This window comes from Coregonus clupeaformis, chromosome 14 (genome assembly GCF_020615455.1).
Source record: "Coregonus clupeaformis isolate EN_2021a chromosome 14, ASM2061545v1, whole genome shotgun sequence".
NCBI classification, from domain to species: Eukaryota; Metazoa; Chordata; class Actinopteri; order Salmoniformes; family Salmonidae; genus Coregonus; species Coregonus clupeaformis.
The window spans coordinates 28928807-29000605 of NC_059205.1; the positions used below are offsets into that span (position 1 = coordinate 28928807).

At 44.9% G+C, this 71799-nt stretch overlaps 3 protein-coding genes and 1 pseudogene across 6 annotated transcripts; 3 read left to right on the forward strand and 1 right to left on the reverse strand.

Moving 5' to 3' along the window:
* The first annotated feature begins 7034 nt into the window (after window positions 1-7034).
* On the forward strand, window positions 7035-9331 carry LOC121581539 (gap junction gamma-1 protein-like). Its single transcript, XM_041897035.2, has one exon. It carries the CDS (start codon window positions 7051-7053, stop codon window positions 8311-8313), a length of 1263 nt encoding a protein of 420 aa, XP_041752969.1. The 5' UTR covers window positions 7035-7050; the 3' UTR covers window positions 8314-9331.
* A 28002-nt stretch (window positions 9332-37333) lies between these two features.
* Window positions 37334-38230, forward strand: LOC123492380 (annotated as a pseudogene).
* Window positions 38231-38450: 220 nt separating this feature from the next.
* On the reverse strand, window positions 38451-45655 carry jmjd4 (jumonji domain containing 4). The gene is made up of 6 exons (XM_041896403.2): window positions 45111-45655; window positions 44749-44914; window positions 42922-43047; window positions 42552-42819; window positions 40662-40808; window positions 38451-38967 (listed from the first exon to the last, which is right to left on the reverse strand). The coding sequence occupies exons 1-6, from the start codon at window positions 45361-45363 to the stop codon at window positions 38632-38634; spliced, it is 1296 nt and encodes a 431-aa protein (XP_041752337.1). The 5' UTR covers window positions 45364-45655; the 3' UTR covers window positions 38451-38631.
* Window positions 45144-53473, forward strand: snap47 (synaptosome associated protein 47). Of its 4 annotated transcripts, none has more exons than XM_041896406.2 (6): window positions 45144-45224; window positions 46597-47126; window positions 47404-47903; window positions 48274-48398; window positions 50839-51038; window positions 53040-53473. In XM_041896406.2, the coding sequence occupies exons 2-5, from the start codon at window positions 46621-46623 to the stop codon at window positions 50983-50985; spliced, it is 1278 nt and encodes a 425-aa protein (XP_041752340.1). In that variant the 5' UTR covers window positions 45144-45224; window positions 46597-46620; the 3' UTR covers window positions 50986-51038; window positions 53040-53473. The 4 variants fall into 4 exon arrangements, with proteins under 4 accessions (XP_041752340.1, XP_041752339.1, XP_041752341.1 ...); XM_041896405.2 differs by lacking the exon at window positions 45144-45224 and adding an exon at window positions 45825-46115; XM_041896407.2 differs by lacking the exon at window positions 45144-45224 and adding an exon at window positions 45825-46102 and having other exon boundaries at window positions 48277-48398.
* Window positions 53474-71799: the final 18326 nt, after the last annotated feature.

Consider the following 71799-nt stretch of genomic DNA (forward strand, 5'->3'; position numbering starts at 1 on the left):
AACAAAGCAAAAGAAAAATATATACATTCAGCAGTCCATTAATCAGTTGGTGTGTGTGTGTGTGCTGCGGGGTTGAATCTACGAACCCATAGGCTTGGCTCTCTCATCCCTTCCAGGCTTTTGAGAGGAAGGGTGGACAATGAGCCTGTCATAGCGGATGTAAGCAATGTCCCCACGTGCTCTGGCAGCTTTCATGGCTGGGCTAAGTTCTTTCCTCTTCTGGCGCACAGCTTCAGGATAGTCCTCATTGAGGAAGATATACTGTATGTTCCTCTCAAGTTCTTGGCTCTTTCCAGAACAGCTACCTTGTCCTTGAACCTCAGGAACTTGACCACTATCGGCCTGGGCCTGTCACCTGGGCCGGTGTTGGGTTTTACAGTTCTGTGGGCGCGCTCCACCTCAATCTTCCTGTGGTCCATCTTCAGTTTCTCCGAGATAATTTCTCTCACTTTGTCCTCACTCTCCGTCCAGGTCTCATGTGGAGATTCTGCAATTCCGCCCACAACCATGTTGTTCCGCCTTAATTGTCCCTCGAGATTATCGGATTTCTCCGTCATTGTTATCATGGATTCAAACACAGAACTGATATCCTTTCTCAATGACTTACAGATTGCTGTCATTGTCAGACTGGGGTGATGTGTATGCGGCAGTGAAGTCAGGCGCAGGACACAGAGGATCAGGAATGACTACTTTACTTCCAGCAATACGCACAAAAACAAAAGTCTCCAACACTAGAGGAGTAACACGCGGAGTGCGTAAAATAACGAGCTAGCAATGCCAAACATACGACAGGACAAAAGGACAATAACACACAAAGGCAAACATAAAACAAGGGAACTTATATGTTACATAATCAATACAAAATAAGAAACAGGTGTACAAACTAGGCAACACAAGACACACACCGAAACATCGATCGGCAGTAGCTAGTACTCCGGGGACGACGAACGCCGAAGCCTGCCCGAGCAAGGAGGAGGAGCAGCCTCGGCGGCATCCGTGACAGTCATCTTGCCGTTCTCCTGTTTAAACTCATCGAGCTGACCCTGGGAGAACTGCAAACAGTTCTTCAGGTCCTGGTCCATTCTTTTATTAGTTGACTCCACCAGTATTTGGACAAAACACTTGAAGCTATTTTCTTGTTGTAGTAACAACTGCTTGTAGAACTTGTTTTGTTATTTTAAAAGATCCTTCACCTGTGACAGAGAGACACCACTGTCTTCAACGGTACTCCCGCCGGCTTTGGTCTTTGTCATGGTAGCTAGCAACATAGGTTACGCTGTAATTCCTTGCAGTTCCAGACAGGGCAGGTCGCAGGGAAGATTGAAAACAACAACAAACAGCAGGGATCTAGAAAGCCACAAGCCCGGGACAATGTCAAGGGCTGATGTGGATGTGGTGTTGGAGTCAGGCGCAGGACACAGAAGCTTAGTCCAACAGACTTTACTTGTTAGCTACACGACAATACAAAGTAACAGGCCTCAACAACAACGGAGGCGAGCGATTACGCATACTGTGCACAAATACACAAAATACAAAAGAATACGCAAATAGTGTGTCCGTACTCTAAATACACCAGAGTAAAATACACAGCACCGACGGACAGGCGGACAATTACACACAACTAACTACCAACAAAACGAGAAACTTATAGGGGACATAATGAACACTAAATGGAAACAGGTGTACAAGGAAGACAAAACCAAACAAACATCGATAACATTCAACGGTGGCAGCTAGTACTCTGGGGACGACGAACGCCGAAGCCTGCCCGAGCAAGGAGGAGGAGCAGCCTCGGCCGAATCCGTGACAGTACCCCCCCCTTGACGCGCGGCCCCAGCCGTGTGCCGACCCTGGCCTTGGGGACGACCAGGAGGACGCGGAGCAGGGCGCGTGGGATGACCACGGTGGAACTCAGTCAGGAGAGATGGATCTAAGATGTCCCTCCTGGGCACCCAGCACCGTTCCTCCGGGCCGTACCCCTCCCACTCCACGAGATATTGGAGACCCCCCATCCGACGTCTCGAATCCAAGATGGACCGAACTGTGTACGCCGGAGCCCCCTCGATGTCCAGTGGGGGCGGAGGAGTCTCTCTTATCTCATCGTCCTGGAGTGGACCAGCTACCACCGGCCTGAGAAGAGACACATGGAACGAGGGGTTAATGTGATAATCAATAGGCAGTTTTAACCTGTAACACACCTCGTTCAATCTCCTCAGGACTTTAAATGGCCCCACAAACCGCCGACCCAGCTGCCGGCAGGGCAGGCGGAGGGGCAGGTTTCGAGTCGAGAGCCAGACTCGATCTCCAGGTGCGTACACCGGACCCTCACTGCGGTGGAGATCGGCGCTCGCCTTTTGTCGACGGATGGCCCGCTGCAGATGGACGTGTGCAGCGTTCCACGTCTCCTCCGAGCGCCGCACCCACTCATCCACCGCAGGAGCCTCGATCTGGCTCTGATGACATGGTGCCAGAACCGGCTGATACCCTAACACACACTAGAAAGGGGTTAGGTTGGCGGAGGAGTGGCGGAGAGAGTTCTGTGCCATCTCTGCCCAGGGGATATACCTCGCCCACTCCTCCGGCCGGCCCTGGCAATAAGATCTCAGAAACCTACCCACATCCTGGTTCACTCTTTCTACCTGCCCATTGCTCTCTGTGTGGTACCCCGAGGTAAGGCTCACCGAGACCCCCAAGCGCTCCATGAACGCCCTCCAGACTCTGGAGGTGAACTGGGGACCTCAATCAGACACTATATCCTCGGGCACCCCGTAGTGCTGAAAGACGTGGGTGAACAGTGCCTCAGCGGTCTGTAGGGCAGTAGGGAGACCCGGCATTGGGAGGAGACGACAGGCCTTAGAGAACCGATCCACAACGACCAGTATAGTGTTATTCCCCTGAGAGGAGGGAAGGTCTGTAACGAAATCCACAGAGAGGTGAGACCATGGCCGTTGTGGAACGGGCAGGGGTTGTAACTTCCCCCTGGGCAGGTGTCTAGGCGCCTTACACTGGGCGCACACCGAGCAGGAGGAGACATAAACCCTCATATCCCTAGCTAACGTTGGCCACCAGTACTTAGCGCTAAGGCAGTGCACTGTCCGGCCAATACCTGGATGTCCAGAGGAGGGGGACGTATGAGCCCAATAAATCAGACGATCCCGAACCTCGAGCGGAACGTACGTCCGACCCACAGGACACTCTGGGGGACTAGGGTCGGAACGCAACGCCCGCTCGATTTCCGCATTGACCTCCCACACCACCGGTGCCACCAGACAAGACTCCGGCAGTATGGGAGTGGGCTCAATGGACCTCTCCTCTGTGTCATACCGCCGGGACAGGGCGTCTGCCTTACCGTTCTGGGACCCAGGGATGTAAGTTATTTTAAATACGAACCGGGTTAGAAACATGTTCCACCGAGCCTGACGAGGGTTCAATCTCCTAGCTGCCCGGATGTACTCCAGGTTACGGTGGTCAGTCAAAATGAGAAAAGGGTGTTGAGCCCCCTCAAGCCAATGCCTCCACACCTTTAGGGCCTGTACCACGGCTAACAGCTCCCTGTCCCCTACGTCATAATTTCGCTCCGCTGGGCTGAGCTTCTTGGAATAAAACGCACAGGGGCGGAGTTTAGGTGGCGTGCCGGACCGTTGCGACAGTACGGCCCCAATACCGGCCTCTGACGCGTCCACCTCTACCTGGAATGGTAAAGCGGGGTCCGGATGCGCCAGCACCGGAGCCGAAGTGAACAGGTCCTTCAGTCTCCCAAATGCCCTGTCCGCCTCCGCTGACCACTGCAAACGCACCGGGCCCCCCTTCAGCAGGGAAGTTATGGGAGCTGCCACCTGTCCAAAACCCCGGATAAACCTCCGGTAGTAATTGGCAAAACCCAAAAACTGCTGCACCTCTTTAACCGTGGTTGGGGTTTGCCAATTACGCACGGCTGACACACGGTCAACCTCCATCTTCACCCCTGACGCGGACAACCGATAACCCAAAAAGGAGACAGACTCCTGGAAAAACAGACATTTCTCTGCCTTGACATACAAGTCGTACTCCAACAGCCTCCCCAACACTCGGCGCACCAGGGCTACATGCTCGGCTCGGGTAGAAGAGTACACTAGAATGTCGTCAATGTACACTACCACACCTTGCCCATGCATGTCCCGGAAGATCTCGTCCACAAAGGATTGGAAGACTGAAGGAGCATTCATTAACCCGTATGGCATGACGAGATACTCATAATGACCCGAGGTGGTACTAAATGCGGTTTTCCATTCATCTCCCTCCCTAATGCGCACCAGGTTGTAAGCGCTCCTGAGATCCAGTTTTGTGAAGAAACGCGCTCCGTGTAATGATTCCGTCATACTCACAATCAGAGGGAGTGGATAACTGTATTTCACAGTGATCTGATTGAGACTATGGTAATCAATACACGGGCGCAACCCTCCATCCTTCTTCTTCACAAAAAAGAAACTCGAGGACGCAGGGGAAGTGGAGGGCCGTATGTATTCCTGTCTCAGAGACTCGGCTATGTATGTCTCCATAGCCACCTTCTCCTCTTGAGACAGAGGATACACATGGCTCCGCGGAAGCGCTGCTCCTGTCTGGAGGTCTATCGCACAATCCCCCTGTCTATGAGGAGGCAACCGCGTCGCCCTCGTCTTGCTAAACACGAGTGCTAAATCCTCATACTCAGGGGGAATGTGCATTGCGGGCACTTAGTTCGGACTCTCCACCGAGGTCGCCCCCACGGAAACACCTAGACATCGCCCTACACACTGGGCAGACCACTCCTTGAGAGCCCTCTGTTGCCACGAAATGGAGGGATTATGGGTAATTAACCAGGGAAGCCCCAGCACCACAGGATACGCAGGAGATCAGATATAACTGAATAGTTTCCTCATGACCCCCCTGCGTACTCATCTTCAGTGGTGCTGTGACCTCTCTAATCAACCCCGATCCCAACGGGCGGCTATCTAGTGCATGGACAGGGAAGGGAGCATCAACAGGAAGGAGGGGAATCCCTAACCTTACACAAAAATTCCGATCAACAAAATTCCCAGCTGCGCCTGAATCGACTAGCGCCTTATGCTGGGAATGAGGTGCAACCTGAGGAAATCTTACAGGTATACATAAGTGAACAACAGAGAGCTCTGGGTAAGTGGGGCGCCTACTCACCTGAAATGACTCCCCAGTGCGTGGCCTGTTGTCCCGTCCCCCTGGAGACCCTCCCCAGCACCTAGCCGCAGTGTGCCCTCCACGGCCACAGTTGGTGCAGGGGATGGCCCCCCTCGGGCTCCCTCTCCTCCTCTCTCTAGCGCCAGCACCCCCGAACTCCATAGGGCTCGGCTCGGAGGTGCTGGAGGGTGGAATGGAGGGTGTCGAGACGGATGGACATGTCCACCAACTGGTCGAACGATAGGTTGGTGTCCCTGCAGGCCAGCTCTCGACGAACGTCCTCCCGTAGACTGCATCGATAGTGGTCGATGAGGGCCCGCTCATTCCACCCTGCATCCGCCGCTAGAGTCCGGAATTCCAGGGCGAACTCCTGTGCGCTCCTCTTCCCCTGTCGGAGGTGGAATAGACGCTCCCCCGCCGCTTTCCCCTCAGGTGGATGGTCGAACACTGCCCTGAAGCGGCGGGAGAACTCCGCGTAGGTGATGGTGGCGGCGTCTATTCCCCTCCATTTGGCGTTGGCCCACTCCAACGCCTTGCCGGAGAGACAGGAAATGAGGGCGGAAACGCTCTCGTATCCCGAGGGCGCCGGGTGTATGGTGGCCAGGTAGAGTTCCACCTGCAGCAGGAACCCCTGACACCCGGCTGTGGTGCCATCATACGCCCTCGGGAGCGAGAGCCGAATCCCACTGGATTCCGGAGCTGGGATGGGAGGACTGACCGATGGTGGTGGTAAGGTTGGAGGAGGTGTGGGCACTCCTCCGGTCTCCCATCGGCGCAGAGTGTTGATCACCTCACCGTGGGCGGATCCGAGTTGCTGGATCCTGGCGTCTTGACCGCTGACTCGATCCTCCAGCGACTCGGGTGCTGCTGCTGCTCCTGCTGACTCCATAGAGGTGTGTAATTCTGTCAAGGGCTGATGTGGATGTGGTGTTGGAGTCAGGCGCAGGACACAGAAGCTTAGTCCAACAGAATTTACTTGTTAGCTACACGACAATACAAAGTAACGGGCCTCAACAACAACGGAGGCGAGCGATTACGCATACTGTGCACAAATACACAAAATAAAAAAGAATACGCAAATAGTGCGTCCGTACTCTAAATACACCAGAGTAAAATACACAGCACCGACGGACAGGCGGACAATTACACACAACTAACTACCAACAAAACGAGAAACTTATAGGGGACATAATGAACACTAAATGGAAACAGGTGTACAAGGAACACAAAACCAAACAAACATCGATAACATTCAACGGTGGCAGCTAGTACTCCGGGGACGACGAACACCGAAGCCTGCCCGAGCAAGGAGGAGGAGCAGCCTCGACCGAATCCGTGACAGACAATCCATGGTCCTAGCCACAATGGCTAACTGCGTTGCGGGCTGCGTTCAAGCCCTCAAGAAAACCCTGCTAGTTTGATAGGCAGCTAGCTAGCAGCTAGGCTAGCTGCTACGCCAAATAGCTCCTCAGACCCGGCCATGTTTGGCAGGATCACAGGACAGAGAGTAGCAGTCCCAGCAACTGATGCCAACTGCGTCGCGGGATCCAAACTCAAAAGGTAGCTAGCTACTAAGAAACTTTTCAATACACTTTCAAAACAACAAACTTTCCAAAACAACAAACCGAGCTGTTCTGTTAGTGCTGTGTATGAGCTGTGACTAGTTCTGTTAGTGTTGTGTATGAGTTGTGACTAGTTCTGTTGGTGTTGTGAATGAGCTGTGGCTAGTTCTGTTGGTGTTGTGTATGCGCTGTGACTAGTTCTGTTAGTGTTGTGTATGAGTTGTGACTAGTTCTGTTAGTTCTTGTAGCTCCTTTATTCAACCAAACCCCTAATTATACTTTTTATGTGTTCCCAGATTCTAGTTGAAAAGCCTCTATGACCACGATGAGCTGGAGCTTTCTCACGCGTCTTCTGGAAGAGATCCACAACCACTCCACCTTTGTGGGGAAAGTGTGGCTCACGGTGCTCATCATCTTCCGCATCGTGCTGACTGCCGTGGGGGGCGAGTCCATCTACTCGGACGAGCAGACCAAGTTTACCTGTAACACCAAGCAGCCCGGCTGTGACAACGTGTGCTACGATGCCTTCGCCCCACTATCGCATGTCCGCTTCTGGGTCTTCCAGATCATCATGATCTCTACCCCCTCGGTCATGTACTTGGGCTATGCCATCCACAAGATAGCCCGCACCTCCGAGTTGGAGCGCCGGAAGTTCCACCGCCGGAAGAAGCACATTCATGCTCAAAGGTGGAGCGAAAGCCACCCACTTGGGGAGGTGCTGGAGGAGGATGAGGACAACGCTGCAGAGCCCATGACCTACCAGGAGGAGGTGGTGGAAGCCCATGAAGTCAAGCCTGAGCCGGCCAAACCGCAGAAACATGACGGCCGCCGGCGGATCATGCAAGAGGGCCTGATGAGAATCTACGTCCTGCAGCTACTGTCCCGGGCCGTGTTTGAGATCGGCTTCCTGGCAGGCCAGTATCTTCTCTATGGATTCCGTGTTAATTCATCATATGTGTGCAATAAGGTGCCCTGTCCCCACAATGTAGACTGCTTTATATCTCGGCCGACGGAGAAGACCATCTTCCTGCTCATCATGTACATCGTCAGCTGCCTCTGCCTGCTCCTCAACGTGTGTGAGATGTTCCACTTGGGCATTGGAACATTCCAGGACACTCTCCGCAAGAGGAGGAACCAGGGGTGTCGACGGCCTTCGTACAGCTACCCGTACTCCCGTAACATCCCCGCCTCTCCCCCCGAGTACAACTTGGTCATGAAGTCAGACAAGCCCAACCGGATAATCCCCAACAGTCTAATTATGCACCATGAGCAGAACATGGCCAACGATGCCCAGGAACATAACCAAGAGTGCACCAGTCCAGATGACAACATCCCCTCGGACCTGGCCAGCCTGCACCGCCACCTACGGGTGGCCCAGGAGCAGCTCGAAATGGCCTTCCAGACCTACAACACCAACAAGAACCAGCCCACCTCGAGGACAAGTAGTCCTGGAAGCACCATGGCAGAGCACAACAGGGTCAACACAACCCAGGAGAAACAAGGAGCCAGGCCGAAATCAGCCACTACAGAGAAAGCTGGGACCATTGTAAAAAACGGAAAGAGTTCTGTATGGATTTAGGAATTATTAACTTCACGTGGCACAGTAATCTTACTGAAAAGTCATTTTCAATCTCCAGGACCATATTCTGTGGATACTGGAAGACGTGAGATGAGAAAAGATATTTAAAATCTTTGGAGCGTGAATCGATTGCACTGCCTGAATAGATTTAACTTTGTCACCAGCAGAAACCAGCAGTGTGATTTGTCTGATCAGGAGCACACAAAATAGGCACTATCTACATGTGATATCAGAACAATGGTCAACAAAAAAAGGAAAAACAAACATGAAGATATCACTAAATACAGTAGTAATGTATCCTATCATTAGGTTGTCTTTTTGTGCTTTAAATACCATAGCTTGAACATAATTAATATATGCATATGTTGCTTAGTCAAACATTTCTTATTTTAGCTACTTATATAGGGAGATACAAAATGAACCAATATATTGTGAATTGTTTTTGCTGGGATTATTAATTTACCCTTGCTATTGAACTGGATTAATTTGACAGAATATATATATATAATGTCTTTAAAACTATAACAATATGCAAGTGTGTCTTTTTAAAATTGTGGTCTAGTTAAAAGCAATGCTGTGGTAAGCACTGTTTAATGGCACCACGATTGAATCCTGATGATGTTTAAGAAAAGGACAGTGAACCAAATGTGAAAAGTAATCTAGAAATTCCTAACTGTTCAGATTTGCACTTGGAACTTTTTAACTCATTTTGAGTTGTATTAAGACGTTTTAAAATATATGCATGAATCATTTATTTGAGGAAGAAATGCTGGATGTAGTATGTATGGGTTTTGTTGAAAGAAGAGATGTGAAATGTTATAGGACAAATGGTGTTTCATCAGCAGGAGTTTGAGCTACACTGTTCTCTGTAGAGTAAGATTTTGTTTCACTCCACTTTTCAAAGCTTTGTTGTGGAAGATTACATTTTTATTTAGCATTCTGCAGTGTCGGAATAAATTAGTTAAAGAAGAAGGGGGAAAAAAAGGTAAGTAGGTTGTTGTATTAAAAATTTGAATGACCAATTTCTGATAATTTCTGCTGTTTTTGTGGGGCAGAAAATGAATGAATTTACTTTGCTACATTTGTACACATTTTACATATACAGTACAATGCACATAGTAGAAGATGTACACTGAGTGAACAAAACATTAAGGACACCTTCCTAATATTGAGTTGCACCCATTTGCTAAATGACTCAAATGTACAAATGTAAATGTGTCGAAAGCGTTTCACAGGGATGCTGGCCCATGTTGACTCCAATGCTTTCCACAGTTATGTCAAGTTGGCCTTTGGGTGGTGGACCATTCTTGATACAAAGGGAAACTGTTGAGCGTGAGCATTTCTCCCCAATTTCGTGATTACGATCTTGTCTCATCGCTGCAACTCCCCAACGGGATCGGGAGAGGGGAACTTCGAGTCCTGCGTCCTCCGGAACATGACCCGCCAGCGTGTTATAGGACCATTTGTTAATACAATGTATTGTCTAGGGAGCCCACTGGTGTTTATCTTAGAATGATTGATAGATGGAATATCCTGCCTGGGGTATAAGATGGTAACATCAGGGTGGGGAGTGTCCACTGATGGTTATCAGATGTTGTTGAAGACTTGTGTAACACAGACTATAAGAACTGAGACAAATTGTGAATGAGAGACTGATGAAGTGTGTACAGCCTCTGCAAAAAACAAAGCCTTTCATGCAACTTTTTTCAAATCATCATTATTAGAGTTGCATCATGCAGCCTTAGAATGTATTAAAAATCTAAACATACATTAAGACCACAAGATGTCACCAAATTATTTTCCCCAATGTTTTCTCTGTTTGCAACTGCTCTTCCTCAACAAAAAATGTCCTCTGTGTCATCTCAACTTTTGGAGATATTTCAACAAAACGAGTTGATCTTATTTTTTGAAATTTTGAAAAAGTTGTAGATATTTTCCAATGAAGTTAGATCTATAATTGTTTTTTAAATATACAAGTAAGAAAGCCTTAAGATAAATAATCCACTTGTTTACAGAGAAAATTGTTGAGTAAAGTAGTAATATGTTGGATGAGTGTGTAGGGGCAACCAACCCCCCTACTAGGGGGTAACTGGTCCCTGGGGGCTAGTTACCACTTTATGGTTATGAATTTGTTTCTACCTGTCATTTAGACAATGACTAGCCCAGTTAGATTTAGTTTATAATAACTTGCTAGCTAGCAACTTCACTTGCAGTAAAAGCTAGCCATATAGCTAGTTAGCATAAGCTGCTAGGAGTGCTAGCTAGCAACCTTACTACCAGATCGTCTGAGGTAAAATACATTAAAAAGTTAACGTAACTTAATTGCAGTTGTAAATGTTCCACTAGCTTTACAGTTAGTGTTACTTTATAGCATTTTAGCTATTTTTCACAGCATTTCATGTCATATAGCTAGATAGCTAGCTATGTTTTTAAGAGAGAGCTTTTCAATTGGGGGCTTGATTCGGTGTGAGCAGTGCAGGATGTGGTCTCATGATTTGTGCTCTTATTTTACTGGGGATATCTTTATTTGTGACCTACAGTGGGGAGAACAAGTATTTGATACACTGCCGATTTTGCAGGTTTTCCTACTTACAAAGCATGTAGAGGTCTGTCATTTTTATCATAGGTACACTTCAACTGTGAGAGACGGAATCTAAAACAAAAATCCAGAAAATCACATTGCATGATTTTTAAGTAATTAATTTGCATTTTATTGCATGACATAAGTATTTGATCACCTACCAACCAGTAAGAATTCCGGCTCTCACAGACCTGTTAGTTTTTCTTTAAGAAGCCCTCCTATTCTCCACTCATTACCTGTATTAACTGCACCTGTTTGAACTCGTTACCTGTATCAAAGACACCTGTCCACACACTCAATCAAACAGACTCCAACCTCTCCACAATGGCCAAGACCAGAGAGCTGTGTAAGGACATCAGGGATACAATTGTAGACCTGCACAAGGCTGGGATGGGCTACAGGACAATAGGCAAGCAGCTTGGTGAGAAGGCAACAACTGTTGGCACAATTATTAGAAAATGGAAGAAGTTCAAGATGACGGTCAATCACCCTCGGTCTGGGGCTCCATGCAAGATCTCACCTCGTGGGGCATCAATGATCATGAGGAAGGTAAGAGATCAGCCCAGAACTACATGTCAGGACCTGGTCAATGACTTGAAGAGAGCTGGGACCTCAGTCTCAAAGAAAACCATTAGTAACACACCACGCTGTCATGGATTAAAATCCTGCAGCGCACGCAAGGTCCCCCTGCTCAAGCCAGCGCATGTTCAGGCCCATCTGAAGTTTTCCAATGACCATCTGGATGATCCAGAGGAGGAATGGGAGAAGGTCATGTGGTCTGATGAGACAAATATAGAGCTTTCTGGTCTAAACTCCACTCGCCGTGTTTGGAGGAAGAAAAAGGATGAGTTCAACCCCAGGAACACCATCCCAACCGTGAAGCATGGAGGTGGAAACATCATTCTTTGGGGATGCTTTTCTGCAAAGGGGACAGGACGACTGCACCGTATTGAGGGGAGGATGGATGGGGCCAGGTATCATGAGATCTTGGCCAACAACCTCCTTCCCTCAGTAAGAGCATTGAAGATGGGTCGTGGCTGGGTCTTCCAGCATGACAACGACCCGAAACACACAGCCAGGGCAACTAAGGAGTGGCTCCGTAAGAAGCATCTCAAGGTCTGGGAGTGGCCTAGCCAGTCTCCAGCCCTGAACCCAATAGAAAATCTTTGGAGGGAGCTGAAAGTCCGTATTGCCCAGCGACAGCCCCGGAACCTGAAGGATCTGGAGAAGGTCTGTATGGAGGAGTGGGCCAAAATCCCTGCTGCAGTGTGTGCAAACCTGGTCAAGACCTACAGGAAACGTATGATCTCTGTAATTGCAAACAAAGGTTTCTGTACCAAATATTAAGTTCTGCTTTTCTGATGTATCAAATACTTATGTCATGCAATAAAATGCAAATTATTAGTTAAAAATCATACAATGTGATTTTCTGGATTTTTGTTTTCGATTCGATTCAGTCTCTCACAGTGGAAGTGTACCTATGATACAAATTACAGACTTCTACATGCTTTGTAAGTAGGAAAACCTGCAAAATCGGCAGTGTATCAAATACTTGTTCTCCCCACTGTATGTACAAATTAGAATTGTGCAATAGCAGAGCATAGAGTTAATTAGTTAAGTTATTGTTATTAAATGTTATATTCCAATGTTATTTAATGTTATTAGTTATATTTCATTCCAATATTATATTCCAATTCATCTTTTTTTTAAATGAATTAAAAACAACCATTGAAAACCTTTTGCTCCCGAATGTCATTTTAAAGACTGCTGGGATTGAAAATCTTGCATTATTCAAGTAATATTTGGTGCAATTGTACATAATGGATTGTATGGAAAAGGAACAACAAAGAAAGAACAAAGAAAATGAATGTGCAGGTGAGTTAAAAAGAGGGACTCATAGTGCGGATATTAATGGTGACATGTGCAACACCATTCCCCCCCACCCCCCATATTTTATTTAAATAATTAAAATAAGACAACTACTTAGCTTTTAAGTATTACTTACTAAAGAATTTCTAAATAAAACGTATTAAATTGATTTTAACACAATGCTACCGGGGTAACTGGCAGTCACCCAATGGGGGGGTAGTTACCCCAGTACTTTTCTAATAACAACATTTCATGAAATAACTCAAAAAGTGTACACTGTAGCCATTTATTTCCCTTGATAGTTTATTCACCTAAGCATGACCTTCATCCACATACCATTTTTTTCTTAGGGGGGCTAGTTACCCCCTAGTACCCTAGCCCAACCTTTGTATCACAACTAAAGTTACATAAATAACTAAATTAAGCATATAGGAGTACCTGTTTCTTTGTTAACCACTCAACACAGAATAGCCGCATGTGCAGACTCCCTCAAATCGTTTGGAGAAAATATCTTTGATGGAAATGTTTATTGTGTGTGCTTTTCTAATAACCAATTTCTGTGTTCTATTCATGTGCTTTTCTAACAACCAATTTATGTGTTCATGCAAGTGACTGATTGAACGAATCCTCACTATCAGTATCTGCAATTTGGCAGTACCTTGTTTTGAGAAAGGGATATCTAAGTTTCAAGGTCTCAGCTCAGAGAAGAAGCCTTGTGAGGTATTGGTCTGTCACATGCATGACCCAGTATTGGTCAGTCACATAAAGGAAGCAAACGTTAATTATGAATTAATTATGAATGATGAATAAGCTAAATCATGCAAATATAACTTGTCTGTATATAAGATAACTAATGGGCCCCAGGTAGAGCTCCTGAACGACATGTGTACTTGGTACATTGAGTTGTTTGGAACCTCTCCAGCATGCTGATAATAAACAATTAATAATTTAAGATTGACTTTGAGGGTCCCTGTGTAGAATTTCCATGATAATTTGGTGTCACAAACAATTATTGATTCTGCCTGCGGAGCTTTCCAGTGGGGGGTCTGCGATGAAAACCGGTGGCGCATTTCATGAAGCGTGAGGGAAATTCCCGTCTGACCAAAAGACGACGAGATCCGCCCAGACCCTTACTGTGAGCTGCCCAGGAGGAGACACATCATCTGCAAACAATTGAGGGACGGCAACTGAATTTCAGTAAGTCAATTTAAATGAATCCGAATAAAAGAAAAAATACATTATTAAAAGAAAAAATCTGGCGAGTAACGCATAAAAAAGGTACCCATAGTCTTATAGAGAGAAGATTATTCACTAGTCTTATGAGAAGACTAGAGCGAGGGCATAACGGTACCATGGAAAGCCCCACTGACAGCTGTCTGTAGTCATTTATTGAAGAAGTATCTACGTGGTCTGCAGCCACTAACAATAGCACGTGATGTTATTAAATATGTATAGGAGATACATATGGTGCATAGCAAGTAACGACAAGAAAATCGTTGAAGATGCACATGGGGTAATAAGGGAGATTACTGAGTGTGTTTGGGAATAGTACTAAGTGAATGTGGATGTGAAACTTGTGTGATTGTGAGATATGACAGATTAAGCTGATTGAAATTTAGATAATGAAATGGATTGAAATTATTACTATTAAGATAGAAATTTGGATGATAAGATTGATTGAAATTTGGATATTAAGATGATTGAAATTTGGATAACAAGAGATTGAAATATGGATAATAAACTGATTGAAAATTGGATAATAAGAGATTGAAATTGAGCTATAACGTACTGAGTGAATGAGAGCTGTCAGGGGACTAGCTCCAGTGTGCATGTGGAGTGAATGTGAGCTGAGTTTTCCAGTTCTGTGTGAGAGAGTTTTTCAATCTATAACGTTATCTAGGGGTTCTGTCCACCACCACCCAAGCTTCCTGCCATCCAGGACCTCTATACCAGGCGGTGTCAGAGGAAGGCCCTCAAAATTGTCAAAGACTCCAGCCACCCTAGTCATAGACTGTTATCTCTGCTACCGCACGGCAAGCGGTACCGGAGTGCCAAGTCTAGGTCCAAAAGACTTCTCAACAGCTTCTACCCCCAAGCCATAAGACTCCTGAACAGCTAATCATGGCTACCCGGACTATTTGCACCCACCCCATCCTTTTTACGCTGCTGCTACTCTGTTAATGATTTATGCATAGTCACTTTAACTCTACCCACATGTACATATTACCTCAACTACCTCAACTAGCTGGTGCCCCCACACATTGACTCTGCAACGGTACCCCCCTGTATATATAGCCTCCCTACTGTCACTTTATTTTACTTCTGCTCTTTTTTCTCTCAACACTTTTTTTGTTGTTGTTTTATTTTTACTTTTTTTGTAAAAAATAAATGCACTGTTGGTTAAGGGCTGTAAGTAAGCATTTCACTGTGATGTCTGCACCTGTTGTATTCGGCGCATGTGACCAATACAATTTTATTTGATTTGATTTGATTAGTCTGGGACTACTAGCACAAGTGTTATTGAGCACAGGGTTTATTATATGTCTGAACACGGCACCTCAACCCGTCAGAGAGGCTTCAGTGCACACCAGTTCTCTGCGGTGGACTCTGATCAGGCTCACCCCCTTTAACAGGAAGGAGCGAGATAGCCATTTCAATAGGGTCATCAAACACGCACTCATCACCGACAGTTGAAGGTGTCTGTGTTGTTTTGGGTGCTGGCTGTGGGAGTTTAACCATCGCTGGAGTGGCCTAATGTAGAATGCCCAGCGGAACCAACAGTGAAGCCACCGTCAGTCGGTCGAGTAACTGTTGGCCCTATAACACCGACATGGCTCGTCCGAGCCGGATACGGTTGAGGTAGGACAGGATTTTGTTACTCTCACCTGAGGGAGACGTGCCCTCATGAGTCGATTCTATGGACATCCCGAGGTAGATCACCTTCCGTGAGGGGGTCAGGTGACTCTTCTCCTCGTTTAGGGTGAGGCCCACAACTCGATTGTGGTTCAAGAGGGTCCTCGTGTCTGTTGTGGCCTGTTCTCTGGATGGGGCAGACTATCCAAACGTCCAGGTAAGGCAGTTACTCCTCCAGTAGAATGTGCCACCACAGCAAAAGGCAAAGGCCGGCAGGCCAGCCGAAATGCTGTAGTAACAGTGTCCACCATGCAATGTGAGAGTCTGGTTGGATAGGCTCTCGCCCAAAACTCTCTCACCATAATTAACGAAAACTGATAAAGCTTTCGTATTGCCTGCGTCTGTGAAAAGTGTCCATTGCCCGAGTCTGTGAAATGTGTCCATTGGCCTTGCCTGGCACATCACACTGGGGGAAGCCCTTAGTTCACCTGCAACAGCGAGAGGGGTGTGTGTGGACAACTGTAACGGCCGGTTAACGTATCTGTCAGACAGAACCCTTGGACAGAATGAGGGGTTTGGAAGTAGGTTGACACTCCTTCATCTGAACTCATTCGGAAAAATTCAGTCAACCAGGGCTTCAACAATAGAAGATCCTGAGACATTTGAGGCCCCAGAACTATAGCGGTGGCCAGAATCGGAGTTGGAGTTCGTAGCCTTCCATCACTGTATTCAGTGCCCATGATAACTCCACTTGCCTCTCTCAGTTTGGCCTTTGGGCCTGTGAGAAGCTGCCAATGCCAGCGGCAAGCACCTCAGTGTGACTGCAGAGTGCCACCCATCTTAGTCCGCTGCCTGTGTGCAAGAACACCTCGCATTTCTCAAGGCAAAAAGCCATACTGGAAATGGTAGTTTCACTCTGTGGGAAGAAGAGATGGGTAGTATACCCTGTAGTATAACAAATTCATATGGCAACCCCAGCTACACATTGTGTAAGACCAGAAGTGTAATCCAGCTCTTATGTGAGTTTCTAAGGGAACTGTCTTTACTGTAAACTAATGTAACAAAACTATAGTAAACCCAGCTATGTACTGAAACCCTCAGTGTAATAGATCTGAGATGTAAGTTTCCAGGGGAAACTAGGATAGTTACTGTCTTAACTGTAAGTACAACAGAACTAGTAACCCCAGCTACACACTGTGCAAGACCGCAGTGTAATAGCTGAAAAGTGAGTTTCCAAGGGAAACTAGGATAGTCACTGGAAACTAACATAGTTCCTGTATGTAGCCTACTGTAAGTAGTGTAACAGAAAAACTATAGTAAACCCAGCTACACACTGTGTGAAAACAACAGTAGTGTAATAGAGCTGTCAGTTTCCAATTAAGGGATAGTTACTGTCTGTACTGTAAAGTAGTGCTACAGAAAGAAGTATAGTAAACACAGATACACACTGAAACCCTCAGTGTAATAGAGCTGAGATGTAAGTTTCCGAGGGAAACTATGATAGTTACTGTCTGTACTGTAAAACAGTGTAACAAAATCCATCGCAACCCAGCAACTGTGTGAAAAAAACACCAGTGTAATCTCACTATGGTTGGGCTAACATAAACTCAGCCCAATACTGTAAAATGGAAGCCAACAGTGTAATAGTATACACTGTGCAATACTGTAAAATAGTATAGAATGGACCTACAGTATAAGCCTTAGTTTATGAGACTATCTGAAGGAGAGGAGACGTGAATGGCTGTACCTTTTACTTGTGGAAAAGATTAAGCCAATAGTTTAAACTGCCTGACCGTGAAGGGGCAGAGCATTCTACCTCACACAGGTGTATAGCTTATTCTTGGTTTATACGTGTGGGTCGGCTGTAACTCACGGCACATTTATAGCATATCTCTTGCTATATACAGTACCAGTCAAAAGTTTGGACACACCTACTCATTCAAGGGTTTTTCTTTATATATTTTTTGCACACTTTTGGCATTCTCTCAACCAGCTTCATGAGGTAGTCACCTGGAATGCATTTCAATTAACAGGTGTGCCTTCTTAAAAGTTTATTTGTGGAATTTATTTCCTTCTTAATGCGTTTGAGCCAATCAGTTGTGTTGTGACATGGTGGTGGGGGGGTATACAGAAGATAGCCCTATTTGGTAAAAGACCAAGTCCATATTATGGCAAGAACAGCTCAAATAAGCAAAGAGAAACGACAGTCCATCATTACTTTAAGACATGAAGGTAAGTCAATACGGAAAATGACAAGAACTTTGAAAGTTTCTTCAAGTGCAGTCGCAAAAACCATCAAGCGCTATGATGAAACTGGCTCTCATGAGGACCACCACAGGAATGGAAGTCCCAGAGTTATCTCTGCTGCAGAGGATACGGTCATTAGAGTTACCAGCCTCAGAAATTGCATCCCAAATAAATGCTTCAAGTAACAGACACATCTCAACATCAACTGTTCAGAGGGGACTGTGTGAATCAGCAATTCATGGTCGAATTGCTGCAAAGAAACCTCTACTAAAGGACACCAATAAGAAGAAGAGACCTGCTTGGGCCAAGAAACACGAGCAATGAACATTAGACCGGTGGAAATTTGTCCAAATTGGAGATTTTTGTTTCCAAACGCCATGAGACACGTTGTCGGTGACCGGATGATCTCCGCATGTGTATTTCCCACCGTAAAGCATAAAGGACGAGGTGCTATCGTGTGGGGGTGCTTTGCTGGTGACTGATTGAACGAATCCTCACTATCAGTATCTGCAATTTGGCAGTACCTTGTTTTGAGAAAGGGATATCTAAGTTTCAAGGTCTCAGCTCAGAGAAGAAGCCTTGTGAGGTATTGGTCTGTCACATGCATGACCCAGTATTGGTCAGTCACATAAAGGAAGCAAACGTTAATTATGAATTAATTATGAATGATGAATAAGCTAAATCATGCAAATATAACTTGTCTGTATATAAGATAACTAATGGGCCCCAGGTAGAGCTCCTGAACGACATGTGTACTTGGTACATTGAGTTGTTTGGAACCTCTCCAGCATGCTGATAATAAACAATTAATAATTTAAGATTGACTTTGAGGGTCCCTGTGTAGAATTTCCATGATAATTTGGTGTCACAAACAATTATTGATTCTGCCTGCGGAGCTTTCCAGTGGGGGTCTGCGATGAAAACCGGTGGCGCATTTCATGAAGCGTGAGGGAAATTCCCGTCTGACCAAAAGACGACGAGATCCGCCCAGACCCTTACTGTGAGCTGCCCAGGAGGAGACACATCATCTGCAAACAATTGAGGGACGGCAACTGAATTTCAGTAAGTCAATTTAAATGAATCCGAATAAAAGAAAAAATACATTATTAAAAGAAAAAATCTGGCGAGTAACGCATAAAAAAGGTACCCATAGTCTTATAGAGAGAAGATTATTCACTAGTCTTATGAGAAGACTAGAGCGAGGGCATAACGGTACCATGGAAAGCCCCACTGACAGCTGTCTGTAGTCATTTATTGAAGAAGTATCTACGTGGTCTGCAGCCACTAACAATAGCACGTGATGTTATTAAATATGTATAGGAGATACATATGGTGCATAGCAAGTAACGACAAGAAAATCGTTGAAGATGCACATGGGGTAATAAGGGAGATTACTGAGTGTGTTTGGGAATAGTACTAAGTGAATGTGGATGTGAAACTTGTGTGATTGTGAGATATGACAGATTAAGCTGATTGAAATTTAGATAATAAATGGATTGAAATTATTACTATTAAGATAGAAATTTGGATGATAAGATTGATTGAAATTTGGATATTAAGATGATTGAAATTTGGATAACAAGAGATTGAAATATGGATAATAAACTGATTGAAAATTGGATAATAAGAGATTGAAATTGAGCTATAACGTACTGAGTGAATGAGAGCTGTCAGGGGACTAGCTCCAGTGTGCATGTGGAGTGAATGTGAGCTGAGTTTTCCAGTTCTGTGTGAGAGAGTTTTTCAATCTATAACGTTATCTAGGGGTTCTGTCCACCACCACCCAAGCTTCCTGCCATCCAGGACCTCTATACCAGGCGGTGTCAGAGGAAGGCCCTCAAAATTGTCAAAGACTCCAGCCACCCTAGTCATAGACTGTTATCTCTGCTACCGCACGGCAAGCGGTACCGGAGTGCCAAGTCTAGGTCCAAAAGACTTCTCAACAGCTTCTACCCCCAAGCCATAAGACTCCTGAACAGCTAATCATGGCTACCCGGACTATTTGCACCCACCCCATCCTTTTTACGCTGCTGCTACTCTGTTAATGATTTATGCATAGTCACTTTAACTCTACCCACATGTACATATTACCTCAACTACCTCAACTAGCTGGTGCCCCCACACATTGACTCTGCAACGGTACCCCCTGTATATATAGCCTCCCTACTGTCACTTTATTTTACTTCTGCTCTTTTTTCTCTCAACACTTTTTTTGTTGTTGTTTTATTTTTACTTTTTTTGTAAAAAATAAATGCACTGTTGGTTAAGGGCTGTAAGTAAGCATTTCACTGTGATGTCTGCACCTGTTGTATTCGGCGCATGTGACCAATACAATTTTATTTGATTTGATTTGATTAGTCTGGGACTACTAGCACAAGTGTTATTGAGCACAGGGTTTATTATATGTCTGAACACGGCACCTCAACCCGTCAGAGAGGCTTCAGTGCACACCAGTTCTCTGCGGTGGACTCTGATCAGGCTCACCCCTTTAACAGGAAGGAGCGAGATAGCCATTTCAATAGGGTCATCAAACACGCACTCATCACCGACAGTTGAAGGTGTCTGTGTTGTTTTGGGTGCTGGCTGTGGGAGTTTAACCATCGCTGGAGTGGCCTAATGTAGAATGCCCAGCGGAACCAACAGTGAAGCCACCGTCAGTCGGTCGAGTAACTGTTGGCCCTATAACACCGACATGGCTCGTCCGAGCCGGATACGGTTGAGGTAGGACAGGATTTTGTTACTCTCACCTGAGGGAGACGTGCCCTCATGAGTCGATTCTATGGACATCCCGAGGTAGATCACCTTCCGTGAGGGGGTCAGGTGACTCTTCTCCTCGTTTAGGGTGAGGCCCACAACTCGATTGTGGTTCAAGAGGGTCCTCGTGTCTGTTGTGGCCTGTTCTCTGGATGGGGCAGACTATCCAAACGTCCAGGTAAGGCAGTTACTCCTCCAGTAGAATGTGCCACCACAGCAAAAGGCAAAGGCCGGCAGGCCAGCCGAAATGCTGTAGTAACAGTGTCCACCATGCAATGTGAGAGTCTGGTTGGATAGGCTCTCGCCCAAAACTCTCTCACCATAGTTAACGAAAACTGATAAAGCTTTCGTATTGCCTGCGTCTGTGAAAAGTGTCCATTGCCCGAGTCTGTGAAATGTGTCCATTGGCCTTGCCTGGCACATCACACTGGGGGAAGCCCTTAGTTCACCTGCAACAGCGAGAGTGGTGTGTGTGGACAACTGTAACGGCCGGTTAACGTATCTGTCAGACAGAACCCTTGGACAGAATGAGGGGTTTGGAAGTAGGTTGACACTCCTTCATCTGAACTCATTCGGAAAAATTCAGTCAACCAGGGCTTCAACAATAGAAGATCCTGAGACATTTGAGGCCCCAGAACTATAGCGGTGGCCAGAATCGGAGTTGGAGTTCGTAGCCTTCCATCACTGTATTCAGTGCCCATGATAACTCCACTTGCCTCTCTCAGTTTGGCCTTTGGGCCTGTGAGAAGCTGCCAATGCCAGCGGCAAGCACCTCAGTGTGACTGCAGAGTGCCACCCATCTTAGTCCGCTGCCTGTGTGCAAGAACACCTCGCATTTCTCAAGGCAAAAAGCCATACTGGAAATGGTAGTTTCACTCTGTGGGAAGAAGAGATGGGTAGTATACCCTGTAGTATAACAAATTCATATGGCAACCCCAGCTACACATTGTGTAAGACCAGAAGTGTAATCTAGCTCTTATGTGAGTTTCTAAGGGAACTGTCTTTACTGTAAACTAATGTAACAAAACTATAGTAAACCCAGCTATGTACTGAAACCCTCAGTGTAATAGATCTGAGATGTAAGTTTCCAGGGGAAACTAGGATAGTTACTGTCTTAACTGTAAGTACAACAGAACTAGTAACCCCAGCTACACACTGTGCAAGACCGCAGTGTAATAGCTGAAAAGTGAGTTTCCAAGGGAAACTAGGATAGTCACTGGAAACTAACATAGTTCCTGTATGTAGCCTACTGTAAGTAGTGTAACAGAAAAACTATAGTAAACCCAGCTACACACTGTGTGAAAACAACAGTAGTGTAATAGAGCTGTCAGTTTCCAATTAAGGGATAGTTACTGTCTGTACTGTAAAGTAGTGCTACAGAAAGAAGTATAGTAAACACAGATACACACTGAAACCCTCAGTGTAATAGAGCTGAGATTTAAGTTTCCGAGGGAAACTATGATAGTTACTGTCTGTACTGTAAAACAGTGTAACAAAATCCATCGCAACCCAGCAACTGTGTGAAAAAAACACCAGTGTAATCTCACTATGGTTGGGCTAACATAAACTCAGCCCAATACTGTAAAATGAAGCCAACAGTGTAATAGTATACACTGTGCAATACTGTAAAATAGTATAGAATGGACCTACAGTATAAGCCTTAGTTTATGAGACTATCTGAAGGAGAGGAGACGTGAATGGCTGTACCTTTTACTTGTGGAAAAGATTAAGCCAATAGTTTAAACTGCCTGACCGTGAAGGGGCAGAGCATTCTACCTCACACAGGTGTATAGCTTATTCTTGGTTTATACGTGTGGGTCGGCTGTAACTCACGGCACATTTATAGCATATCTCTTGCTATATACAGTACCAGTCAAAAGTTTGGACACACCTACTCATTCAAGGGTTTTTCTTTATATATTTTTTGCACACTTTTGGCATTCTCTCAACCAGCTTCATGAGGTAGTCACCTGGAATGCATTTCAATTAACAGGTGTGCCTTCTTAAAAGTTTATTTGTGGAATTTATTTCCTTCTTAATGCGTTTGAGCCAATCAGTTGTGTTGTGACATGGTGGGGGGGTATACAGAAGATAGCCCTATTTGGTAAAAGACCAAGTCCATATTATGGCAAGAACAGCTCAAATAAGCAAAGAGAAACGACAGTCCATCATTACTTTAAGACATGAAGGTAAGTCAATACGGAAAATGACAAGAACTTTGAAAGTTTCTTCAAGTGCAGTCGCAAAAACCATCAAGCGCTATGATGAAACTGGCTCTCATGAGGACCACCACAGGAATGGAAGTCCCAGAGTTATCTCTGCTGCAGAGGATACGGTCATTAGAGTTACCAGCCTCAGAAATTGCAGCCCAAATAAATGCTTCAAGTAACAGACACATCTCAACATCAACTGTTCAGAGGGGACTGTGTGAATCAGCAATTCATGGTCGAATTGCTGCAAAGAAACCTCTACTAAAGGACACCAATAAGAAGAAGAGACCTGCTTGGGCCAAGAAACACGAGCAATGAACATTAGACCGGTGGAAATTTGTCCAAATTGGAGATTTTTGTTTCCAAACGCCATGAGACACGTTGTCGGTGACCGGATGATCTCCGCATGTGTATTTCCCACCGTAAAGCATAAAGGAGGAGGTGCTATCGTGTGGGGGTGCTTTGCTGGTGACACTGTCTGTGATTTATTTAGAATTCAAGGCACACTTAACCATCATGGCTACCACAGCATTCTACAGCGATACGGCATACCATCTGGTTTGGGCTTGTGGGACAATCATTTATTTTTCAACAGGACAATGACCAAACACACCTCCAGGCTGTGTAACTATTGTGTAACTCCAGGCTGTGTAGCTATTTTACTAAGAAGGAGAGTGATGGAGTGCTGCATCAGATGACCGGGCCTCCACAATCCCCCGATCTCAACTCAATTGAGATGGTTTGGGATGAGTAGGTGTGTCCAAACTACTTTTGACTGGTAGTGTACGTGGGGGTGCTGGTTGGCAGGATTTAAGGGAAAGTGTATTTATAATCGCATTTAGTCCTGCAATGGTCACCTCTTGTTAAGCTAGTTACTTTGCATAGCTCATTCACCATGGAACACACAAGAGTCTAGGCAAGATGGCTGCACCCTGTGAGAGTTGAAACATGGTGCACCTCGCAACACCTAGCTCACTCTTAGGAGAGAACTTCTGGTGGACCGACAAGTCACACAGACAACTAAGACAAACTCTCAGGGCCGCAATGCTGGTAGACCAACCAAGTATCATCCAGGTTGGTACACTTTCACATGTAATAAAAACAAGGACGAAACCCGAGTTGGGGGACAGCAGAGCACCCTGACGGAAAGGCTAGCTCGCTAGCTGCTCCAAGCTATTTGATAGCTGCGGGTATACTTCTGTGCTTATACACTCTAACATTGAGCCCTTACAAAGCGAATCCTCTCTGGAATTAACAGAGAAAAGGAAGAGGTGGAAGTAGCGTGGCACCAGCTATTTAAGGGGGTTAGCCGCAGCACTACCCGGTACACGGGACTAATCTGAAATTCTTACTCAAAATGTATCCTGCCGCGCGGAAGGATACCATATTGGAGTGATCCAATATAGTGCCACATAACTCAGGTAGGCTTATCATCTTTCTACAAGATGGCGGAAGGAGATGATGGCGGAAACTGAGATTTTGTTTGAAACTGCTAGTGAGTCAGGTGAAGCTAATAGTACAGAAAGTGAGAATGAGTAGGTTACAGTGGCGAATAAAAAGGGAAACAAGATAATTAAAGCTGTGGTGGAAAATACGATACCATTAGACTCGTGAGGGTTTTGGATCAATGCTACTTGGGAAATCCGTTTAATGTCTTGAGGAAAATCTGGAATGTGTTGGAGGAAAGTGTGTAATCGGTGAGAGTCACAAGAAGTGGTCTTATTTTGATTTTTTGTGTGTCTGCGGAGCAGAAGAAGCGTGTTTTAAGACTCAAAAAGATATCGTAGGGGAATGTTTCCTGTATGGATTTTCGTAACAAGACGTCTATCAACGTGGGTTATTTCTGGGGTGGCACAAGAAACAAAGGCAGAGGATATTACTGAAGACATCGATGGAGTGGTTGGTGCACGTCGACTGACCTGTATGGTGGATGGAGAAAATAAATTAACTTCATCCATGCTACTGTTCTTTGATGAAGAGTCTCTCCCTTCTCATAAAGTTAGGATTCATGAGATACCCTGTAAGAGCTTTTGTGCACAAGTCCCTTCAGTGTCATAAATGTCAAATATTTGGTCATGTGTCAAGTGTGTGCAGAAGGGAAGAGAATCGTATGCCAGATGAAGTGAAATGCTGCAACTGTTGAGGTGAACATGCGCCTGAAATCCTGGAGTGCCCTGTTAGGGTGAAGGAGAATAAGGTGGCAAGGGTAAGGAGTGTCCAGCGTGTCTCCTATCTGGAGGCGGTGAGAAGATTGGAAGGAACAAGTGGCGGGGAAGAAGCAATGGTAGTAGAGCCATAAATGCAAAAGATGAGTTTGTTATCAAGCTGTCACATGTTTGTTTGCGGACCGCCATTATATCATAGAAGAAGAAGAAGTTGTCACACGAAGCATCCCGTCTGGGACTTATAGTATTTAGCTAACGCATTTTATATTAAATGTCCAGTTGCGTTTCTTTGCACACGTACCAAGCGATGCACAGTCTGGGAATGGTTTGCTTCAGCAGGGCCGCAGTTGGTCCAAACGCTGTACTTCGACTCTACACATGCCATTTCTGTGCTCGAAAATGTTCAGAACAGTAATAGTGGACAGGTGCTTGGAGCCCAGCTGGATGGACCAACATCAAGAACTACAGCCAGGAAGCAAGTAAGAACAATGAGCTGGGACAGTGTGTTTGTTATTATCTTCCACACAAGGGCAAGATACAATATCATTTCTTCAAGGTATTGTAACCAATGACATGGAGCTCTTTGTTGAAGTGGAACATAACATTTTGTATGTGCAAATGTTGAACGTATTTTATGCTGTTACTGACTTGTTTACACCAGAACCTCCTTTATGGGCGTGGCTTGCTTATCGAGCCATTGAATTACACACTAAAGTCAGTGTGCAGCAGTTAGATAATGTTTCAATTAAAGTTAGCTAATAGAAACCCAGGCATGATATACATCTGAAGCACCTCCATATGATGGCTGACATGTTCTTTCTTCTATTGTTATTTAGATTGAAAGAAGCAGAAGTGGGTTGTGGTATTCTGGTCGAATGTGACACCACTATAAAGACTCAATTTTGAAGAATTTGAAGGTGTATAAAATCCGCCGTCAGGTGAAGATCAGCCCCTGTCCAGAGCTTTCTCTATGGGCTGTGTTGCCTCAGGGAACAGCCCCAAGCCAGGGGAAGCCCAAGCCAGATCTCACTGCCCCAGATAAAGCTCTGATGTGGGAGGAAGATCCGAGAACTGGAAATGATTCCATTGGGTTAGCCAGTGGCGATTTTAGCATGTAAATCTTGGTGGAGCAAATTCTATTTTATTTTTTTATGCATGCCAGCAAAGCCACAACACAACACATCACAACACTAAACAACACATTAATTGCACTATAATGGTGACAAACGGTGCCCACAAACTGTTAGGGCCTACATAAAGCTGTCCCAACAGCAGAGCTTTTATTTCAGCACCATGGAGTGAATCCTTACCACTGCTACACCTGGCTATCAGCGGAGCCTTGTCTGGCAGTGAAATAGTTCATTCAGCCTCATTTACTGCCTTTTAAAAAACATAGCTGATATGGCTGACTTGCTTAAACAAATGTGGTTTCTACTGACAATTGAGATGTACAAACTATGGCATAAGGGGTCGACGAGCAGATAAAAGGCAATCCGTAATTTCAATTAAGACTTTAATGAGCGAGCTAGGATGGACTTGGTCAATATAACTATCTGTTCAGCACTTTTGAAATGTACAGCGACAGAATTCAGAACATGGGCCATTCTTGCAGTATTCTCCCTGTACACGAAGTCAGAACTGTAGGATAAATAAAGGGGACATATAAGCAGACAATGAAAGCTCTAATATTAAATTATGACATTTCTCTCAAAGGGGCTATAGGCTACATGTGCACCACCAACAGCTAACACCTTGCTACACAACATACACTTAGTATTACTATCTTAGCTACAGTATTCACGTCTCCCTGGCATATTACATCATTTATGCAGCGGCATACAATACATTTTTGGAGTCACCTTGTTGTGCTGTGCTCACTTCAACAGGAAGGTGGCACGACGGTCCTTCGTGGGCAAATTTTGTCATCAAACTTTGTCATCAAAGTCTGGAATTCTCTGGATTTTTGGTGCTTTCTCTGGATTTTTGGTGCTTGTTTATTTCAACTGAAATAAACAAGGTCGAATCATGACGTCTGTGATCTTCAGGTCGGAGCTCTAGAAAGAGGCCCGAGATCCCAACTTGGAATTCCGAGTTGGATGACCGTTCAAAACGTATTTTCCCAGTCGGAGCTCGTTTTTTTCAGAGTTCCCAGTTGTCTTGAACTCACTGAAGTCTGAGATTTCCCAGTTACGAGTTTCCAGTTGTTTTGAATGCGGCAGAAGTCATGCTGGATTGACGGCATGGCCAATGTCGAATGTTTATCCTTTTAAGCATGGAAAAGAGACCTTTAAACCCAGACTTGGACCACACACCCACTCCACTGAATAGCAGGCTAGTGATTGCTTTGCAACGCTTGCAGTTAGCCACTAATTCTTTCCAAATCACTCGTTATTGAATTCCAACTTGTTGTGTAATGTTTATGTCCAATGGCCAATGAGCACCGATACGTTTTATCTATAATTTCTCTTCATAATTTCTCTTCATATGACAAGGATTGAAAAGGATTTGCCAGTACATTGTCGACTTGATTCATGAAGATGACTGCTAGATTGCTAGCTAAGATTTTGAAAGTATGATGTTGATATGATCAGTCCAATCAAAACTGTCACATCTGCTCCTGCAACACCCTCTACTGCTCATCCTGTGGCTCCTTGACCTGCCGCCACTCCCCCAGTACTCTCTCCCTCTCTCTCTCTGTGTGTGTGTGTGATTGTGTGGGCGGAGTCAGGTGTACTGGAGTCAGAACAGATCCCCACCAGCTTCAACCTGTTCCATAATCAAGACCTCTACAAATACTCCGTCCTGCCACTTCCACACTACTATTCAGATCCTGTTATTTGTTGTGCCTGTTTTCCTTGCCTGACGCTGTTTTCCTCTCCGCTACAGTTCTGCCCGCTCTGACTCTGGTCCCTGTCTCCAGTCCCACGTCTCATCATCCTGCTACTCTGTCCTGGATTCCCCACTCTACTACTCCCTTGAATTCCCCTACGGACCTGCTCACCCTGTCTCAACCCCCCTCGCTCCAGCCGCAGCCTCCGCACCTGGTTTCCAGCAGTTTCCCCTGATTCAGCTGTTTTTCTAACCTCATTATCATTAACGTTAGGTGGTTGGTAGCTGCTGTACTTAATTACGGCTACTGATTGCAGTCTGCCAGTTTGGCTTTATACATAGCTTGGGCTTTGTCGAGTAAGGCTTAAACTATGTATTTAGATTGTAGTTAGGTATTATAGGTAGGCATCGTGGGCTGTATATTATTAAGTAGTATAGGTAGGCATCGTGGGCTGTTGTGGGTAGTTGTTGTGTAGTTATTGTAGGTTACTTTTGTATTCGGCGGTGCCGGGTGTAGCACGAAGCTAGCTAGCTAACTCACCTCCTGGATTAGCTGGCGAGTAGCTATTAGCAGCGGTAGCAACTAAAAACAATATCCTTTTAGCCAGCTACATTCGTTCGCAGCGACGCCGTTTTTCAAACAAAGTCAACACAGCAGCCATTGCTAGCTAGCCAACACTACCAGCTGGCTGTACTGTAGTAGCTAAATACAATATCTTTGTGCTAGCTACCCAACGTTTAATCATTGCTGCGTTATGAAAGGTAAGCTTGGCTTCTTATATGGTGTTGAGTAAAGCTTAAACCATGTATTTAGATTGTAGGTAGGTATTGTAGTTAGGTATTATAGGTAGCTTACTCAGGTAGTTATTGTAGGTTATTGTAGGTAATTATTGTAGGTAAGTATTGTATTCGGCGGACCCCGGCGAAGCACGAGGCTAGCTTACCCACTACTTGGACCAACAAAGCTAGCTAGCTAGCTAGCTAGCGGGTAGCTACTGGTAACTTTTAGCAACTGTGGTTAGTTGTTTCCAATGTTATTTCATGCTTAAGAGTACCTGTGATTGAGCCAGCTAGCTGCCACCATTCAGCTGTTTTTCTAACCTCATTATCCGAGGCATTAACGTTAGGTGGTTGGTAGCTGCTGTACTTAATTACAGCTACTGATAACAGTCTGCTGTAGTTTACAACAATTCTAATTTCTAAAGTGGAAGTTGGGAGAGTTTTATTCGGGTGGTTCAGTGAAACAATTATAGTTTCTGAGGTGGAAGTTGGGAGAGTTATATTTTTTTTGGTGAGGGAGGCCTGCTCTCTCCTTTCCCAGATGTTTAGTTCATTTTATTCCGATCTCCTCTGCATTATTGTAGCCATCTGTTACAGCCTGTCAACTATGCCTCTGCCTATCCCTGTTCTCTCCTCTCCGCACAGGCTACACAAACGCCTCACACCGCGTGGCTGCTGCCTCTCTAACCTGGTGGTCCCTGCACGCACCACACACCTGGAGTTCCAGGTCTCAGGCAGCCTCTGGAACTGCCGTTCTGCCGCCAACAAGGCTGACTTCATCCCAGCCTATGCTACCCTCCAGTCCCTCGACTTCCTGGCGCTGACGGAAACATGGATTACCACTGAAAACACTGCTACTCCTACTGCTCTCTCCTCGTCTGACCATGTGTTCTCGCATACCCCGAGAGCATCTGGTCAGAGGGGTGGTGGCACAGGAATCCTCATCTCTCCCAAGTGGTCATTCTTAATTTTTCCCCTAACCCATCTGTCTATCTCCTCATTTGAATTCCACGCTGTCACAGTCACTAGCCCATTTAAGCTTAATATCCTTGTCATCTATCGCCCTCCAGGTTCCCTTGGAGAGTTCATCAATGAGCTTGACGCCTTGATAAGTTCCTTTCCTGAGGATGGCTCACCCTTCACAGTTTTGGGGGATTTCAACCTCCCTACGTCTACATTTGACTCATTTCTCTCTGCCTCCTTCTTTCCACTCCTCTCCTCTTTTGACCTCACCCCTCTCACCGTCCCCCCTACTCACAAGGCAGGCAATACGCTTGACTTCATCTTTACTAGATGTTGCTCTTCTACTAATCTCACTGCAACTCCCCTCCATGTCTCCGACCACTACTTTGTATCCTTTTCTCTCTCGCTCTCCTCCAACACTACTCACTCTGCCCCTACACAGATGGTAACGCGCCGCAAACCTTCGCTCTCTCTCCCACTACTCTCTCCTCTTCCATCCTATCATCTCTTCCCTCTGCTCAATCCTTCTCCCTCCAATCTCCTGATTCTGCCTCCTCAACCCTCCTCTCCTCCCCTTTCTGCATCCTTTGACTCCCTGTGTCCCCTATCCTCCCGGCCGGCTCGGTCCTCCCCTCCAGCTCCGTGGCTTGATGACTCATTGCGAGCTCACAGAACAGAGCTCCGGGCAGCTGAGCGGAAATGGAAGAAAACTAAACTCCCTGCTGACCTGGCATCTTTTCACTCCCTCCTCTCTACATTTTCTTCATCTGTTTCTGCTGCTAAGGCCACTTTCTACCACTCTAAATTCCAAGCATCTGCCTCTAACCCTAGGAAGCTCTTTGCCACATTCTCCTCACTGCTGAATCCTCCCCCCTCCCTCTCTGTGGATGACTTCGTCAACCACTTTGAAAAGAAGGTTGACGACATCCGATCCTCGTTTGTTAAGTCTAATGACACTGCTGGTCCTGCTCACACTGCCCTACCCTATGCTTTGACTTCTTTCTCCCCTCTCTCTCCAGATAAAATATTGCGACTAGTGACTGCAGGCCGCCCAACAACCTGCCCGCTTGACCCCATCCCCTCCTCTCTTCTCCAGACCATCTCCGGTGACCTTCTCCCCTACCTCACCTCGCTGATCAACTCATCCTTGACCGCTGGCCATGTCCCTTCCGTCTTCAAGAGAGCGAGAGTTGCACCCCTTCTCAAAAAACCAACACTCGATCCCACTGATGTCAACAACTACAGACCAGTATCCCTTCTTTATTTTCTTTCCAAAACTATTGAGCGTGCCGTCTTTAGCCAACTCTCTTGCTATCTCTCTCAGAATGACCTTCTTGATCCAAACCAGTCAGGTTTCAGGACTGGTCATTCAACTGAGACTGCTCTTCTCTGTGTCACGGAGGCTCTCCGCACTGCTAAAGCTAACTCTCTCTCCTCTGCTCTTGTCCTTCTAGACCTGTCTGCTGCCTTTGATACTGTGAACCATCAGATCCTCCTCTCCACCCTCTCCGAGCTGGGCATCTCCGGCGCGGCTCACTCCTGGATTGCGTCCCTACCTGACCGGTCGCTCCTACCAAGTGGCGTGGCGAGAAGCTGTCTCCGCACCACATGCTCTCACCACTGGTGTCCCCCAGGGCTCAGTTCTAGGCCCTCTCCTTTTCTCCCTATACACCAAGTCACTTGGCTCTGTCATATCCTCACATGGCCTCTCCTATCATTGCTACGCTGACGATACACAACTAATCTTCTCCTTTCCCCCTTCTGATAACCAGGTGGCGAATCGCATCTCTGCATGTCTGGCCGACATATCAGTATGGATGACGGATCACCACCTCAAGCTGAACCCTGGCAAGACGGAGCTGCTCTTCCTCCCGGGAAGGACTGCCCGTTCCATGATCTCGCCATCACGGTTGACAACTCCGTTGTGTCCTCCTCCCAGAGTGCGAAGAGCCTTGGCGTGACCCTGGACAACACCCTGTCGTTCTCCGCTAACGTCAAGGCGGTGACCCGATCCTGCAGGTTCATGCTCTACAACATTCGGAGTGTACGACCCTGCCTTACACAGGAAGCGGCACAGGTCCTAATCCAGGCACTTGTCATCTCCCGTCTGGATTACTGCAACTCGCTGTTGGCTGGGCTCCCTGCCTGTGCCATTAAACCCCTACAACTCAGCCAGAATGCCGCAGCCCGTCTGGTGTTCAACCTTCCCAAGTTCTCTCACGTCACCCCCCTCCTCCGCACACTCCACTGGCTTCCAGTTGAAGCTCGCATCCGTTACAGGACCATGGTGCTTGCCTATGGAGCAGTGAGGGGAACGGCACCTCCGTACCTTCAGGCTCTGATCAGTCCCTACACCCAAACGAGGGCATTGCGTTCATCCACCTCTGGCCTGCTGGCTCCCCTTCCTCTGCGGAAGCATAGTTCCCGCTCAGCCCAGTCAAAACTGTTCGCTGCTCTGGCACCCCAATGGTGGAACAAGCTCCCTCACGACGCCAGGACAGCGGAGTCACTCACCACCTTCCGGAGACATTTGAAACCCCACCTCTTTAAGGAATACCTGGGATAGGATGAAGTAATCCGTCTAGCCCCCCCCCCCCCCCAAAAAATAAAAAAAAATAAAAAAATGTTGTAAAGTAGTTAACCCACTGGCAATATAGTGAATGCACCTATTTGTAAGTCGCTCTGGATAAGAGCGTCTGCTAAATGACTTAAATGTAATGTAAATGTAATCTGCATTCCATCTCCCCCTGTGTCTCAATAAATAACTTGGTTCCTTCATCCCAATCTCCTCGTCTGAATCTGCTCTTGGGTTCCCCTGTTCCACTCCGCGTAACAGTACGATCTGGCCCAAGAGATGAACCCAGCGGACTCTGCTACTCTCCACCAAACCCTCGTCGGCCAAGGCACCCTGCTCGAGCAACATGACCAAGCCCTGAAGACGCTTCTGGAGCACATCAAGGAGTTTTCACAGAGCCTGTCTGACCTACAGGGCCGACCCTTCGCCCAGAGCTCACAACCAGTTCCAAGACCTTCTCCTCCGCTCCGAGAGCCATTACAACGGCAACCTCGGAGCCTGCAGAGCCTTTTTGGTACAATGTTCACTAGTATTTGAGCAACAGCCCTACTCTTATGCTAGCGAACGGACCAAGATTTGCTATCTGATTGGCTGCCTCTGTGGAGCACTGCTTTCCTGGGCCACGGCGGTTTGGGAGAGACAGTCCCCCATCTGCTTCTCCTACTCCAGATTCACGGAGGAGATGAAGAAAGTCTTCGACCACCTGGTCTGCGGTAAGGATGCTGCTAAACGACTCCTGTCCCTCCGTCAAGGCCCCCATAATGTTGCTGAGATTGCATGTGAGTTCCGCACCCTCGCCGCTGAGAGCGGCTGGAATGAGGAGGCCCTTCAGGGAGTATTCCGGAATGCGCTCACTGAGAACCTCAAGGACGAGTTGGTGTCCAGGGATGAGCCTGATGGACTTGATGAACTCATCTCTCTCGCTATCCGCATCGACAACCGTCTCCGGGAGCGTCGGCGGGAGAGGGTAGGTAGGGTTACATGTCCCATAACATCTGCTTCAGTGCCTTGTCCTCCTTCTCCGACTGCATCCCATCCCCGGGCTCATCCAGATCCTGAACCCATGCAGCTTGGCTCTCCAGAGGAGAGGCAACGACGAATCGGCGCTAGGAGCTGCCTATACTGTGGCCAGGTTGGTCACTTTGTCTCCACTTGTTCCCCCCCGTCCAGCAAAAGAGGGGGGCTCGGCAGTAGTGGTGGATATACCGTTGAGCCAAACCAGACCCCTGCTTGAAGGCAGCCTTCTGTGGCAGAGCCAGGCTTTTCCTTTGTCTGCTCTCATCGATTCGGGCACCGACGAGAGCTTCCTGGACCTAGGTGTCGTTACCCAGTTGGGCCTGGACACTGTCCCACTCAATTCACCCCTCGATGCCAACCCTCTGGACAGCTCCTCACCCTTGTCTGTGAGAAAACCGTCCCGGTCATCCTGCGTCTCTCTGGAAATCACCAGGAAAAGATCAGTTTCCACATAATCAACTGTCCTTACTCTCCCCTGGTTCTTGGCCATCCATGGTTAAAGCTACACAACCCACAGATTGACTGGACCGCCAGAAAGGTAATCACTTGGAGTTCATTTTGTCACTCTAATTGTTTACATTTTGCCCTTCCCCCTGCCTTGTCTGTGCCCCAGTTCATTCCAGAACCTCCGGACCTGTCATCAGTTCCTCCCGAGTATCACGATCTAGGTCCTGTGTTCAGCAAGCACCACGCCATGTCGCTCCCGCCTCATCGGCCGTACGACTGCGCCATTGACCTCCAGCCTGGAGCTCCTCTACCCAGTAGCCGGTTGTTTAACCTCTCTCGTCCCGAGCAAGAGGCTATGGAAAGGTACATCCAGGATTCTCTGGCTGCAGGACTTATCAAGCCATCTTCCTCCCCGGTGGGTGCTGGGTTTTTATTTGGGAAGAAGAAGGATGGGTCTCTGAGGCTGTGCATAGACTTCAGTGGGCTGAGTAATATCACTGTTAAGAACACGTACCCCTTGCCACTCATCAGCTCTGCTTTTGCCCCCCTCCATGGTGCCACTGTGTTTACCAAACTCGACCTCTGGAATGCCTACCACTTTGTCCGCATAAGAGAGGGTTCGAGTGGAACACACCACTTGGTCACTTTGAGTATTTGGTCATGCCTTTTGGTTTTACTAACGCCCCTGCTGTTTTCCAGAACCTAGTCAATGACGTGCTGAGGGATGTGATTGGACGCTTCGTTTTTGTCTATTTAGATGACATCCTGATTTTTTCCCAAGGACCCTGAGGCTCACCAGCAACACGTTCGCCAAGTTCTTCAACGGCTGTTGGAGAATAAGGTTTTTGTTAAAGCTGAAAAATGTGAGTTCCATGCTGCCACAGAGTCTTTCCTGGGTTATATTATTGCACAGGGACAGTTGCGTATGGACCCCTCCAAGGTCATGGCAGTAACAGAGTGGCCTGCGCCCTCCAACCTGAAGCAGCTACAGCGTTTCCTGGGGTTTGCAAATTTTTACAGACGTTTCATCCACCACTACAGCCGTCTGGCAGCACCTCTCACCTCCACCTCCACTTCGTTCCACTGGACTCCTGCGGCAGAGGCAGCATTCCTGGAACTCAAGCGTCGCTTCACCTCCGCTCCGGTCCTTACTCAGCCCCTCTCAGAACTCCAGTTCATCGTGGAGGTGGATGCCTCTGACACCGGGGTAGGTGCTGTTCTGTCTCAACGGTCCCCCTCTGATCAGGTCGACCCATGTGCATTCTTTTCCCGTAAGCGCTCACCTGCAGAGAGGAATTTTGACATTGGAAACCGGGAACTTTTGGCAGTTAAGCTGGCTCTGGAGGAATGGCGTCACTGGCTGGAGGGCTCTGAAACGCCCTTCATCGTGTGGACTGACCATAAAAACCTGTCCTACATCCAGACCGCCAAACGTCTGAACTCCCGGCAAGCCAGGTGGGCCTTGTTCTTCGGTAGATTCAATTTCACACTCACTTATCGCCCCGGTTGAAAGAATACCAAGCCTGATGCCCTCTTTCACCAGTTCACCACCGACAACACGGGTACCGAGCCAGAAGCCATTATGCCATCCACCTGCATCGTTGCCACCGTCACCTGGGGGATCAAGTCCCGTATCTGCCAGGCTCAGCAGAACCAGCCTGACCCGGGTAACGGTCCTAGTAATGCTCTGTTTGTTCCAGATTGTGTTCGCTCTGATGTTCTTTAGTGGGGCCATTCTACCCACCTCACCTGTCACCCTGGTATGAACCGGACCCTCGCCTTCCTGCGTCCGCGCTTTTGGTAAACCACCATGGAGAGAGATGTCCGGGATTTTGTCTCAGCCTGTTCGGTTTGTGCCCGGAACAAAACCTCCACTAAACCCACTTCCAGTCTGCTCCGCCCTCTTCCCATACCCAGTCGCCACTGGTCACACATAGCTCTGGACTTCGTCACTGGCCTTCCCCCATCTAACGGTAACTCCGAAATCCTCACCATTATTGACAGGCTTTCCAAAATGGCTCACTTCATTCTCTTCTCCAAGCTCCCGTCCTCCAGGGAGACTGCGGACCTGTTAGTATCCCATGTGTTTCGTCTGCAAGGCATCCCCACTGACATCGTTTCCAACAGAGGACCCCAGTTTACCTCCAAGGTATGGAGATCCTTCTGTTCAGCTCTTGGTATCAATGTCAGTCTTCCTTCTGGATATCACCCCCAGACCAATGGCCAGACCGAACGGGCCAACCAAGAGATGGAGACTGCCCTACGCGGCGTGACTTCTGCTAACCCTTCCTCCTGGAGCGCTCAGCTACGCTGGATTGAATATGCCCACAACACCTGTTGTCATCGTACCTGGAGGAAGGGCTGCCCTTCTTCGTGCCTCCGACAGGACCCAGTCCCAAGCCAACCATCGTCGGGCCTCAGCTCTAGTCTACACCCCGGGTCAAAAGGTATGGCTCTCATCGAAGGACCTGCCATTGAAGGTGGCATCGAAGAAACTTTCCCCCCGATTCATTGGTCCCTTTGAAATTGATCGTGTCATTAATCCCTCTGTGGTGCGCCTGAAACTCCCAGCCTCGCTCAGGATCCATCCTACCTTCCATGTATCCCTGATTAAACCTGTCTGCTCCAGTCCCCTGTCTCCTCCTGCAGCAGCTCCTCCACCCCATCGGCTCATCGATGACCATCCTGCCTATACCATCCGGCGGCTTCTGGACGTGCGCCGTCGGGGTCGTGGTTGGCAGTACATGGTGGACTGGCAGGGATACGGGCCTGAGTAGCGCTGCTGGGTGCCCCGCCGTCACATTCTGGACCCCTCCCTCTTACGGGATTTCTATACCTCACACCCAGATAAGCCTGGTCGGGCGCCAGGTGGCGGGGGGTACTGTCACATCTGCTCCTGCAATGCCCTCTACTGCTCATCCTGTGTCTCCTTGACCTGTCGCCACTCCCCCAGTACTCTCTCCTTCTCTGTGTGTGTGTGTGTGTGGGCGGAGACAGGTGTGCTGGAGTCAGAGCAGATCCCCACCAGCTGCAAACTGTTCCATAATTAATACTCAGTCCTGCCACTTCCACACTGCCAGATCGTAATCTCTGCTCAGTCAGTCTACGGTTCTAGCCATTATTCAGATCCTGTTGTGCCTGTTTTCCTTGCCTGACGCTGTTTTCCTCTCCGCTACAGTTCTGCCCGCTCTGACTCTGGTCCCTGTCTCCAGTCCCACGTCTCGTCATCCTGCTACTCTGTCCTGGATTCCCCACTCTACTACTCCCTTGGATTCCCCTACAGACCTGCTCACCCTGTCTCAACCCCCCTCGCTCCAGCCGCAGCCTCCGGTTTCCAGCAGTTTCCCCTGATCTGCACTCCATCTCCCCCTGTGTCTCAATAAATACCTTGGTTCCTTCATCCCAGTCTCCTCGTCTGAGTCTGCTCTTGGGTTCCCTTGTTCCACTCCGCGTAACACAAAACTACGGTAGATATAACATGATTTGACGTAATTCTATCTGTGGCCAATGACCTTGAGCTTTCTTGGATGGGCACTTCTTATGTAACTTTGGCAGCACCCAACAGGCTTGAATTTTTTTGCTCTCCCCGTAGATTTTACGGTGACGTAGTGTGAGTGACAGAAAACTGAGCCAATCTCGGCGCAACTAGAGAACATTACCAACCCCTACGCTCCGTATTTTCCTCTGCCTGCCCCACCACCAGAGAAACTACTGAACTAGGCGAAAAGACCTGCATTTTGGAGCTGCCTTACTCAATAAAGCAAAAAATAGTTTGTATGTGTCTTTATTAACTCAATGATTGCCCCACCTGCCCTGAATGACGGGTCACCACTGGTGTCAGCAGGGCAACACAGAAGAGTACCACAGGCACCGCTATGCAATAGTTAGGACTATCCAACTAGAGGTTTCATATTAAATGGTGGAAATGTTTGCATACCTCATCTCATACTGTGTGCTGTAGCTTGTTGTCAACTACTGGGTTGTTGTCATGCCATATACAATATGGACGAGATGGCTGCAGGTTACGGTATGGTATATGGCTAGCATGGCTGTTGAATTCAAGTTATTCCCGTAATAACCCTATAATGTTTCTCTGTACTGGTTTCTCCTAGGACTTCCTGAGGGAGTGAAGGACCTTCCTCCCGGGATGGCTCTTCCTCTGGAGTCCAACCTGGTCTCCATGCAGGGCATCAACTTCAGTAAGGGCTGTTACATCGGCCAGGAGCTAACCGCCAGGACTCATCACACTGGGGTATTACGGAAGCGTCTGATGCCGTAAGCATGTTGGCACCAGCCGAAAGCCTGGAGGAAGGAGTGACTCGCTACAGACCAAGTCTGGCAGGTCAGCCGGGAAGCACAGGGCCGGGGTTGGAGAGCTGGGCCTGAGCCTCATCCCCCTGGCTCATGACAAAGAGCCATTAACACTCAAGGCTTCTGAAGACACCACAGACTCTGGAGGCATCCGTGCCAGACTGGTGGCCAAAAGACTCTAAAGCCAAATGAAGATGGAGGTATTTGACCCCAACATTATGAAACCCACACATGTTCAAAGGAACCATATCATATTTACATGGATAGGGTCCATGAAGTTAAAATGTTCTTATTCCAAATCACCTAATACAGTATTTCACTGGTACCACTACCAACCATGTCTATAACATCTATGAATAGTTTTACTTTGTTTGCAGTATTGAAATTGCCTTAAATATTGAGTTCCTGAAATTATAATTTGCCTATTTTTCTTGACACTATGCTGTTTGCCAGTTGTGCACTGTTTGCCAGTTGCTAGCTATTATCCGAAATATGACAACGTATCACTGGTGTAATAAACATACAAGGACACAAAGTATGGATGTTTGTCATTTTATCAACATCTCATTCACAACATACAAAACACCCATAAACTCACACAGGATGATTTTTTTTGTTCAAGACAACATCAGGCAAGTCATTTAGGCTACCTCTGAAACCAAAGCCTTTTCAATTAAATGTATTGATAAAGATGCTCAGAAAGGGATACTGAGTGGCCTATTCCTGGTAAAGGGAGTGCTGCCCTCTAGTGGAGTGCATGGTTTCTCTAATCTGCTGCAGCAAACTTTCAGGTTGCGAGCTCAGAGTTGAATGATCAAGTCTCTTAAAGTCTTCGTTGCAGAGCATGCATTCTAGAATGTGAGCCACCCTCTGCAGGTCAAAGGCAGCATGGTGAAGCCCCAATGTGGCCAGGGTCTCTGAAAGGTGACGTGGGTAATTTGAGGAGTTGTTTCCAGAGCAAGAACTCAAGAAGGACATGCGGTTGTCAGCGATTATCTTCAGGAAAGAGGCAAACTCCACGTAATCAATCCCAGAGCAAGACTTCATGATGGCCTGTAAAACAAAATACAAAATCAGATATTACAGAAAACATTGCTTAATACATCTGCTTTTGTCATACAATGCCTTCGGAAAGTATTCAGACCTCTTGACTTTTTCCACATTTTGTTTCGTTACAGCCTTATTCTAAAATTGATTAAATAAAACATGTTCCTCAGCAATCTACACACAATACCCCATGATGACAAAGCGAAAACAGGTTTTTAAAAATGTTTTAAAATGTATTTAAAAAAAACATTTACTTAAGTATTCAGACCCTTTGCTATGAAACTTGAAATTGAGCTCAGGTGCATTCTGTTTACATTGATCATCCTTGAGATGTTTCTATAACTTGATTGGAGTCCACCTGTGGTAAATTCAATTGATTGGACATGATTTGGAAAGGCACATACCTGTCTATATAAAGGCCCCACAGTTGACAATGCATGTCAGAGCAAAAATCAAGCCATGAGGTCGAATGAATTGTCCGTAGAGCTCAGAGACAGGATTGTGTCAAGGCACAGACCTGGGGAAGGGTACCAAATAAATTCTGCAGCATTGAAGGTCTCCAAGAACAAATTGGCCTCCATCATTCTTAAATGGAAGAAGTTTGGAAACACCAAGACCCTTCCTAGAACTGGCAACCCGGCCAAACTGAGCAATCGGGGGAGAAGGGCCTTAGTCAGGCAGGTGACCAAGAACCCGATGGTCACTCTGACAGAGCACTAGAGTTCCTCTGTGGAGATGGGAGAACTTTCCAGAAGGACAACCATCTCTGCAGCACTCCACCAATCAGGCCTTTATGGTAGAGTGGCCAGACGGAAGCTACTCCTCAGTAAAAGGCACATGACAGCCCGCTTGGATTTTGCCAAAAGGCACCTAAAGACTTTCAGACCATGAGAAACCAGATTCTCTGGTCGGATGAAACCAAGATTGAATTCTTTGGCCTGAATGCCAAGCGTCACGTCTGGAGGAAACCTGGCACCATCCCTACGGTGAAGCATGGTGGTGGCAGCATCATGCTGTGCGGATGTTTTTCAGCGGCAGGGACTGGGAGACTAGTCAGGATCGAGGCAAAGATGAACGGAGCAAAGTACAGAGAGATCCTTGATGAAAACCTGCTCCAGAGCGCTCAGGACCTCAGACTGGGGCGAAGGTTCACCTTCCAACAGGACAACAACCTTAAACATACAGCCAAGACAACGCAGGAGTGGCTTCAGGACAAGTCTCTAAATGTGCTTGAGTGGCCCAGCCAGAGCCTGGACTTGAACCCGATCGAACATCTCTGGAGAGACCTGAAAATAGCTGTGCAGCAACGCTCCCCATCCAACCTGACAGAGCTTGAGAGGATCTGCAGAGAAGAACGGAATAAACTCCCCAAATACAGGTGTGCCAAGCTTGTAGAGTCATACCCAAGAAGACTCGATGCTGTAATCACTGCCAAATGTGCTTCAACAAAGTACTGAGTAAAGGGTCTGAATACTTATGTAAATGTGATTTCAGTTTTGCATTTGTAATAAATTAGCAACAATTTCTAAAAACCTGTTTTTGCTTTGTCATTATGGGGTATTGTGTGTAGATTGATTAGGGGAAAAAACGATTTAATACATTTCAGAATAAGGCTGTAACGTAACAAAATGTGAAAAAAGGCAATGGGTCTGAATACTCTCCGAAGACACTGTATGTCTATCTCCAAATGTCTTATATACCTGGCAGTGCTGATGCCATGAATCCATAGTGTTCCTCCATTCCTCTATCTCCCTCTGGACAGCAGACAGCTCATTCTGAAGGAACTGCCACATAATGTCCACATTGCAGCCATTCAGCCAGTTATGGTTGATGGAGATGGTGTCTTCCTGCAGGATAATGAGACAGAAGTCAGGTTACTTACAGTTCAAAATTAGCCATATGAACCATATACAGTACCAGTCAAAAGTTTGGACACACCTACTCATTCAAGGGTTTTCCTTTAAATTGTATTATTTTCTACATTGTGGAATAATAGTGAAGACATCAAAACTATGAAATAACACATATGGAATCATGTAGTAACCAAAAAGGTGTTAAACAAATCAAAGTGTATTTTATATTTGAGAATCTTCAAATAGCCCCCCTTTGCCTTGAGGACAGCTTTGCACACTCTTGGCATTCTCTCAACCAGCTTCACCTGGAATGCTTTTCCAACAGTCTTGAAGGAGTTCCCACATATCCTGAGCACTTGTTGGCTGCTTTTCCTTCACTCTGCCGTCTGACTCATCCCAAACCATCTCAATTGGGATGAGGTCAGGGGATTGTGGAGGTCAGGTCATCTGATGCAGCACTCCATCACTCTCCTTCTTGGTAAAATAGCCCTTACACAGCCTAGAGGTGTGTTGGGTCATTGTCCTGTTGAAAAACAAATGATAGTCCCACTAAGCCCAAACCAGATGGGATGGCGTATCGCTGCAGAATGCTGTGTTAGCCATGCTGGTTAAGTGTGCCTTGAATTCTAAATAAATCACAGACAGTGTCACCAGCAAAGCACCCCCACACCATAACACCTCCTCCTCTATGCTTTACGGTGGGAACTACACATGCGAAGATCATCCGTTCACCCACACCGCGTCTCACAAAGACACGGCGGTTGGAACCAAAAATCTCCAATTTGGACTCCAGACCAAAGCACACATTTCCACTGGTCTAATGTTCATTGCTCGTGTTTCTTGGCCCAAGCAGGTTTCTTCTTCTTATTGGTGTCCTTTAGTAGTGGTTTCTTTGCAGCAATTTGACCATGAAGGCCTGATTCACAGTCTCCTCTGAACAGTTGATGTTGAGATGTGTCTGTGACTTGAACTCTGTGAAGCATTTATTTGGGCCGCAATTTCTGAGGCTGGTAACTCTAATGAACTTATCCTCTGCAGCAGAGGTAACTCTGGGTATTCCATTCCTGTGGCGGTCCTCATGAGAGCCAGTTTCATTATAGCGCTTGATGGTTATTGCGACTGCACTTGAAACTTTCAAAGTTCTTGAAATTTTCCAGATAGACTGACCTTCATGTCTTAAAGTAATGATGGACTTTCGTTTCTCTTTGCTTATTTGAGCTGTTCTTGCCATAATATGGACTTGGTCTTTTACCAAATAGGGCTATCTTCTGTATACCCACCCTACCTTGTGACAACACTGATTGGCTCAAACGCATTAAGAAGGAAAGAAATTCTACAAATTAACTTTTAAGAAGGCATACCTGTTCATTGAAATGCATTCCAGGTCTCTACCTCATGAAGCTGGTTGAGAGAATGCAAAGAGTGTGCAAAGCTGTCATCAAGGCAAAGGGTGGCTATTTGATGAATCTCAAATATAAAATATATTTTGATTTGTTTAACACTTTTTTTGGTTACTACATAATTCCATATGTGTTATTTCATAGTTTTGATGTCTTCAATATTATTCTACAATGTAAAAAATAGTAAAAATAAAGAAAAACCCTTGAATGAGTAGGTGTGTCCAAACTTTTGACTGGTAGTGTAGGTGCATAACTGGTAATGATTTGTAAAAAAAAAAAAAAACGATTGATCAAGTGTACCATTTAATTTGTCCCACATCCAAACTGCAGTACTTACCAAATTATAAACCTGATGGTGCCAACCACTGGGCACAAATATGATCTCCCCTGCTTCCTGAATGATCTCTAGTGGTTGGCATGCCTCATCACAGTGTGGGAACTGCCCCTTGTCTCGAATCTCAGGGGAAGTGACGTCATAAGCAAGGTTGCCATGGCTGTCTCGTAGAAACTCTTCTTGGCCTGGGGGATACAGGAGCCATTTCTTCCTGCCACAGATGTTCGCTGACCAGCTGTAGGAGCGGAACACATCAGCGTGGAATGGCGTCCTATAGCAAAAAGAGAGAAAAGCAAGCACATGATGTTAGAGGAGACAGAGATTTAAGAGGATATCCATTATAGGCTCTATAATGAAATCTGTTTTGTTATACCATGAGCCTTTGGGTCCCATGTAGACGAACCGGTAGTCGTCCACCTCCAAAGTATCCCAATACTCATTAAGCCAGTCAGAAGAAAAGAAGACTGGGGTAGTGTAAACATTGTGTTCAGGAAAATCCCTGTGGCAGACAGAGGACGGAACCATTGAGCCATTCAGTATATACAGTGAGGGAAAAAAGTATTTGATGCCCTGCTGATTTTGTACGTTTGCCCACTGACAAAGACATGATCAGTCTATAATTTTAATGGTAGGTTTATTTGAACAATGAGAGACAGAATAACAAGAACAAAATCCAGAAAAACGCATGTCAAAAATGTTATAAATTGATTTGCATTTTAATGAGGGAAATAAGTATTTGACCCCTCTGCAAAACATGACTTAGTACTTGGTGGCAAAACCCTTGTTGGCAATCACAGAGGTCAGACGTTTCTTGTAGTTGGCCACCAGGTTTGCACACATCTCAGGAGGGATTTTGTCCCACTCCTCTTTGCAGATCTTCTCCAAGTCATTAAGGTTTCGAGCCTGACATTTGGCAACTCGAACCTTCAGCTCCCTCCACAGATTTTCTATGGGATTAAGGTCTGGAGACTGGCTAGGCCACTCCAGGACCTTAATGTGCTTCTTCTTGAGCCACTCCTTTGTTGCCTTGGCCGTGTGTTTTGGGTCATTATCATGCTGGAATACCCATCCACAACCCATTTTCAATGCCCTGGCTGAGGGAAGGAGGTTCTCACCCAAGATTTGACGGTACATGGCCTCGTCCATCGTCCATTTGATGCGGTGAAGTTGTCCTGTCCCCTTAGCAGAAACACACCCCCAAAGCATAATGTTTCCACCTCCATGTTTGACGGTGGGGATGGTGTTCTTGGGGTCATAGGCAGCATTACTCCTCCTCCAAACACGGCAAGTTGAGTTGATGCCAAAGAGCTCCATTTTGGTCTCATCTGACCACAACAATCATTCAGATGTTCATTGGCAAACTTCAGATGGGCCTGTATGTGCTTTCTTGAGCAGGGGGACCTTGCGGGCGCTGCAGGATTTCAGTCCTTCACGGCGTAGTGTGTTACCAATTGTTTTCTTGGTGACTATGGTCCCAGCTGCCTTGAGATCATTGACAAGATCCTCCCGTGTAGTTCTGGGCTGATTCCTCACCATTCTCATGATCATTGCAACTCCACGAGGTGAGATCTTGCATGGAGCCCCAGGCCGAGGGAGATTGACAGTTCTTTTGTGTTTCTTCCATTTGCAAATAATCGCACCAACTGTTGTCACCTTCTCACCAAGCTGCTTGGCGATGGTCTTTTAGCCCATTCCAGCCTTGTGTAGGTCTACAATCTTGTCCCTGACATCCTTGGAGAGCTCTTTGGTCTTGGCCATGGTGGAGAGTTTGGAATCTGATTGATTGCTTCTGTGGACAGGTGTCTTTTATACAGGTAACACGCTGAGATTAGGAGCACTCCCTTTAAGAGTGTGCTCCTAATCTCAGCTCGTTACCTGTATAAAAGACACCTGGGAGCCAGAAATCTTTCTGGGTCAAATACTTATTTCCCTCATTAAAATGCAAATCAATTCATAAAATTTTTGACATTCGTTTTTCTGGATTTTGTTGTTGTTATTCTGTCTCTCACTGTTCAAAACCTACCATTAAAATTATAGACTGATCATTTCTTTGTCAGTGGGCAAACGTACAAAATCAGCAGGGGATCAAACACCTTTTTCCCTCACTGTAAATATTATTATTTTACATACTGTACAAAACGTTCCAATCATTTCGCTTGCTGCTCTTCCTTCAGAGGCAACATAAAGGTGAATTCAATACCTTGACATGTGCCAATCTTTCAGATAGAGACATCCTTTTGGTGACGAGTGTCCGTTCTGTATGTACTCTCTCCAGTAGTGAATAAATTCCTTGAAAGGAATCATTTGTTTGGGGTTTGCATTGTATTCTTTCGCATTGCAGTTTGCAACAGGAACCGGAGTCTCATCTGCAAGGGGAAAAAAGAGAAATACTTTGAAAACACAATTTACAAAATGGGTAATCAGATAATTACACAAATAATGAAAAATGGCTGTCAAATGACAGATCAGAACAGTCAATCCATAGGCTCATCATTTGACACCAACATTATAATCAAAGTAAAGGACATTGTAATAGATATGTAGCTAACAACACTTATTCACCAAATTGCTGCAGCAGTTTCTGGAAGTTTGGCTTCCCCTCTTCAGTGACCCACTGTTTCCTACATTTCCAGTCTTCAGTAAATTTCCTCGAGAACATGCATGGGTGGTTAGGAAGTAAGTACTTTTTAAAGAATTTGGAATAGCTCAAATCCTTCTCTATGTAATCCACAAAGTGTGAAGACCAAAATTGTTCATAGGATTGCCTTGATATTTTGACAAGGCTGCAGCAGTTATGATAAGACTCCCTGTCCATGATAATGGATGATGTAAACAAGTCCTGGGTGTAACGTTAAGTAGCTAACTAGCAAGCTATAGCTAGCAATCGAAACAAGCGACGTACCTAAATTATAGTGACATTATTTGTCATATTAATTGCTCTTCCACCATTGTTATTGGATTTGCATTGCAAAGATAAGTCAAAAATGTGGAGAAGCTGGAACGTTCATTCGAGACTAAAAATAGCTTCTAATTTGACAGGCTATGCTATTTTGCATTTTAGGGGACCACATTTATCGATGCACATGCCCAATATTTGCTTTCATTTTATTGTATTTTTTTTGCACATGATTGTTTCCGTACTGTTTGCTAATTCAACTGTTGAATATTATAAACACAATTTCTTTAGTAAATATAAGCTTTGAAATTAGACAATAATTTGTATCTACACATTTTAAATAGCAGGATCATTGTTTCTAGACGGACTGTAAATATGTCTGTACTAAGGAAGTTACGTTTCTTCACGTCCGAACAAATCACTCGTCTGGGAACCAATCTGCGAAAAGCTATTTTTCTGATATTTTATTTATTTTTTACAATTATTAATGTTACAGCTTAAAATATATATTAACAGTTTCCATACAGAGCAACTGCACTCGAATAATGACTACTAGCTTTTGCACAATCGATAATATTATCGCCTTACGCAAACATTACAGAACGGTAGCTACTGATTTCCTTTTATAGTCATAACCCTGCAGGAGCTCACGTGCCAGGTTTGTTTAAAAAGTAAACAAAAACATCAAACAATGTTGAATGATCGCTAGTTACCTATTTTGTTTATTTGAACACGAATGCAATTTACTCCAAATACATGTTTTCTTATCTTTTTTTATTTTAGAGTAAAGCTTATGAAGAGGGCTGCTAGCTAGCTAGCTTCCTGACGTTATGATTTTGCATGTTTTGCTAGCCAGCTAGCAAGCTTAGAATAGACATAGTGGCACACTAGTAAAGTAGCTAGTACACAGTAACATATGTATCTAGCTGTACTGTCCATATAGTAGGCCTAAATAGCTAGTCCAAAATACCTTGATTACCATGACAGCTAGCTACTTATATAACATAGCTTTACTGCCAGGTTGATTTAAATTCCTAGCTAGCAGTTTCAAGCTTTAGTCTCTAATCTTTTAACTCGATTAACATATTGACCTTGATTCAAATATTATTTACAATACAACATTTTAACTTATGTTCACCCCTCTCTTCCTAGGTGGGCATCTGAAGCCAAGCCAAAATGACTTGCCCAACCCGAGACATCCCCATCCACAGCTGGCCAGGCTCCTACTACATCAACAGTGAGAAGCGCTGGGATGCCGGCACCCTGTCCCTGACCCGCACCATGCTGCGCTTCACCTCAGACCAGAGCAAAGAGAACCTGGTCGGCTTCCGCCTCTCCAGGATCATGGAGATCAAGATGGAGTCGTCCAGCTTCATCTTCAGCACTCTGACCGTATTGGAGCAGGGGAATATCAAGCACTGGTTCGGCTCGCTGCGGCCCAACCGGGTGGTAGTCTACAATGTCCTGGAGCATTTCTGGAGGGAGAGGTTGTTGTCCCCTTCTGCTGAGGTTCAGGGGGCCGAGGCACAGCCGACCAAGGGGAGGGAGCTGATTAACCTGGTGGCGGGGGCTCAGAGACGGCTAGAGGACACAGGGAATGTCCTCCACCACCAGGGAGAGCAGTTTGATAACGTCATGCATGGCCTAGGAAAGATCGACTCTGATCTGGGCGTGGCAGACAAGTAAGGAGGATATTGATATTGTATTCTACCTCTGGGCCCTGTCAGTCCATTGTTTTATAGTTTATGTTTTCAAATATTGTAGCTAGTCATGGAGATTTTCTGAAGTTTTGATGCCTTTCTATCCACGTGATGATTAAATGTACATTATTCTATAGTAGTGATTAATTATTTGAGATTGGATAGCTATTATCCAGAACATGTTTACCCTTCTTGATTTGTGTGAACCTTCACTGAATTGGATGCATTCCTCAAACTTCTGTCACCATTATCTCTGCAGGCTACTGTCTGAACTGGAGTCTCCCCCTTGGTGGCCTTTTGGCAAATTACCCTGGAAGAGTCAGCAGGATGTCAAGGCTGAGCATGCTGCTAGAGAGGCCGCTTGTAAGGGAACAGGAACAGGCAAGCACAGAGTGATCACCAGCATACCAGCCATCCTCTCCAGAGGTGGCGACTCAGACCTGAAGCCTGGCTGCTTGATGGTGATGGTCTCCTCATTAGAAGTCCGAGACACAAACTATGTGCTCCTCCACCGCTTTCAGAGGGATGAGGTGGATGACATCCGGGTACACAACCCTTATGAGATCAGTGTGAGGCAGAGGTTCATAGGGAAGCCAGACATATGCTTCCGACTCCTGTCGGCTAAGATGCCGGAGGCCATGTCAGTGCTAGAGATACAGTATAAGAAGAAGGTGGAGTACACGAGTGAGTACTCTGCCTTCATGACGACCCCAGCTACGACCCCATGTGACCAGGATCAAGGTTCAATATGGAATGCAGGTAAGAAGTGTAGATTACCCTCTGTAGTCCCAGTCAGGGGTTCTTCTTTGTTTATTTTGCACTTTACAATGGTTTGTGTTTGGCCACCAAGTGGCAGTAAAGATCTGGGTTTTAGCATAGCATATTGTTCAATACACATCTTTGAAATTACTTTAGGCTCTCTTGAGGCTGATATCTCATTATACACTCTAGCCTATTGATTTATTACATAGCTTATTGATTTATAACACAATTCTGCTGCATGCCATGTTTTGTTGTTGTTACGAGCTTTCCCCATTACATTATCATAGGGATACTGTTACGCCAAAAGATGATAATGTGTTTGTTTGAGTTGCCTTCTCACTATATCTCTGTCCCCCTCCCGTGGCAGCAGGCCTGCAGCAGTACCAGGAGACAGAGGTCCCCATGACGGTCCCAGCAGGAGAGCTGTCCCAGGTGCAGGTGCATGTCCTTAAGCCAGAGGTCACTCAGGCTGAGGCTCAGGAAATCCGACAGGTGAGATACTATATCGGAATCTGGCTTCTAATGCCTCTTCCTGTATACTAAAGCATTTTATCCTATGGATCAAATGCTTTATAACAGTCTGAAGTTATACTTCCCTAACATTTTCTAAATTTTTGCATTCAGATAATGTTTATACATGTCTTGTAGACATCTGTTTTGAATGTAGAGGAAATGCATGATTGAATAACCATGTTATGATGCATTAAATGTATGCCGTTTCAATAGCAGGTTTTAAAGAACAAGCATAACTTTTCCTATGGCCTATGCAAATCATGAGAAGTTAAATGCTCTAGTTCCATTCCAAACCAGAGATTCAGTGTAATGATTTTTATTTTACGTACTATATATTTTATATATTAGTCGGTAAGACCACAAACCAAACTCCCATTGGGTTACAAGAGAGAGGAGAGAGGGAAAGAGACATGGCCAGTTATTTGGTCTGACTTTTCTGGTCAGTGTATAAAGTATTTCCATTCGAAGTCTCATAATGTCGTACAGAGTGAGCTCCATGCATGGTCTATGGTTGCAAGACATAAACAGTGACGCAAATGCAGTCAATAATTTTTCATTTAACACATTATTATGGGTTGCTCAGAATGCTATTTTCCATGTTAAACCTCTTCAAAACACAACATTTTGTGTATGTCTTAGACCACATATGTAATTGGTTGGTAGTCCGTTACAGGTATGTTGTCATTTTCATAATCCTCCTGAAACACAGGCTACAGTCTCCAGCCTTGGGTGTTTCTTACTGTCCCATAAGCAGTTTTATAAAGCTGATTTGAATCTGAGGTTGAATGAGGCTTTTGTGGGAACTGTGTTTACAACGGAATAGTTAGTTAGGTATTACAAGTTAAGTATTGACCACTTCAGAATGGTATCAATATGATTGTATCTCAATATAATTGTATATATAATCATTTTCAAACAAATCGATCATGTTAGTGACATTTTTCTCAATTAGTCTGTTTACAATTCAGGGACATGTGTATTGTTTCTCTATCAATGGCTTATTATTTTGTGCTGATAAGTCATAATGGTTCTTTTGAACTACAAAGCCTACCACTTTCTCAAGTGGTAAAGTAGTAGACTTTATGACGCACCTAATTTATGTAATGATTAGTGAGAGGCCCTGGTTGAGAGTCACTTTTAACCTTATTTCCTACCCAAGTGTACAGCAAATAGCCCCTTTTGTCAAAATATATTTGATACCTGCAGATTATCAGTTGGTTTATTGTTCAAATCAGTTAAATATTTACAGTTCTTTATGTCCTAAACACATTTCCTACAACTCACCTCACCTTTCATCAGTTTAATTAGGTTATTAGCCTACTTTTTTAACTTGAGTGTATTTTACCTACATATGACTGTGTATGTTGAAAAAAAATACAAATACAAATTTTCAGCAGTGGTGTGATAATATTGAACTTCAACAGTAGAATTTAGGTCAATTGTACAGTATATGGCACCAGAATCCCGTAATCACACCACAGTACGTTTTGAAGTATTTATATCAGTCTATTTATCATATTTTCCTCCCAAACTGAAGAAACCTTAGAAAGTGAATGCATGCAGTTGTCATTAAGGAGTGCGTTGAAATAATATCTGTCTGCTCATTGCTGTCTGAAGCAGTTCCTGTGCACTGTTGCTGTGTCCGCGTTTACTGGCCGCTGAAAACTGACATAATGTCAATGGGTGTGTGTGTGAGCATGTGTAGGATAACATAATATTAGTTTAGAAACCACGTGTTGGGGTTTGGAGTGAGTGTTTATTAAGTTTTGCTTGGCACAACAAGGTTTATTTAAGTTGTTCCATTTACCATAACATACACAGTTGTTGGAGCGTGGAGATGGAGTTGCAGAATTCCCTGAACACACAGAAAGTTGAAATAACAAAATGTAATTGACTTCTTTGTTATCGATGACCTCAGGAGACCAGATGAGACCTCTGTAAAACCACCATGTGCTTGAGTATTGTATACTAGTCACATGAATATTGTGTCACATGGTGATTGTGTCATGACCTAGTGATGCAAGTACAGTTATTATAGATTGTTTTGGTTTTGTTGGCAGGCCCTTCGTTGTTTTTCAATTTACAGCTAACATTCATTCTGTCTTCTTGGCTCCGACAAGCAGTGGAAGAAGAATTATGGCTGAGAGAAAAGTGTTATTCCTCCTCTCTGCTCATCTCCACTTTCTTTTCCACTGCCTGACTCACTCACTGACTGACATAACGCCTAGACAAGACACTCCCCCACCCCTACAAGAATCAAGAGATTACTCCCACAGACCTGGGTCAAATACATATGTCAAATATTTGAGCTGAGCTTGATTTATTTTACCCTGTACAATGGAACAGAGGAAATAGATTGAAAAGTGCCAACCATTAGCTACATCAAGCATGTGTGTGTGTGTGCCTATATGGCTCTCAGATGCTGATGCAGCTGAAAAACCTGGCTCTGGAGGCTGAAACTGAGCTGGAGAGGCAAGACGAGGCCCTGGATATTCTGACCACCTCTACGGACCGGGCCACCATGCACATAGACAAACACACCTGCCGCATGAAGAGACTGCTGTAACTCACACACACACCAGCCAACCGGCTAACTACAGCGCTATCCAGAAATGCACTGTGAGTTGCTGTTACCTTACGACAAATGTATTCTCTAAGAAAGATGTTGTTCTGTACATCTACTTTTGTGGTTCCATAACCATTTAAAAGCAGATTTTACCTTCTGCTTGGTTGTAACGAATATCTGAGTCTCAGGTGTAGTCATACACCCTTACAGTTGAAGTCGGAAGTTTACATACACTTAGGTTGGAGTCATTAAAACTAGTTTTTCAACCACTCCACAAATGACTTGTTAACAAACTATAGTTTTGGCAAGTCGGTTAGGACATCTACTTTGTGCATGACACAAGTAATTTTTCCAACAATTGTTTACAGACAGATTATTTAACTTATAATTCACTATATCACAATTCCAGTGGGTCAGAAGTTTACATACACTAAGTTGACTGTGCCTTTTAAACAGCTTGGAAAATTCCAGAAAATCATGGCTTTAGAAGCTTCTGATAGGCTAATTGACATCATTTGAGTCAATTGGAGGTGTACCTGTGGATGTATTTCAAGGCCTACCTTCAAACTCAGTGCCTCTTTGCTTGACATCATGGGAAAATCTAAAGAAATCAGCCAAGAACTCAGAAAAAAAATGGTTGACCTCCACAAGTCTGATTCATCCTTAGGAGCAATTTCCAAACGCCTGAAGGTACCACGTTCATCTGTACAAACAATAGTACGCAAGTATAAACACCATGGGACCACACAGCCGTCATACTGTTCAGGAAGGAGACGCGTTCTCTCTCCTAGAGATGAACATACTTTGGTGCGAAAAGTGCAAATCAATCCCAGAACAACAGCAAAGGACCTTGTGTCCTATATCGACATAACCTGAAAGGCCGCTCAGCAAGGAAGAAGCCACTGCTCCAAAACCGCCATAAAAAAGCCAGACTACGGTTTGCAACTGAACATGGGGACAAAGATCGTACTTTTTGGAGAAATGTCCTCTGGTCTGATGAAACAAAAATAGAACTGTTTGGCCATAATGACCATCGTTATGTTTGGAGGAAAAAGGGGGTACCTTGCAAGCCGAAGAACACCATCCCAACCGTGAAGCACAACTTATTGTGGGAAGCTTGTGGAAGGCTACCTGAAACGTTTGACCCATGTTAAACAATTTAAAGGCAATGCTACCAAATACTAATTGAGTGTATGTAAACTTCTGACCCACTGGGAATGTGATGAAATAAATAAAAGCTGAAATAAATAATTCTCTCTACTATAATTCTGACATTTCACATTCTTAAAATAAAGTGGTGATCCTAACTGACCTAAGACTCCCGAGTGGCGCAGTGGTCTAAGGCCAGGATCTCTAGCTGTGCTAGCTAGAGATCCTGGTTCGAATCCAGGCTCTGTCGTAGTCGGCCGCGACCAGGAGACCCATGGGGCGGCGCAAAATTGGCCCAGCGTCGTCCAGGGTAGGGGAGGGAATGGCCGGCAGGGATGTAGCTCAGTTGGTAGAGCATGGCGTTTGCAACGCCAGGGTTGTGGGTTCGATTCCCACAGGGGGCCAGTATGAAAAAATAAAAAATAATGTATGCACTAACTAACTGTAAGTCGCTCTGGATAAGAGCGTCTGCTAAATGACTAAAATGTAAATGTAATACAGGGAATTTTTACTAAGATTAAATGTCAGGAATTGTGAAAAACTGAGTTTAAATGTATTTGGCTAAGGTGTATGTAAACTTCCGACTTCAACTGTACGTCATTGTAATGTGTAAAATATAGAAATCAATGTTCCTCTCAATGTGGTAATTACCGACCAGTCCACCAGATGGCATTTACACCAAGGTAAGGAAGTGTTCACTCCCATCAGCACGTTGTAGAGATATTATCCTCTTAGCACTGTGAAGAACCATGAATAGATCCATACCTGGTTGTTGTTGACGGATGATCAAATCCCTGGGTCTGTCACATAAGTATAGCATGGTTTCTGAAGTTGTACTTAAATCAATGTGAGGAATGATTGTCACACTGCTACTAAATGTGTGTTTTTTCCTTCTTCTTTTTCAGTTGCAGGTGTCAGTAAAGCCATCCCCTCCCTCCCTGCACATGGTTTCCCTCCAGCTCCAGGTGTTGCATGTCCCCATGTTACTGCGTAGTAAGTGATGCATTGAGTGGGATCACTGTATTATAATCCAGTTTGCAGTGGGTATGTAACAAAGTCCCTTGAAACTGTGTCCTTTGAAACTCTCAGAATACTATGCAGACCCCTGCAAACTGGATTACTATACTATACTATACTCTGTCACTACCTATTCTATAATGTACAGTACATAAAAAAGCAGGCAGCACCTCACAATCTCACTAACATTGACACAGGATTTAGGGATATTTGTATAATCTTATTTGTTTCAATGACTTGCATATTTCTATGCTGTACTCTATGTTGTACTGTAATTTATTTATCGTCTATCTAGCATTGATAAACTGATTTAAACCCGAAATATCTGGTAAATCATGTTTTTCTCCGTACATTTCATGCCTAAAGTTCCCCATGCTAATGTACTGTAGAGAGCAGAGGAAGTATTTGAGTGGTGTGTAATTATCCAATAAAATACATTTACATAGAAGACAGACAACTGGCTTAAGTAGTACAGTACAACCCCTCCTGGTCATAAAAGGCAATATAGTTTACATTATTAATTAAAGAATGATAATGAATAGAAAACAAAACAGGCAACAAAAATGTCTTAACACTCAGAGAAAGGCGAAGCAAGGCAACACCCAATAATAACAAGGTTCACATGTGACAAATTGGCATGGAGAATGTCAGAACATTCTCCATGCCATGGAAGCGGAAGCTATTTAGAAGCGGAAGCTATTTACTATTGAAAGTAGTGCTGCATGCGAGTGGGTCCCTTTGTAAACAGGCCTGTTATTATAACATCCTGTTGGCAACAGGAGATGGTTTGGCATCTGCTCACCACCCCTGTGGGGGCTGCGGGCAGGGGCCGCTAGCTTTCACGAGAGAGGGGGACCACCAGGAGCCAAGAGCCCAGATTCATTAGATTTGGCTGCAGGTGATGGGGTGGCAGTGCTCTCAATTATGACTCCGGATGAAGCTGAACTGCTGAACAGTTTTTTTAAAGAAGACTGACGACCTCTCAAATGTCTCGGCCCAGGTCAGTCACTGGGACTTGATCCTACAGTAATGGTGTAATAGATTTATAATGAACACTTGTCATAAGTGTTACATGACAAGAAAAGTGTTGCCAGAGAAAAGGAGGGTTATACCAAATACTTATTCTAGTCTGATCAAAGATGGTAAACTGGAGATCGTTTATTTCTTTGATGATTTGAGCGATAAACCGTTACATTCATTTCGGAGTCTTGGTGTTCCGAACTCCAGAAGCATACCACATGGTTATGTGAATTCCTAGCGAGGAAGGGAGTGTGAATACATACTGGCACGGTTTCTAAGCAGCCTTGCAATAAAAGGAAGTGGTGTCGGTCTCGTTTGACCACAGATACATCAGATCCGGCTTTGCCTTTCTAGGGGATGGTATGGAGAGTGGAGACACCATGCAGGCCTTGACATCCACGTCTGTTTACTAGATAGTCCCTGTGGTGAGGTTGTTCTTTCCAACAAGGAACGTGTCTCAATTGATGGCCAATCAATCAAGTTCGTCTGGGAAAGAGCTTCGCAAAGGCTGTGGGATTCTGTCAGGGCACATGTGGGTTGTTCAATGTTCTCCAACTCCAAAATAAGGAGCCATGTGGTTGTTATACAAAGTCAGAGTTGTCATTTCCCCTTCGGCTTTGAGGTGGATGTTGTTTTTGCTTTTTGGAAAACTTCTATTTCAATTCAGAAATGCATAGTTATTTACCATTGTCTAGCTGGGCAAATTTACCCCTAATTTCACAAAATATTCAACTGACACGTTTTCAGTTTATCATGTATATTAAACTCTGTCATTGTTGGTAAAGGTTTTTATGTTTATCTTCATTAATGTAATTCATGGGAATGGATTCTGAGTTCTCTAATTGGAAATTAGAGAAATACACTATTATTTTATTCCGGTGTAGCAATACACTATTAGAGCATGTCTGTGTGTGTGTCTGTCTCTAATGGTTGGACTCTTGACTCACTTCCTGGCTGCCCTCTTACTAGTGCAGGTGTTGCTGCTGCTGTGTTCATTTCCACATGCAGAGGGAGGTTCCAGTTTCAGGAAATCAGGCCTGTTGGTTAATCTTGGAACTGGGAGGAAAAGTTACTGGAAGGTGGTTGAGTCCATCCGGGGGGCGGATTGGATTCACTCTCTATAAGAGAATATAGAATGTTTAGGTTGAAAGTGGATTCTGGTGTACAAGTGTGTTTTTTTTTTTTGTAAATGTTTTTTATTAAACGTAAATGAATAGGCCTACTGGGATTGATACATACACTGGTGTACACGTTCTACAATAAGTGTTGTACTTCTCTGAACACTTACAGTACATCAATTAAATTGGATGTGTTTTCAATCCATTATTATAATATCTGTCTATAGCCAAGTTTACTTTGGTTGTTAATGTGATAAGCATTGGCTAGAGCGTTGCTCTTTTTGTGTACATGTTGTTGCTGAGGATTTGGCTCTGAATTAATTTCACTTCCCATTGGAAGATGCCCTCTGTTTGACTGGTAATCTGGTACTTTCCCAGATGCTGAGAGACAGAATGATATCATACGCCACTTGCACATGTTATTGTTATCTTTTCTTTGGTCTTCGGACAGAGGTGCACTTTGTTGGATTTCTGTTTCTCTTTATTCAGAGAGCAACTCCTCTCATCTCTGCTAGAGGGAGTTAACTGCGAGTCGCCTTGGCCAAAGTAAACTCCAACTCAACTCAGATGAGGGGTCTAGTCTATTACTCCATAAGCATGGGTGTGAACGGCACATGCCTACTGTATTGAGCAGCTGAAATAGTTGTGTGTGTCCACTGTCTTGCATATAGCTCACTATTTTTTAGATGAATATTCATCTCATTGACTTGCACTGAATGTAGTGTTGGGTAGTTTTTAGCTAAAAAGTGAAAACCAATCTGGGATTGGTGAACCATGGTTAAATATTTACACAGTAAACATCTTACTGCGTACATGATTCTGATTGTTCTCAAGGACCTGTGCCACTGTTCATGAATTAAAATAAGGAAAGTTAATCATTGTTTTTGAAGGACTGATAACGGGTAGATTTAATTTGAGATAGTATCCTAATGACTGTCCCCACTGGGCACAGACGCCATTTCAACGTCTAGTTTTGATTTACATTTGGTTGAGTTGTCAACTAATGTGAATTCAAGGTGAAATCATTGGATTTAGGTTAAAAGTTGGGTGAAAAATATTAAATTCCTTTACGGTGATGACTTTTTGCTAATCCAATCAGTTTTCCACGTTGATTCAACGTCATCACATTGATTTTGTTTCTTGAAATGATGTGGAAATAACGTTGATTCAACCAGTTTTTGCACAGTGGGTCTCCGTTATGGATGATCATGACACTTGTTGGCTGTGAAGGGAGGGCAAGCACCCTGATATTCAGTAGAGGGCAGCAGTGAGTTTCTTATGCAAGGTCATGTTGGGCTGAAGTTGTTAATTGATAGACAATTATTAGACCTCCCGAAGTTTCAGTATTTGGGCCTGGTGTTGTAATGTAGTTTATATCAGTAAGGCTGGTCTGAAGGTTCGATGCCAGCTGCCCCGCATAGGGATACCTGCCATTAAAGCATCTGGCTCCGAGGATCTTCGCTCGAAGACGAGGCCATTCTCCAAACTATTTTAATAAACGTTCATATTGCGTTTTGCTCTATCTGAAGTCATCACGATGAAGTTGTGATAGACTTTGTAACTTCACAGAGTATATATGATAAAACCGATGCTTCACTCTGAACTAGATTTTTCAATGGGCTTCTTATTGAGTTACCCTTATTTGACCTGTTTCAGGAAGCTAGGCATATGTCACACGTCACTACTTCACAGGAGAGGCATTTGAACGTCATTTTTACATTTTTATCAAAATGCGTTTTTTGGCAGAAATGTCTTCTCGAACGTGATCTTTCATGTGCCTTAATAACAAACTTTTATACCATCTGTAAATATGAATAACATTTTGAAATTACGAGCTTAGGTGGTTTAGCCTCGGAAAAAGACAGGAACCTTCCCGCTAGCCATGATTGGCTGAGATAATGGATGGGCTGGACATCCCGAGAGATGAGTTTGGATTGGTCTGCCATGTAGCAGGCTTCTGTCTATAACATGTGCTACTCAGTATGTGTAGATAATCCTTGCTACCGCAGCTTTTTTGAAAGATGTAACGTTAGCCATGGAGAACTGCAAAAGTGTTGCTACTGCTCTCAACAACATTGCTGCCCTGAATTTAACAGGCGCTGTCGACAAAGATCAGTGGGAAAAAGTTGTTATGGACAGTGTGAACCAGAGCGACTTGACACAACGGACCAAACAAGCTGAAGGTATAAATAAAACAGAAACTATACAGGACCTCTTACTTAGTTAATCTGGGGTTCCAGTCTGCTGTGAAGCATTCATCCATGTACACAGGTAATGGTCTAGCTACATTTTCAGATATTATATATAATTTTGTCAGAAAGTCATTTTCATTGCAAGTTAAAGCTTACTGTTTGCTAGCTAGTGAACGATAGCTTGCTGGCTCGCTAGCTAATGTTACGTGTATAATATTATTTGTATCTCAGAAAGCATTTGCTGTGCTAGTTATAGCCGAATGTTAGCTAGCTAGCTAACATTTAACCAATACTGAACAAAAATATAAACGCAACATGCAACAATTTCAAAGATTTTACTTAGTTACAGTTCATATAAGAAATCAGTCAATTGAAATAAATAAATTAGGCCCTAATCTATGGATTTCACGTGACTGGGAATACAGATATGCATGTATTGGTCACAGATACCTTAAAGAAAAGATAAGGGCGTGGATCAGAAATCCAGTCAGTATCTGGTGTGACCACCATTTGCCTCATGCAGTGTGACATCTCCTTTGCAAAGAGTTGATCAGGCTGTTGATTGTGGCCTGTGGAATGTTGTCCCACTCCTTTTCGATGGCTGTGCGAAGTTGCTGGATATTGTCAGGAACTGGAACACGCTGTTGTACACGTCGATCCAGAGCATCCCAAACATGCTCAATGGGGGACATGTCTGGTGAGTATGCAGGCCATGGAAGAACTGGGACAGATCCTTTCGACATGAGGCTATGCATTATCATGCTGAAACATGAGGTGATGGCAGGGGATGAATGGCACGACAATGGGCCTCAGGATCTCATCAAGGTATCTCTGTGCATTCAAATTGCCATCGTTAAAATGCAATTGTGTTCGTTGTCTGTAGCTTATGCCGGCCCATACCATAACCCCACCGCCACCATGGGGCATTCTGTTCACAACGTTGACATCAGCAAACCGCTTGCCCACTTGACGCCATGCACGTGGTCTGCGGTTGTGAGGCCGGTTGGATGTACTGCCAAATTCTCTAAACCGACGTTGGAGGCAACATCTCTGGTGGACATTCCTGCAGTCAGCATGCCAATTGCACTCTCTCACTCTCTCTCAAAACTTGAGACATCTATGGCATTGTGTTGTGTGACAAAACTGCACATTTTAGAGTGGCCTTTTATTGTCCCCAGCACAAGGTGCACCTGTGTAATGATCATGCTGTTTAATAAGCTTCTTGATATGCCACACCTGTCAGGTGGATTGATTATTTTGGCAAAGGAGAAATGCTCACTAACAAGGATGTAAACAAATTTGTGCACAGAATGTGAGAGAAATAAGCTTTTTATGCGTACTACAGCATTTTATGCATGGTGGCTAGCTATGACAATCCTTTGTACTGTATGAGTTGAAATTATGGTTCATTTTTTTACCATTTTCTACCAATAAACAAAAGACTCTACCAATAAACAAAATATTCCATGACCCATCAAGTTAGCCAGGTGTGTCTGGGTGTGATTACGGCCATTTATTGTACTTCATGAACATGTGTACATGTATAGACAATAGTGACCCATCCACTTAGCTAAATGTGGCTGGGGGGTGGTTATAGTATTTATTTCACATGACCCATCAATTTAGACAAGTGTGTCTGGGTAAGCATCATCTAACCAAAACATTCAAGGCCATTTTCTCAAAAGTGGGGTTACAAGTTTATCAACTTTCAAAACAGAATTACTTTCCCCATTGTTCCTCAACTGCAGTGTATGACATACCATTTTGTAGGACTGAGTCTAATTTTTTATCCAATGTAAAAAACACAATTTCAAATTTTGCAACATAAGACCGAATCGAGGTTGTTGGTCACTTATATTGTAAGCTAAAAAATCTACCCCCAATTGGACAGTCACTGCTCTTTCTATAATAAAAATCCACCCCATCCTCATTTCTACTCTTTCATATTATGAAACATTTACTGTGAACAGGGTAATGGAAATTGGAAACCATTTCCCCCCCCCAAATATCTAAACAGGTCTTGTTTTCTTTCTGAACGTAACGTTATGACTATAACAATTGTTCCCTGAAGGAGGGAAACGAGGTGCAACATGCAGTACTTTGGGGAGTCACACTCCCATGACTTCGGTTGAAGGATCTACAATCACAACTGAAAAGGCCAATGAAATCTGCGCCTCACTGGAAGCCCCTCCTACCACAGGTGATAAGCATGCGGCTCGGATTCATTCCTTCAATTTAATACCGCTCTTCATCGAGCCCAGGAACGGGAGCAGTGACATCCAAGCGATAAAACCTCACAAAAGTGTGTGGTGATACCCAACTCGCCGCAGTACAAATTTCTCCCATAGTCAACCTTTAAAAAATGCCCAAAATGCTGCTAGACCCCTGGTGGAGTGGGCGTGTACACCGCTAGGTAACCCTTGCCCCTTGCTGCTGTATGCCAGGGAGATAGCCTCCACAATCCAGTGGGAGAGACGCTGCTTAAAGCGCAAACTGTCGCAAGCTGGATTAGCAAAACAGACAAAAGGTTGTCACATATCCTGATATCCCGTGTCCGTTCAATGTATGTGCATAAAGCTCGCACCGGACACAGGGCAAGTAACCTTTGTTGCTCTTCAGAAGCAAAATGAGGTGAAAAGGTAAATAGCTCAAAAGTTAAGGACCTGTAAGACATAGCCATGAAGGCCGCATTTGGACGCAATGTCACCATGAGAGTCGCCCGGTGCGAACTGAGTACAGGAAGGGTGTACTGATAACGCGTGGCGGTCCCCAAAACAATTAGTCAAGACCAACACTATGAGCAGGGAGGTTTTCTAGGGGAGGATCTTCAGATCCACGGACTCCCGAGCCTCAGTGGGGGAAGCACACAGTGCCTCCAAAACCAGCGCCAAGTCCCATGTGGGTGCAATAGGTTTAGAGACCGGTCTGAGACTACGTACACCTTTCAGGACCCGCATCACCATGGGATGAGCCCCGGTGAGGTTCCATGAATTGACCTAATTGACATGCAGTGCGCTCCGCACCAGTGTCCATATCCCCCGAATTGAGTTCCCTTCGTACAGCGCACCCCACCCTCAGGGGGATATTTCTGTCGTGATCACCTTTGCGGGATTCAACTCAGCCCATGGGAGCCCCCTGACAATAGCAGAGGGTCCCACCACTGGTCCATGGCCAGTAGGCCTGATGGGGAACCTGAAGCGAACATCTTAGGCTGCGAGATGCATCCAGGTGAGTGGCTAGCACTCAGCGCTGGAAGGGCCGTATCAACTATAGCCCCACGGGAACGACTTCCATCACAGAAGCCATCATCCCCAGTAGGCATAGGCACTGGCGAAAACACACTGTGTGAACCAGACTAAATTTGGCTAAGCAGAGCCGGAACCTGGACATCCTCCGTGGTGATAGAAAAGCATGATACGCGAGTGAGTGTGCTGAGATGGAGTCAGACAGCTCTTTTTCTTATGAAGCCTAGAGACTGAATACGGGACAGTAGCATGGATGTGTGTAACACTGCTTGCCCCCTTGATTCCGCCACCACCAGCCAATCGCTGTAATAGCCGGCGGCTCATGAGCATTCTGAGTTTGTAAAATATGAGTTGCTTGCTGAGGGAAGGTAGGTCTAGAATGGGACGCAAAGTCCCGCCCTTTTTTGTAACCAGGAATACCGGCTGTACCAGCAGTCCCGGATCTTCGACATAGGAACCACTTGGATTGCCTGCTTCTTGAGACGGGAGGATATTTCCTCCCTCAAAACGGCCACTGAGTCCTCAGTCAACGTGATGACACTGCAGAAGCGTAGGGCACGCACAACAAATAGTAGTCTGTACCCTGTTGTCACTGTTCGCATGATCCAGTTCGCGTGCCCCATTTGTCGGAGCAGACGGAGACTCCCGTGAAGTGCCATCTGAAGGGGCAGGAGAGATTGGTTCTTCTTCAATTTCCACCACTCTTGACAACCGTGTGTCTGAACATGGAGAATGAACACTTTTAATCGAACTCACATACAGGAGACATCACTTTTAACACGCGATCAGTGATGTACCCCGATTGGCCATGCCACTTTGGGATACTGTTGTCACAACAAGCTTTCATTGGTTTAGAGGGGAAGATGCATTCCGGTAACCGGCTGGCACCCAGCTCTGGACCGCACGGATTAAAAATATGGAGGTTACTCTACCGACCAGTCATAGGTACTGGCGACAAAGCGCCTTGTAACCTAGCTGAGAATGAGACAGACAGCACTGAAAAACTGACCCCTTCTGTTCTAATTTAATCTAATTTGTTGAGCTGGAGACAGTTCATTTGGGGGGCTCATATGAACCATAGAGACTATGTGTGGGATAATAGCATGGTCATGTCCAACCCTGCTGGTTCCCTCGACTCCGTTACCAACAACTAATCGCCTATATAGCCCATAACCTGTATCACTAGACACCTCATAGGGACTAGTGAGCTACAGGCAGGAAATCAGGAATGATACCAGTAATTTGCCACCAATGGGGGAGGGGCGCCCCCTTGTGGTCAGTGACCCAACTTGTCACTCTCACCCTGGGGAGATTGATATACCCCTTGAACACCGTGGAACGAGGGGTAACAGAGGGGGCAGCATTAAACATGGACAAGCTTCCAACATATGTTGTGCTTCCGTGAAGACTGTATAGCCTGCATGAGGCCTTCAGCACACAACGTCCAGAGGGTGAGCATGCTCTACCACTATGGGACAGTTTAGTTGGTGCGATGTCTCGTTTTCCAATTGTTTGTTTTAGTAGGGTGAATCGTTCCTCTTCACACCAAGGTGAAGAGCGGAATAATTGAAGGAATTAATGAATGAATCCAAGCCTCACGCTTATTACCTGTGGAAGGCGGGGCTTCCAGCGAGGTGCGGATTTCATTGACCTTGTCAGGCGTGATTGTAGATCCTTTAATCAAAGTCTTGAGAGTGCGACTCCCCATAGTATGTTGTACTGAAGTTGACTCACTGAAATGGAATGCCTCACACTTTTCCTTGTGACTGCTGAATGAAAACACAATGGTTGGGAGTGAAGCCTACCTTTGGCAAAGTTTGAGGAGCTAGGGACAGGGTCTTTTTGTAATGACTGGATTATGTATTCATTAAAATCACGTCTATACTGCTCCCCAAACAAGTTGTCAGGCTGGGAGCCAGCTCACACCGCATCAGTACTTTTACGAGTGGGCCCCCCAGAAACCTTCAGTGAGACTGTTTTTAGTGGCTCTTGCTGCAAATGGAAACACTTAGCTCCTACAATAAATTACCCTGCAGCCAGTGATGGTGATGCCACACTGCACAGACCCCCAGCCCTGCCACTCTGCCCAGTCAGAGAGACACACACACATAGCAGCAGTGTTTGGATTGCGCAAAACAGCCATTATGGATGGTGGAATGATGATGTGCAACATCAGGTCTTCTCAGAGGCAGAGATGGACAGAGTTTCATGGTAACTGTGCTACTACAGTACATTTGAAAATGTGTTTTATGAACGGACATAAACAAGAAAAGCAACATGAGAATGGGGTTGTTGTACTAGGGTGTAGTGTCCTCTGGTGAAGTGTGATAAAGGCAAGAGATAACATAGTGCTCTCTCTGGGTTGAGATTGGGTTCGTGTCAGGATAGAGTTGAGTGTTTGGCTCTTGATTTTCTGGAGGGAAATAGATAAACAACCATTAGTGTTGGTGGAGGTCACTACTCTAGGGCCCTCAAACTCAACTCTGGACCTCGAAGCTAGTTCCACTGTGTATTTCCATTGTTCCCCTCTAATCAGGGACTGATTTAGACCTGGGACACCAGGTGGGTGCAATTACTTTTCAGGTAGAACAGAAAATCAGCAGGCTCCGGACCTTGTAGGGTAGGAATTGAATGCCACTGCTCTAGGGCAATACCCCCATCTCACCAAAGTACTGCTATTCAATGTAGATACTACATTCTGCATCTGCTTTGTATGATTAAAATATACATGATAAAACTTCTATAGGCTATTGTCAAATCGAGTGGCCCTTTTTCAACCAACCAATGCCACATCCTCTTTCTACCAGACTCAGATGGGGTCAAGTTCAAACATTATGACAACACACTTAAATGTACTTTACTTTAAACTGCTGTATTAGATGTCCAGGTGCAAAAGGTAATAATAGTTACAAAATAAGTGTTGCCTTTGCCTAAGAGCACCTACCAAAATAAATAATTGTAATTATCATGCCTGCTGGTGTTAACTTGTTTGACCACCTAGTGATGTACACTGAACAAAAATATAAACGCAACATGTAAAGTGTTGGAACCATGTTTCATGAGCTGAAATACAAGATCCCAGAAGTTCTCTCAATTTTTTTGCCCAAATTTGTTTATATCCCTTTTAGTGAGCAGTTCTCCTTTGCCAAGATGATCCATCCACCTGACAGGTGTGGCATATCAAGAATCTTATTAAACAGCATGATCATTACACAGGTGCACCTTGTGCTGGGGACAATAAAATGCCACTCTACAATGTGCAGTTTTGTCACACAACACAATGCCACAGATGTCTCTAGTTTTGAGGGAGCGTGCAGTTGGCATGCTGACTGCAGGAATGTCCACCAGAGCTGTTGCCAGAGAATTTTATGTTAATTTCTCTACCATAAGCCACCACCAACATCATTTTAGAGAATTTGACAGTACCTCCAACCGGCCTCACAACCGCAGACCACGTGTATGGCGTTGTGTGAATGAGTGGTTTGCTGATGCCAATGTTGTGAACAGAGTGCCCCCTGTTGGCGGTGGGGTTATGGTATGGGCAGGCATAAGTCACGGACAACGAACACAATTGCATTTTATTGATGGCAATTTGAATGCACAAAAATACTGTGACGAGATCCTGAGGCCCATTGTGAGCCCCATTTTTTTTAAAGGTATCTGTGACCAACAGATGCATATCTGTATTCCCATCTGTCATGTGAAATCCATAGATTAGGGCCTAATTTATTTATTTCAATTGACTGATTTCCTCATATGAACTGTAACTCAGTAAAATGAATGTGTAATGGCCTTGGTTATAGCTAAATATAAGAGACTTCTATCCGTAGGTTCTTTTCAATGTGTTACCACATTTAATAACATAAATGCCAAGTAACAAACGACATGTGACTGTATGCTAAGTAGCCATGTTCCCAACTGCCCTCATGCTCTAGCGCATGCGCACAAGTAACAATATGAATTAACCCATTCATCACACAATGAAATTGTTTCATGTTACATTTATATTTTTGTTCAGTTTGATTGCAGCTGACCAAACAGATTGTTGTTGACATGTTACCCCGCTGTTATAGCTACTTTGTGTGTTCACCGAGAGGGCCGGCGGCGCAACCATAACAAACACAGCTGAATGTGGGGTTTACATTTCAGCTGGATGATGGTGCACGCAGCATCTGGGTGGGACTTGGGAAAAGGGAGCTCGGCCATCTTCTGTGCTATGTCTGGCCACCGGCCAGCTTGGTAAGCGGGGCCCTGACAGTACGACCGACCTGTGAAGTCATTGTCCAGATGCACTTAAAAATGTCCAAATGCAAATAATACATAAAGAGACAGACAGAATCATTTACAGGTTGTGCACAACATAATGAATGCAGGGACTACAGGAGTGTGCTTGACAAAGTAAAGCCATGCCAGACAAAAGGGTTTCAAATTAAATGAGGGTGTGGACCGACAAGGTCAGGTCAGAGAGACTGTGACGTGGGCCTTTAAGAACTTCCAGAAGGACGCTGCCGGCCTGGGCCTCACACTGTTGGCTCTGAGGTGCAGGCCTGGGTTCAAATTGAATTAGTTTTCATTCAAATACTGCCAGCGTTTGATCGAGCCTGTCTGGAGCGCAAGATGGGCAGGATTTTGCACTTTGGACACTTATTCATTGACTCCATTGTGCCAGGCAAACCCAATTAAGCGCAGCTAAAGTATTTGAAAGTAAACAAATACTATTTGATCCCAGGTCTTTGAGGTGTCAACTGTTGCATAGAGCCAGCCTTGAACAAGAGGCTAAGGATAAACACCAATCACTCTTATACCAACAACAGGTTTAATTGAGGAAATGTAGTGACACTCCTGCTATGATAGTTGTGGGAGTAATTTGTTTAGTTGCACTTGGTCCTTGGCTCAGAATCTATTGGCACTCTCATTTTCCTTAGTCAGATTTTTACAAATGAGCTTGTTGTAATCTTTTGACCTTATTCCTCCCTCCCCGAGTGTTTCTTGCTATGGTTTTCACGGTTTTCTTAGAAGCTCAGATGATGAAAATATTCCCATTACTGTAACTTGCCATCTATTTGTGAACATCTTTCAAGTTTTAACACAAATTGTGACAGGACACAGTAGAGTGACCATTGACCGAGTTGCTCAAGAAGGAGACAGCAGAACACATGGTACACAGATGGATTCCGTGCAGGTCTTTCTCTGTCCTTCTCTCCCTGTCCTTCTTTATATTCTTTATTTTATTAGGATCTCTTTTAGTCTTCATTTGGACTAATCTTCCAAGAGTCCTTAAATATTAAAATACAATTTATAATACAATCACATTTGTACATATAACAGACTGTTACAAACAGACATATTGACCAGATAAATATTCTAACAGTCTGAATGATCCTGCACAACCTTCCAATGTATTATATTTAAATGGTTCTAAAGTATTGTTTGAATTTATATGTTGAAAGGTTTCTGGTTTGCTCAGATAAATTATTTAATTTCTTTATTGCTCTCAATCAAAATGTTATTTTGCCTATTGCTCTTTTCTGTCTGGATAATACATAGATGGTGGACAATATATTCCTAGTATTTACTGAATGTCTGTCTCTTACCAACTGAATATTGTTGTGAATGGAGTTTGGCCGTTTTAAATGGTGTACATTGTGAAATAAAATAAGCATGTTTTTTTCAATTATCTTGTTGATTGATGACCAACCAAGAGCATTGTGTATGACTACAACATAATAATAATATCTCCACCTTAAAACAATCCTAGCTGCTTTGTTCTGTGCAATCTGCAGCCTCCTAATTTCATCTTGCTGATGCATTTCCCCAGACCACAGAACAGTAGTTCACCTTACTCCCAATTAATACTTGGGTTGTTAAGCATCTTTCCCGGTAAATATGTAGCTATCCTTCTGATCATGCATGCAGTTTTAATATTTTTTTACATAGATTAATTATTTGAGACGACCATGACAAGCAGTTAACTCAATTTGTACTCCCCCCATACTTCATTGCATCCCATGCTGTGTTGGCCTTTTTCCTGGTGGAACAGACCAACATAACCTTGGTTTTCTTGGTGTTCAAAACAAGTTTGTTCCGGAAAACCCACTCCCTGATATTTCCCAGATCTACTTGTAGAGCTTGCTGTACCTGTTGAACCGATTGTCTTGCTGTATAAATTGTAGTATCATCTGCAAATATAGTTGCTTGAGTTTCAGATTAGGCATAAGGAAGGTCGTTGGTGTATTTTAAGTAAAGAAGTGGCCCAAGGCAGGTGCCCTGTGGTATTCCACAGTTTAAAGCATGAGGGGAAGTAAATGGCCCATTGATATGTGGGCTGTTTCCTGTCAGTTAGATATGACTGTACCCAATTCAATGCTCCCTCCTTAAACCCATAATGCAATAATGTTGTCAAAATTATTTAATGATCCACTAAATCAAATGCTGCACTAAAATCTAAAAATAGTACACCCACAAACCTGCCATTATCCATAGCATTGAGCCACTGGTCAGTCATGTCAACCAATGCAGTGGTAGTGGAATGGTTTTTGCGATAAGCATGCTGATTGGCTGTGATCAGATCATTATTTTCCATATACTCACATATTTGTCTACTCACAATACCCTCCAATATCTTACTGAGTGAAGGAAGTAGACTAATTGGTCGACTATTGGCAAGAGTAATGGGTTCTTTGCTGTCTTTCGGGATTGGACACAGTTTAGCATGCTTCCATACATTCGGAAATATCCCCTTTTCCAGTGACCAATTAAATATGTATTTCAGTGGAGCAGCATAGCGATGTAAAACATTGTCCATAATGTGTAGATTTACATTTTAGCAGACACTCTTATCCAGAGCAACTTACAGTTAGTGAGTGCATACATTATTTATTTTTCATACTGGCCCCCCATGGGAAACGAACCCACAACCCTGGCGTTGCAAACACCATGCTCTACCAACTGAGCTACATCCCTGCCGGCCATTCCCTCCTAATTGTGCACCTCCCCATGGGTCTCCCGGTCGCGGCCGGCTACGACAGAGCCTGGATTTGAACCAGGATCTCTAGTGGCACAGCTAGCACTGCAATGCAGTGCCTTAGACCACTGCGCCACTCGGGAGACATTACCTTTGGGTAATGACTTCAATAGGTTTAACACCTCCTCTACTGACACCATTTGTAGTCTAAAAGAGCAGTTTTGTTTTGATCATAATATGACCATCAATCCATTGAATAATTGCTTGTTTGGAAGAATGGGTGTTTACATTATTGCTCAGTAAATACATTTTCTTTGTAAAAATAAAAATTGTTCTTCCGTCAACCTCCACACTAGATGGGCATGATGAGATAGATGTACCAAGTAAGCCCTTAACTTTATTCCATACCTTTTTTGAATAATTTATTGAATACAATCTATAAAAGCATTTTAGTAAAATACAGTTTTTTTCTTACGATTTAATTTAACTGCATAATTATGTAGTGTTCTATAATTCTATTAATCAATTTCTAGTTTAGATTTGGCTGCTAAGACTTTTTCCATATTTCTTTGAGAAAATGCCTCACCCAGTTCATCAGTTCTTTCTTTATCTCCCCTCTCTCTCTCTCTCTCTCCCCCTCTCTGCACCTCCATCCGTCTGTCTTTCTCTCTCTTTTTCTCTCTCTCTCCCCCTCTCTGCACCTCCATCTGTCTGTCTTTCTCTCTTTTTTTCTCTCTCTCTCCCCCTCTCTGCACCTCCATCCGTCTCTCTCTCTCTTTTTCTCTCTCTCTCTCACCCTCTCTGCACCTCCATCTGTCTGTCTTTCTCTCTCTTTTTCTCTCTCTCTCTCACCCTCTGCACCTCCATCCGTCTGTCTTTCTCTCTTTTTTTCTCTCTCTCCCCCTCTGCACCTCCATCCGTCTGTCTTTCTCTCTCTTTTTCTCTCTCTCTCTCCCCCTCTCTGCACCTCCAGCCGTCTGTCTTTCTCTCTTTTTCTCTCTCTGTATCTCCACAATCCGTCTTTCTCCCACTTCTTTTTTTGCTCTTTTCTCCTTCTGTGGGTTTATTTCCATAACTGCAAGGAATTTTTGGGCAACACCTATTTTGTGGAAACCCCTCCCGCAATCCCAAACGGTTTGTCCACGTAACCTCAGGGGAGCAGCCAGTAACTATGTAATTGGAGAAGATTGAGTACACACACACTAGACTAGCCTGGTGAGCCTAGTGAGAGGCTGAAATAAAGATGACCAGATGTTTACCCAGTCTAGTCCTACCATATGGGAGTGATGTGGAGGATACTGTGTGCAAATGTGGTAGCGGGAGAGAGAGAAGAGGGGTGTGAACCTTTGACCTGGAGTGTTCATTACAGATTGAAAAAAAAGAAAAACCCTCAATGTCTATTGACCATAGAGCTAATGGAAAACAATGACGTGCTACGTCATCTGTCGGTTGGTTGGTTTTCCTCCTGAGGAAATGTAGTGTTCCTCTCAGGATATCAGTCAGGAATCCCCTCCTTCACTGATGGAAACCATGGAGCCGTCAAAACAGTTGCTCTGTAATTCCGCATGCGGCCTGGTTTCAATTAAAGCATTGAATATCAAAGACAATCACTCCCATTTTAATGTGATTTTTTAAATGTGTATCCAGTTTATTTTGATGGAAGATTTGTGGGTGGAGCACTTGCTAATTGGTATGGAAAACTTGCACCTGTGGTTGACCAATGTTTTGAAAGTCAGAAACATTGAATATTTGTGCTCTTCTGGTCTCTTTTGAGGAGGAGTTCGAGTTTATCCGAAAACATTTTCAGACAGCAATCACATCTGACCATGTTAGGCAGTTAGACAGACTAGGGTGCTTCTGCTCCAGCTCAATTTGACCTGTCAGATAACCTACTATATACACTGAGTCTACCAAACATTAGGAACACCTTCAATTCATCGGGGCATGGACAAGAGTAGAGTCCATGCAAGTGTTCCACAGGGATGTTGTCCTATGTTGACTCTAATGCTTTCCACAGTTGTGTCAAGTTGGCTGGATGTCCTTTGGGTGGTAGACCATTCTTTATACACAAGGGAAACTGTTGAGCATGAAAAACCCAGCAGCGTTGCAGTTCTTGACACAAACCGGTGTGCCTGGCACCTACTACCATACCCCGTTCAAAGATATGCATTTGCCTTGCCCCAGGTTGTGGAACAAAACATGAAAACAAACATAGAAAACTATAGTAATCAGGGGTGAGGGCCACCTGCCATTAAGGGACAACTGTGCTGTCAGACTCCCAGTACTGCCCCTTGTGCTAAGCCCTGTGTCACCACCACATTTGTGGTAATAATGAATTAATGAAAATGCCAAGTTCTTCTTGATTAGATCATTTCGTGTCAGAGTTGAGTAGTAGCAGATTGAGGAAGGATATCATGTCACTGTTTTCATAGCTCAAAACACAACCTTGCGAGCAAAACATTTTGACAATGGCATTTTTAGAGTTAATTTCCTGCAATTCTACACATTTTGCCATGGGGCATAGATTAGTTTTTGTTTGTTTTAAAGCAAGTTTGCTGCAATTCTACACATTTTGTCATCGGGTGGAGAGAAGATTTCTCAATTTCATAACACATTTCATGCAATTCTACTCATGTTGCCATGGGGCGCAGAGAAAAAAATGCAGTTTTACAGCTAATTTCCTGCAATTCTACTAATTTTGTCATATGGTGGAGAGAAATGTTTGCAGTTTTGAATATGATATCTGAGTTTGAGTGACTAACAAAATCAATGGGGGCCCCTTGGTCATGATTACTACACGTTTAGATAGCTGGCTAGACCTACTTACCCATCTTCATTTTTCTTGCTGACATGGGCTAATTGAGGGACAGTCAGTGACTGACATAAGAGATGATAAACTGATGATGCACAACCAAATTTCGAAATTGCACCATGTGTATTCTACTATTCTAACTCTCAACAGTAAATTGAAACCCCGACTGAGTTCCAAGTTTTTGGAAATTGATCCGCGAGCCAGTTGCCCATCCCTGGTCTAGTACATAAATGATCAACAATAGCGACATGTCCATCCATTACTATAGTCTAATATTGGGACACTTAATATAGTCTGTAATGCACAATACTTGTATCATAAAATAAAACAGAAATCTGCAACTCTACACCTTCTACTGGGGTTGTCACAGTGAGTGAGTTGTTTTTGTTTTCTTCCTTTGCATGCGTTCGACAGGGAAGGATCCATCAAGACATTCTTTCCATTCTGGGGGAAGAAGAGGTGGAATCACTCCATATACAGTGCCTTTGGAAAGTATTCACACCCTTTGACTTTTTATTCTAAAATGGATTAAATTGTTTTTGTTCTCATTTCTCTCTGCCTCCTTCTTTCCACTCCTCTCCTCTTTTGACCTCACCCTCTCACCGTCCCCCCCTACTCACAAGGCAGGCAATACGCTTGACCTCATCTTTACTAGATGCTGCTCTTCTACTAATCTCACTGCAACTCCCCTCCATGTCTCCGACCACTACTTTGTTTCCTTTTCTCTCTCGCTCTCCTCCCACACTACTCACTCTGCCCCTACACAGATGGTAATGCGCCGCAGCAACCTTCGCTCTCTCTCTCCCACTACTCTCTCCTCTTCCATCCTATCATCTCTTCCCTCTGCTCAATCCTTCTCCCTCCAATCTCCTGATTCTGCCTCCTCAACCCTCCTCTCCTCCCTTTCTGCATCCTTTGACTCTCTGTGTCCCCTATCCTCCCGGCCGGCTCGGTCCTCCCCTCCAGCTCCGTGGCTTGATGACTCATTGCGAGCTCACAGAACAGAGCTCCGGGCAGCGGAGCGGAAATGGAAGAAAACTAAACTCCCTGCAGACCTGGCATCTTTTCACTCCCTCCTCTCTACATTTTCTTCATCTGTTTCTGCTGCTAAGGCCACTTTCTACCACTCTAAATTCCAAGCATCTGCCTCTAACCCTAGGAAGCTCTTTGCCACATTTTCCTCTCTGCTGAATCCCCCCCCCCCTCTCTCTGTGGATGACTTCGTCAACCACTTTGAAAAGAAGGTTGACGACATTCGATCCTCGTTTGTTAAGTCTAATGACACTGCTGGTCCTAC

Excerpts from the sequence above, each read along its gene's own strand:
- LOC121581539 (XM_041897035.2), top strand. The coding sequence starts at position 7,051 with ATGACCACGATGAGCTGGAGCTTTCTCACGCGTCTTCTGGAAGAGATC.
- jmjd4 (XM_041896403.2), bottom strand. The coding sequence starts at position 45,363 with ATGGACAGGGAGTCTTATCATAACTGCTGCAGCCTTGTCAAAATATCA. Across the intron at positions 44,915-45,110 it reads GAAACTGCTGCAGCAATTTG|ATGAGACTCCGGTTCCTGTT; the intron begins GTGAATAAGTGT and ends TTCCCCTTGCAG. Across the intron at positions 38,968-40,661 it reads CATGGCATCAGCACTGCCAG|GCCATCATGAAGTCTTGCTC; the intron begins GTATATAAGACA and ends TTTGTTTTACAG.
- snap47 (XM_041896406.2), top strand. The coding sequence starts at position 46,621 with ATGACTTGCCCAACCCGAGACATCCCCATCCACAGCTGGCCAGGCTCC. Across the intron at positions 47,127-47,403 it reads GATCTGGGCGTGGCAGACAA|GCTACTGTCTGAACTGGAGT; the intron begins GTAAGGAGGATA and ends TTATCTCTGCAG. Across the intron at positions 47,904-48,273 it reads AGGTTCAATATGGAATGCAG|CAGGCCTGCAGCAGTACCAG; the intron begins GTAAGAAGTGTA and ends CTCCCGTGGCAG.